This window comes from Sceloporus occidentalis, unplaced genomic scaffold, assembly GCF_023333645.1.
Source record: "Sceloporus occidentalis isolate IW3139 unplaced genomic scaffold, rSceOcc1.0.p SCAF_51, whole genome shotgun sequence".
NCBI classification, from domain to species: Eukaryota; Metazoa; Chordata; class Lepidosauria; order Squamata; family Phrynosomatidae; genus Sceloporus; species Sceloporus occidentalis.
Genome location: NW_028317031.1, coordinates 252,197 through 324,285, shown reverse-complemented (window position 1 = coordinate 324,285; position 72,089 = coordinate 252,197).

The window sequence follows — 72,089 nt, the reverse complement described above, 5'->3', positions numbered from 1 at the left end:
CGAAATGGGGATTTACATGGCAAATAGGGGGCTGTAACTCTTTAACATGGAGGGACCTACTGTAGTGGGAGATGGGTTGGGCTTTTAAAAAAAATAGAGGACACTTTGGGGGATTAACAAAATGTAAAATATAATGAGCTAGTGACATAATTTATTGTTCAGTCTTCTATTCAAAGTTGAGTTGACTCTGGCTGTTGAGCAAGTTTCAGGATTTGTAGATAAATCCATGCTTTGTCCACAGTCCTTTCACCTTGCGCTCTTCTGTGCCACGTCCATGTCTAGATGAAGGTTGTGAAATGTACAGTTTGATCCAAGCAGATGTCTTGTGTCTAATAGAGTAGATTATCTAACAATTTCTGGCATTCTATTCAATGTAGATCAGGTACCATTTAAATGTGGGTTCTTAAAGTTTAAGGGTCTTATTACATGTTATTCTTTATTGCTAACCTTGCTTTAATTAATTGCATTTATTCCTTATTCTTTTTCTTTTATTTGATATTATAAACCTACTATTTGTGTAGCAAGAAACAGACATTTGGCTTTTGTCAAACTAGTGAGTAAATGTTATTATATAAACCATTTTTTTGTCTTTAAAGAACAGAATTTCACACCAAAGAGTCCTTTGCAATCAGGCAGCATGAAGAATAATAGAAGGAAAAAATATATACCATGCCTGTCAGTAATATTTTGATGGACCTTTTTGTACTTTTCAGGTTGTCCCGGGGTTAGTTATTTTCTGAATTTAAAAGATGTCAGAATGTGCTTCTTCACATTTAAAATGTTGTTATGGAAAAGCGAATCGAGATGCGCAGGCAGCACACAAGGAACACACAAAAAGGCCTAATTTATGCTGCTGGTTGATAGCATTTACTGATTTCGACCACATTTTACCATATCTCAAAATACAGTTTAGGTCTCCAAATGCTTTCACTGCAAATAGCATAGAACTCTGCAAAACCTAGCACTAAAACCAATTTTAAGTAATATCTCACCATCAGTGTTCAGGTTTATAAAAAAAAATCATGTAAGGCTACCTTTTCTAACATTTTTCTGTTGCTCTGCAAACACCAAAGTTAAAAGCAAATTTTATGCATAGCTAGCGTTAGAGAAGTTCTAGAACTGGATGCAATTCCCTAATTCAAGTCATAGAAACAATTTGAGTCCACAGATGTAAAAATGTCAGAGAATGGTAAAAGTTAAATAATAATACGTTTTTGACGAGAATATACATTGACATGCCGTTTTCAAAATTTTTGCAAAATCTATAAACTAATGTTTTCACTTTCTTTTGGTAAGGCTTGTCTCAGTGTTTATGACAACATATGTCTTAAAGCAAGAAGTGAAAGGAGAATAGAACATTACGCAGATACTGTAAACTCAGCTATAACAACTAACATGACTTTACTGCGATTGTTACCTCATTATTCTGGGTTGTACGTTATATTGACGCCTGTATTTCATTCTGTACAAACCTGCCAGTCCTATTTTTTCTGTTTCTACACCATACTTCCATCCTTTGTTGGGCTTAACAGAGAAATATATATATATATATATATATATATATATATATATATTCAAAATTGTCTACTGTGCTATGCAGACAAACATATATATATATATATATTAGCATATTAGGCTTTTTCTAGACTTAACATGGTCTGATATCATCTGCGTCTACAATCTAAACAGTGATCCTCTGTCCACCTCTGGTGCAAGCAACATAATCCCACCTGAGCACCTATATGCTGCCATCAACAGCTGGACTGGGAGACAGTATATTTTTTACAGCAAATACATTTTGGCCACCAATCTAGAGGGTCTTAATCTCTAAACCACATGAGAGGCGGATACATTGTTATGAGTCGAAACATTTAATCCAGCAAACTATGAAGGGGCCACCAATGTGATTTTTTCTTCAAGAAGGCCTGTTTTTCCATTGAAATATGTGTAGCTTAATGTTATGCCAGGACTGGCATTTTACAAGTCATTGAGATACAATGTAGATATGTACATACACACACTTAGGGAGTGGAGAAAACTAAGAGAGGGAGAAAGAGCAAACAAAAACACAGACACACACCTCCAAATACATACACATGACACTCACATACATGACACTCACATACACATATACCGCAACAAATAACCACATGTACTTTAAGTGATGGCCCACTGCACATAAATCATTGTCCCTTCTGTAGGGCTTATACTTTTCTGGGTACAGCACATCTCTGTCACCCCCACAAACCTGAATACTCCCTCAATTTTAGTGGGGCCTCCTACACCCTATAGTAATGAAATAGGCCTTCAAGCAGGAACGGGGTATATATCTGAGCCATTTGCCACAATTTGAATAACCCTTCATTTAAAAAAACCAAAACCTCAACAATTCAATTTAATAACACATAGTTTTATGGTACTTTATTTTTGCACTATATAACCAAGAATTTAATAGGATCAGAATATAAGACCTATGCAAAACTGCATCATTAAAAATAATTCTCATGTACCAAAACTTGGTCATGTAATAAAACCCCCCCCCGCAAAAACACATATAGAAAATAAAACCTTAATAATGAGAAGTAACTTTATATCTTACAGTAAGGTCTTCTGCATGGCAGAGTTAAGTGTCATTTAACCTGACAACATTTGAAAAGCTGTTTTTCTGCACGAACACTGTCCTCTCATACATCTGGAATATTGCTTCAGAAATATCTCAGCAGGCAACAGAAAACCAGCCTTATCGTATAAAGGTAGTGAGGCTAATCATTGATCCCCACACTCTACCCTCCTTATCATCTTGGTCTCCTCCTGGGCAGAGAGCTTTACAACGCCAGTCCTGCTGTGATTCTTGCCTTTACCTGGCCTGAAAAGTCAGTCAGGCTTATGTTCTCTGGACCCTGTATAATTATACCAGCTTTCTCAAACATCCAGGAAGGAAATGTTATCTCTCCTAAAGTTTGCTGGACAGAGTTTGATAAATGGACACCGCTGGTTTTTTGCTAATCTTACAATGTATTAATTTCAAGATAAACCATATGTTTACTGGATGGTCATAAATCCAAGTAGGGTTTGTACAGGCAGTGCGGTGATAACCTTTAAGTATAGTTCAGAAAACATATATATATGTTTATATATAAGTAGTTGCAGCACCCAGGCATGCAAATTTGGATACCAATGATTCTTGTACCTAGATATCGAGTACAGTTTTATCTTTACATATTGCTAGCAACATTTTCCTAATTGGCTTGACAGACATATGGTATAATATATAATATAAATCCTGCAGATTTTGTTTTGTCATAAAACATACATCATTTTTTCTATCCTTTAAAATGTAATTTTACATGGGTAATGGTAAATTAGTTAGTGACCAAACACCCCTGTTTAATTTCACTTTTGTCATTGCTATGTTTTGTCATTGCTATCTCCATGAGATAGGTACTTAGACCTCATTCCACATTCCATTCCCTGCACTGATTATTGCCTATATGATGATATATATAAGGAAGAACGAAACTACTGAATAAAAGTTATGTGAATGAGAAGGGTATGGGCAGCATCTAAAATGTACTTGTTATCAAAACCTTACCCCTGGCTACTTGACTATCTTCGCCCTCTATATGGCATAATTGGGTATCATGCCCTGATGCGTCCCTCTTGACATGTTTAGGTGTCTGGTTTCTCACACACTCCAGTGTTCAAACATTGTTGTCCCACCTGGATTTTCATAACCAGAGGTCTATTTCAACCAGACGCAAAATGCATATTGATGCATGTGTACTGACCCTTTCATGGATCTTTTGGGTGTAACTTGCTTGTTGATTGACTGGTATTCTTGACCTATGCTTTGCTGAGATGTTGCTAAAACTCTGTATGCCCTGACCTATTTTGCCTTCCTGACTTTGCTTAGTAAATAGAATTGTCCTTGGTTCTTGGATATTAGTGGGGCTGCTGTTAAGTCTCAGCAGTCCGGTTGTCCTGAAATGGCAGATGTGGACTTCATTGCTTTATTGTAACACGAGGGATGCCATCCAGACATCACTGATAAGATCTTTAAAGGCTGAAATGTATGTCTAGAGTTTTTGTTTCCTTCATGCAGAGGGGTTTTTGGTTCCAGGCTGCTCTTGTTACAGGGTCTGGCTGATAGGTCAGTGGAGTTTTTTTCTTTGTAATGGCACAAGAGAGCCAAAGTTTGAGATACTCCTGAGGAGACTTACGCTGTTAGATGGGCTATTAAGAAGCCGTATGTTCTCAGGGTGTTAATATCAACTCTGTTTTGCATGGTATTTTACTCTTTGGTGACCTCTTGGGGTTCACCCCAAGTTTAATGGTGAGTCCAGATGTGGACCTCCTTGCTCTCTAGTGCTTAGAGAGATGCTAACAAGGTCCATGAAGGGCAACATATACATCTGGGGTGTGTTGTGGTTTAGTTCTGGACTGCCATTTTGGGAGTATCAGACTAATATTTTTTCCCCTGTAATGGCGCAAGAGAACTAAAATGTAAGATGCTCCTAAGAGGGGATGCACAGAAGGACAGATTATTAAGTGACTGTGTGTCTTCTGCTGTGAAACACGATATCTGTGTTCTCTTTTTGCTACAAATAATATATTACTTAGCTGTATACAGATCTCTAGAATATGTACTGATAATGAATTGTTATGGAGCATTTAGGTATGATAATGACAGAATAATTGAAGAACCAATCACTTAAATAAAATATGCTTTTTAGATTTATTCACACTTATAAAAAAATGCATTTATGTATTTTTTCCCCTCAATCTTTATGTATTGTCATTATTCTTGAGTTATATGTTACCAGCTTTTTGACAGTGCTTGATACAGATCAGAGCACTGTTGAACTAAAACAGCCTAGACTTGTTTAGAGAAAATCAAATATACATGTTTAGTGGAATCAACATTAATAATTTCTTAAATCAGTGCAGTTTCAGCAATCATTTTTATTAAAATATGTAATGTGTGTGTCCCTGGGGCCAAAGAACGGTATAATTAAGGTTTGGTCAAACATATCAAAATATTTTTTGTATCTCAATTAGACTTTATTGCACAGGAGTCTATAAATAACTATGGAAGTGTCTCCGATAATAAATTAACAAAAAAAGCAAATTTTAACAGGTTGCTAGATTTGCATGTAGTAAAATGCATTGTACCAAAAACATGCCTATAGCTTTCATTAAACTTTAAGGGGGTATTGTCAGTGTGGGGCAGTTGCTGTCACTATAGGGTCTTCTCCCAAAAATGGAAAACCTCCAGCGCTTGCCCTCCTGGTTGGGGTGGTTAAAATCCTTTGGAGAAGCACATACTCTATTTCATGCCTCACCCCCTCTTTCAATCCCTGCCCTGTTTGATGGAAGTGGTAGTACTTAACTAAAAAAAATCTGCACTGTGCTCCAACCCCAACACCCCTGACCATGTTTTAATACTGTATTGGCCTAAATATAGGCTGCACCCCCCCACACTTTAGGTCTTTAAAGTGGGGGTGCGGCCTATATTCAGGGTTTTGCGCATGGAATGTAGTTCCGGGCGCCCGGCGGGGGTTTTTGTTCCGTTTTCATTTATCCCTGCTGCGGGTAAGCAGCAGGGTTACCATCCAGATCCCCGCAGCGCTGCAGGGGACCTGGATCCTTCTCTCCGGCAGCCGTGGGCATCTGCGCGATGACCTCTGCTCCCGGAACTTCCGGTGGCACTTCTAGGAAGCAAAGTGGGATATGATGAGGACAGAGTGGCACTTCTAGGGGGCATAAAGCATATTAGGGGGCAGGTGGCCTTTTCTAGTGGGCATAAAGCATATCTAGGGGGCAGGTGGCCATTTCTAGTGGGCATAAAGCATTTCTAGGGAGTAGGTGGGCATTTCTAGGGGGCATAAAGCATATCCGGGATGTCAGAGTGATATATCTGGGGGCAGAGGGGCATATCTGTAACGATCTATGGGTTTTCTGTCTGTCTATAACATATGCTGACAAACTGATAGATACCAAAAATGTTAAAATATATGTATTCCTGTTCATTAGATAAAATACTGTTTTACCATCCCACTAATGTGTATTTTTTCTTTAAAAATATTTTTTATTTAAAATAGTATCAAACTTTTAGGGTGCGGCATATATTCGGGTGCGGCCTATATTCGAGCCAATATGGTATATTTAGGTTGTTCTAAAAAAAAAAAAAAGACATAACCAAAGGAACTCTAGTGGTTGGTACGGCCACTTTTTCCCAAGGATGCAATAATAGGTTAGAAGGCCATGGAGGGGGTTAAAATACAGTTGATTTGTTTGTTTTCCCCATAGAGAAAACAATCTACTAATCTAAAAGAGTTAAAATTGTATGAGAGTAAAAACATAATAAATCATTATAGACATATAGCAGTATATCTTTTTGACAAACTAGTTATGGGTCTCAGAAATGTAACATTATTTCCAGAGTTGAGATACAGGCACAAAGCTAGACATGGCTGATCTGAGCTGATTGATTGCACGTAAAGATATGCAGCATAAGTCAAATTTAATAACAAATGAAGGCTATTTATTTTATATTCTAATGGCAATGTTTGTCTGTGTGATCCCCTCTAATTATCCTAACAGCCTACTCGTGGCATATCATATATGTGTATATATATATATATATATATATATAATTTTTTTTAATATCTTTTTTGATGCTTTTTCTATGACAGGCTAGAACATGCATCATTAGGGTTGGCTAAAATACACTGCTAAAAAAGTTTAGAATAACGTTCGGCTTTGGCTAGACTTATCATATTTTAAATGACCCTTAATCATGTTTCGAAGGTTTTGAATAACTATTTCTGGATAATTCCACTTCCCCATTTTAACATTAGGTCACACTTCACCATAGACAAAAAATCAATTTCAGTGAATTTTAGAAGAGTAGAGGGTTAAAAATAAACGATGAAAATATACTAGTGGTACAAGGATAACTAGATGTTCAGTATAGTGGAGTGAGAATATCAGGGTCCTATGCAATTATTTATCCAATTTGGTACTGAACCCTGTGGAGAGATATAATGACACCAGCCGCTGGAAAAGACAAACTAACATGATTTCTATTGAATAAACACTAGGCTTGCAATCAAGAACACACAATGTTGATGAAAAGAAGTACATAAACCCTTTCTTTAGCTGTGACATGTATTGAAAATAAATTGAAATCTACCTTAATCATAGTTTAAAAACCTTCTGAATCTGTACCCACCAATGTAATTAGTAAATGATTGATAAAATGGGAAATATTCGCCTGTTGCTTTAATGTGGCTTGTAACTTACAGGGATTTTGATTTCAATTCCAAATCTTGAGGCACTGCATAAAATAAATCTGACCAAAATAATGAGAAGATATTAGGCAATATGCATGTATTTTGGACCCAATTTATTAAAGAACTTTGGAGCACTTTGATGCAATTACTATAGGAATCAATAGAATATATCTGCTGGTGTTCTAAATCTACAGCTTTGGTCCATTTTTGCATTTATAAATATCTTAATTACCTGCGTTGCAACTATGGTTTCAGCGTTACAAAAAGAAGATATTTTGGATTTACGGAATACAGATAGATATGAGAACAACTCAACTGAGAACAGGCAGCCACTTATGCCATCACAGAGGAAATATCTCGATTCGCATTCGGCTCAAACGAAATTCTGGGGTATTTTTTGATTTGGAAACGATATTCGGGAGTCATTGCAAAAGTGGGACGTACCTGAAGCCTTCTGGACTCACCTTTTACCTAAAGCAGCACCATCCGAAGGTTAAGGATGAGTTTCACACGTTTTGCATCCCATCAACAACAGCAGCACTGCACCAATGGATACACACATCCAGCAGCGTGCTATGGGACCTAATTTCTCCAAAAATTGGACAAGTTTGATTAATTGATCCCTCAGAATAAATAAGGTGACATGGCAGCCCCAGCAGTAGTAGTAGCAGGGCACTGGGAGTGGGTAGACACTGGCACATATTCAGCCCCACCATACAGCATATTGATGTCCCCCCAAATAAAAAAAAAAAAAAGAATATTCAGCTATTGAAACCTTTTAATTGGACTGAAAACTGTCTAAATGAAATTTACATTTGTTTTCATACCATGACCGATAACAGATCGCTTCAGCATCTTTACTCACCCGTTGGCATCAGTGATAAATAAAGGAATGTTGATTAGACACATGTGTATCGAGAATTACAAGTGTTATTTTTAATAGTATTCCAGGTCATGCATTATTGACAGTGAACCATACTGATTGAGAAAGACTTCTGCATCATGTCAAATTACCGAAAAAGGGATCACAGTTGTGTCCCTTGCTCTCAGAAGCATGATTTATTTGGCTGGGAGATCAATGACAGGCATTAAAGAGACTGATAAACCTTTAATAGTGTGTGGGGTATGGATGCCAAGGGAATCAAGCAGACACACATACATACAAATGCAAACATGCTTTCTATCTGTCTTAGTTGTTACAGTTATGTATTTTTTGACATGATATTTTCTGCCAAGTAATAAAGCACAGTTTGCTGTGTTTTTCCATTTTTCCATCTTTCCATTTTTCCATCTGTTATTGTCTTACTATATGCTTGCAACCTTCTTTTCAGTGGACTAAACTACCAATGAATTTTGAGTTCACCTGCTATAAAGAAATGGGAAGATCATTTTTTTTTCATTCCTGAGGAGGCATTACAAACTTGCAGCTACGTTAACCCTTTTATAAGGAATTAGAGCTAAAATGTGATTCTTCTAGCTGAATTCAACATACCCAGCAAGTGTATTATTTTAGTATGACCAGATATCCTAAATGTATAATTCATTTTTTTTTTCCCAGTGAAGGTTTTATGATGTTCTAGAAATAAGTCTTTTGGTTGAACAGTTGCCCTCAACCAAGCAAAAAATATATTAAAATGAAAGTGTCTCTGGGGCAGTAGGTGGAGTGTACATGTCAGATTGATGTGTAACTGCTGTGACCTCTGATTACCAGGCCGTATAAATGGAGGACTACACCAGTGCGGTCAAATCAGTGTTACATATCATTACATCCCTTCACTTAAGATGTGAGGGCCAACTATTGGCCCTAGTCCTGGTTAATCTGGGATTTGTAACCTCCTTACATTGAACTGTCTTTCTCAAGAAAATAAATTATTTGAAAATTGCATGTCTCCCATTGCTGGTTTTCTTTAGCAGCTAATGCAGTTAGATAACAGATAATTGCACCGTAAAGATTGCGTGAGAACAATAGGAAAATATGTTTTAGCATTTCAGAAAAATCTTTTCTACAGTTCAAGGCAATGTATTTACATTAACAATGATTCCTATATCATACACTTTGTTCAAGGCCATCCAAACCTCTTTTCAAATAGAAATTTCCCAGATTTGGTCTTCCTTAATGTATGCTTAAAGAAGAAGTATTAAATGTTAAAATATACCAGTTCAATGAATAAAGGAGATGGGAATGCATATCGGAAAGAGAACAGTTATGATAAACATTCAGACTACATACTAAAATGCCTAGATCTAAAATATCATCTCAGTTGGTGTTTAGCCTCCCCGGGGGGGTTGTGAGTTAAAATATCCTACTGGAAAACAAAGCCCACAGAATCGTCAGAAATGCTAACCTCAACCTCAGAATGTCTGAATGATACCCAGAAAGCCATAATCCTGTGACAGTTAGTTTACTGAACTGTGAACTGCTTTGTTCTAAACAATGGCTTTATCTGATTAACAAATCTTGCTCCTTATTCTAATCCAATATGGATATAGAAAAATACACTGCAAATCTAGTTTTGTGTTGTCTATTTTAAGAAGCAGTATTAAATTATGTATTGCTGTGTAATTAGAAATGCAAACAAACACATTTCCATCCTTAATTACTTTCCAAATAAACATTTATTTTCATCACTCTGCTGTCGCTGGATCCTATTTTTGTCCTATGCCATTTCGGTTCTTTGTTATAACTTTGTTAGCTATTTTTGAAAATGTATGCTCGAGAAAGTGAGATGGATCATATTTATTAGGTTCCAACAGATCTACTTGACTGATGCAAAGCCAATGTCGGCTTCAAATTTAACAATCTTATTATAATCAACTATAGCTAATTTTGTCCAACTCGGGGTCAATGGCATTATTGACCAAGTGGCCCCTAGAGAAGGACAGGTGGTGAAATAAGCAGAACTTCTTTTTAGGCACCCCTCCTAGAGGAGAGACGTCCAGTAAATCCAGGCTGCAAGCCTGCTTCAGCAGACATTGTGGAGCCTGTCGACACCATGATGGATGTGTTGCGTGATGCAGATGAAGGCCACAAGCCTTGGGAGCAAGCACTGGTGTGTCCCACCTTGCCTCCATTGACGGATGTCTCCGGACCTCTCCATCACTTTATAGAAGCCCGTAGTCCGTCCACCATGCAGGGGACCCCACCATTGTCTTGGACTTTGTCGCTGCCTAAACTAGAGCTCTGGGACTGCAACAGACCTCCAACTGTCTGGACCTGACGGCCCGCCTGGGTCCTGCTACCCTTGGGTTCCTTCTTTTCGTAGGTGCACAGGAAGGCCCAGGCCTACTATCAGCCACCTTCAGACTCTACCTTGGCTGGATCTTGGTCCACTGGCTTCTTCCACTGGATCAAACATGCCAGGGAATTTTGCCAGGATGCCAGCAACCCTCTCCTGCAACCAGCTGTTCCTGGGACCTCCAACCATGGCCCACAGCTCATCCACATTTGACATTGTAAGTCACTTTTTTGTGTGAAAATAACATCTTTTTATTGTACAACATGCTCCAATGACACCTATATAGGCATTAAGACAAGACATTATATTACACAATTTCTTTCAAACAGCTTAAGTTGCACTAGCCATATTTGTATTCTTTTTGTTTGTGCTTTCCCCGTTATAGATATGCACAAAAGGTATAATTATGAATTTATGGGTTATTATTGATGTATGTGTTGGATATGACCCTGGAAGAAATGGTTTCCTGACTGCTAGTGGTCACTTAGCATATCAAAATAATCCACTATCTATGAGGGGATACAGGCATATGGTGGATTACTCAGCATGGAGGTAGACGTAGAGGCACCTCCTCTGTAACATTTCACACCTTGCAGAGGGTCTTAGTTGGAGTCCAAGCTTCACAAGACCTTTTGGCACCACATGCCTATACAATCAAATTAACCCCTCTCATGCTGAAATTGGTCATACCATCTCTACCAGGTAGTGAGTCCATATATGTACTACACAAGTTGGCGTGACAGAGGGGATCTAAACTTTTCCACCAAATGTGATGGAACCCAATGTTGCAAGAATTATCCCCTATTACCAATGACAGCCCCTCTTTCAGCCAAACGTAAGGCAATCCATGGTTTTGAGGGGAAGCTCCCTGCTGTCCTCTGCTGCAGCAAAGGAAATATGGACTTTGAGAAATGTTTTATCTCACCAAAAACAAGCCGGCAATTGGTTAAACGGAAAGACAACAAGAAGCCTTTATTAATGAAATCACACAGGCTTTAAAATGATAAAACAAATAGATAATTCAAACCGGACGCTTCTTGAATCTTTAAAATGCCTTGGAAGTTTGGGATTACAGGCAGGGTATTTTTTAGGTAGAAGCATATTAATGGGTGCTTAATTTTCTTACTGTACTCTGTGGTGCAGGAATTTTGTATTCCTAACATAAACATTCTAAATCTGTGGCATACAGCCATTCAGCAGATTGGATTTAGAGCGGGTTGTTTTTGGACATGTTCCTATTGGCATAAAAGCATTTTACATTACAAGGAACATGTATTAATTTTGCAATCTGACAGTTTTAGATCACTGCCGTTTCTATTAATATCCAAAGCTTGTATTATGTGAAAGTAATGTCAAATAAATGAATAATCAAATATTGCTGCAACTTGGGAACATATATTTATTCTAATTGTAGGTGAGACAAAAGGGGGCTATAAAGATAAGGAATGTTTAAGACAAACCAATATTCATAAAGTACATAGTAATCTTTTGGGATTTATATTGTCCATAGTACTGATGAAGCGCTTCACAATGATGCCCAATTTATTTACCTCCGAGACCAATTTATTCTGCTACCTCTGTGCTAAGTGTTTGTTTGCACTGACAACCTATTTTACTTTGAACATGTAATTGTGACAAGCTGTTTATTGAACTGTGAATTGCCTGATTCTAAGCAATGGCTTTATCTAATTATTAGATCCTGTGTCTTATTCCTATCCAATGTGAATGTTAAACATTTAACTTTTTAATTTTAGTTTATTTTGTCTTTTTTAATCATCACCATTAGAATATTTACTGTTTTGTAATTAGAAGGGCAGAACAAACACATTTCTGTTCTCAAACTCTTATAATTAATTTCCAAACATTAAAAGTAAAGAATTTCACATACATTCTGTTATGCTGTCACAAGATTCATTTTTTTTATGTGTCATGTCTCCCCTAGGAATTAAAGTGCATCCGAAAGGAAAATACATAAACAACTAGATCTGGAGACACATCACGAAATCATTGAATCATCAAAATTAAGATAGACATGGAATAATATGTGGATCATGTCCAAGCACCAAATCAAAATGGAGGCTTTTTGTTTGTATGAAACAAAAGCCCTCTGGAATATAACAAAAAAACCCCCCCAAAACCTTAATTTCATGGGGGGTGTTTGTGTATATTGATCCTGTTTGTCATTAAACCATATTTTTACACGAAAAGAAAGGTTTGCACAATCATAATCATAAGTATTTGAGTATTATATGAGTGCTTCCTCCTACTGGAAATGTATTGACCTGTATAATTAGTTTTTAAGAAAAAAACCCTCAATACCTCAGTAGTAGTTTAATATAATTTGCAATGGATCATTTTGTTTGTTTCAATAATCTAGAATCTGCAACTACATATTTCAGTTTATTCTGAGTATTAAATTGTAAACCATTCATTTCCCATCACTACTATCATCAAGTATTATTACCTTTTATTTATTAAATGCCAACAAATTACACAGCCCTGTACAACTTAAATAGGGCAGTTTATACATACATAACATATATACAAATATACATTAATCCATACAGACATATCAGGAGAAGAGAACCCTTGCCTGTGAGCTGCCATGTAGCCTTTTATACAAAAAGAGGCAATATAAGGTTTATTTGATTTGAGACCATTGCTCCTAGTGCTGTTGGATTTCCATACCTTTCGCAGAAATTATTCTTTAATCAAGTAAAATAATTTTCCAGGGAATGCTTAACTGCCAAGCGACAAAGTTAAGCATTGATATGTTGTTATAGACACAAAACTGGCCAATCATTTGTGTTAGACAATCAAATAAAATGACAGGTCTACCAAGGTTCATTTTTTAGGTTCTTCTAATGAGAGGCCAATTGATCATATCCATCTACAACCAATTAGTTCATAAATTCATTCATGTAGGTGCTATTTATTGAGAAGAACACCCATGCTCCTAAATATGACTAACACCTATATAATGCCACATGCTTTATAAGCATTAGTGGCCAGGAGATCACACTCCTGCCCAAATAAGTGTGTAACACAATGGAAAAGCAGTTTCCCTATACATATAAGTAATAAATGTGTAAATATGAAATAGGAAAACCAGCTTTCCTCTGGCATATAAACAGTGGTATATACTGGCCTGGTCTAGCTATACCTATGGCAGCATACTTAAAAGACAACCATACCACATGGGTACAGTGGAGGTAATAAGATATGGTGCCAGCATGCAATGTTATATTGTGTCACTATATTCAGTGTAACATAGAACTGGTTATAGGGAAGCATAGATGTCCTTTTCATCAACCACACCCATAGTGGGGGCTTACTCTGCATAGTAAAGGCTAAGAAAGTAGAGATTGCACCCCTGCAAAGACTTAATTGGGATCTTTGTTCTTTGGGATTAATTAATTGTTAATTGGGATCTTTGTTCTTTGGGATTAATTAATTGTTAATGGGGATCTTTGGGATTGGACAAAAAGAAAGGACAGTAGTTATAACTTGTGGAGTTAGAATCCACTCCACATTTACATGTATCATTACCCTGACATTATTTTGTCTCCTGTTTGTATTCTACCTTTATCCTATACCATATTATTGTTTAATAGGGCACAACAACTGTAGTAATGGACAAAAATGTTTGGTCATGACCCATTTTAGGTTATTGTGCTTGTAACTTTTTACCACTTTTCTATAATCAACATCTAAGAAAGAAACAGACTTTCATCTTGCTGGTTTAGAGTACTCAAACAGACACTAGGCAATAAAAATTTCATTTTCTAGGTATTATTTCCCCATAAAAGCGGTATGAAAGCTGAGTGATCTCCCATTAGATATAACATATAGGAGACATACGTATTGGCCTGTGCATGGATTTTCATGTTGAATTTGTTTGCTACATAATTTGCGCTTGCATCCTTGCTGCTTGATATTGTAAGTGGGAACTTTGATTAACATAAGATCTCAGAGAGTGAATAGTTATGAAGATAATATATTAGCTGCTGCACAACTATGGCCTTGGTAAAACCTTTAGTCTTCTCCATTTGGATGCAGGGATGGTTAGCAAGGAAGACTACTAATAGGGACAAAAGGGAGGCACTAGTGATTTCTCTGAATGCAGACATGAGTTATTTTATTCTGTGTTTGCCTTATGTTATCTTACCAATACCTAGCACATCTTTAATTTTATTTTATAATTGGTAGTGTGTCCTATATAATTTGTGCCACTGGGAATCAGGAATGTATCTTTTTCAGTTTCAGTAATAGAAAATGATTTCTCCAGAAACCCAAGGTCTTTTAGAGTCGTGGAAGTATACTGTGTATGATTTGATGTACTGTCAGAGTTGCAGGTATATTATTAAGCATGATCATTATTCTTATGGTGGAGATCTTTAGTGTTATGAAATCTCAATGTGGCATATTTTGTTTGGGCCCATACAGTATGACTATACTACAAACTATAAATCTGAGTCTCTGTGTGCATAATTACACCTGTATGTGTGTCTCGCCTCTATGTATGTCTCTGATTTCTGACTTTATGTGTGTGAAACTTGGGTTGTCTATGTGTTTTTCTGTCTTTATCTCTTTCTCCCACTGTTTACCTTCTCCACCATCTACATCAAGTAGTCACATAGTTTCTCTCACACTCTTTATATTACATTATCATATGCCACAACAACTGGTATCTATATAGCAACTAAACAAAGTTGCTATTGCTTCAAGGTTAGTTCCCAATAAACTGACGTGTAATTCATATGTCATCATAGTTAAGCATGTTTAACCTCTGACATGTTTTGTGAAGCAATTCTGCCTTGAATTAATTTTAACAGTATTTGCAATTCAAATTCCCATTAAAAACATCAAAAACACTATTATATAGATAATTTTATGGTAGGCGTCATGGTTAAAGGCCTTGAAAAATGAGCAGACTGACTAAATACAAAGATACTCTTTAGTTAAGAAAATAAAAAAAAAATAAAAAAACAACTTTAATAAAAAATAAATTAAGTAATAAAGATGCTTAAATTACCATATGTGGAAAATATAACATCCTCTATAAAACAGGTTTATCATCATTGTAAAGACAGTATAAAAAGACAAAACAGCAACAACAAAAAATAGGCTATGATACAGAGAGATACAAAAGATTCCAGAGAGTGGAAGAACATGGACCAAAAATTCAATATTGCACATAAATAATTCTATGAATGGGAAAGTGGTCATTCAAAATATTCTACAAAACATGTCACTATTCAGCTCTGAAGCATCAGATCAGGATATTTAATCCCAGCAAATTAAGTGCTGAGAAAACTATTGCAATGTTCACTTTTATGTTTGGTACATTTTCCTGCTTTATGGATGTGCTTCCCTCTCCAATCGGAGGAGGTTATGTCTTCGGAAATGCGGACGAAGAAAGAGAGAAGAAAGAAGATGCGAAACGCGGAAGCGGAGCTGTGAGACATGGAAACAGAAGTGGCTGTCAGAGAAGGTAGGGAAACATTAAGAGAACATGAGAGAGTGAATAAAAACACATTTTGTTCCCGAATCTAAAATGCCCCCGATTTTTGTACAAAATGACCGGGCAGGAAACAGAATTCATTGTCGAAAAATGAATGGGCCCAAAATGAACCAAAAATTAGTCTAAATTGTTTTTGGCCCATTTGCATGTCTACTGGGAATTTTCGTTTAATTACCATCTTACCGTCATTATGGCAACATGGGGAAGCACAGAATAGAAAATTCATGTACATATGCACATATGTACAAACTTCTAGAACTTTTATATCTATCTATTTATCTATCTACCCATCTATCTATATTTTGTGCATAGATACAGAGTTGTATTTTCAGCCTGTACATGTTTTTATTCATTAGTGGCAACAGCTCAGTTCTCTTGCAATCATTTCATTACTGATTTGTATAATTGGTTTCATATTTTAAATCCCAATAGGTAGTATGCTTTGAGTATTTCGCAAAACTTTTGAAATATTAATGTTAATGCAATATTAATTTGATAAAATATTTTAATTTTTGTGCATGAATATTTTATATCTTACATAGATATGCAAATTTTGGAAAATATATCCCATAGAAATTTGACAAATGTTCAATTTTACAAAGGCCAGTGTTGAATATTTCTTTCAATATACATTTTCTTTCCAGTTTAGTCCCAGTGTGGGGAATTAATGGGTCACTGGCTATTTTTATTCTAACTTCCAGCAGTATGATTAGAATATAGCAAATTGTATTCAATACTACTTTCTACAGTATATAGTAATTAACCTTGTATAACTATCTTATGTATACCTAAGGGAAGCACCATCTTCAATGTTTAGAGGGAGGTGCAGTAAATGAGATTTAAAAAAAAAAAAAACTGTTTTCAAGATCCATCTCTCTCATGAAATACAAATTAATACAACATTCACAGTGAGGAAATGCAGTTTATCTAACACTGTAGATGAGTGTTTAATAATGCTTCTACATACCCCTACATTTTAGTGGAAGGGTTTTCCATCACCTTTACCCACCATGCCTTATGTAATGGTATTTCTTGGCTACCCCAAGCCTCAAGTATTAAGCCAGTATCACAGCCTCATGCTGAGCAGTCCCATTAAGAACAAAACAGCTGTCCATGAGTGGTAATCTGGCTATTGCACCTCTTACCCGAGTTTTCTCTAAAGGCTGTCTTGTACAGCGGGCAATTACTTTCAAGGGATCCATATATAAAGTGGATATAGAGTCAAAAGATGATTTTTGCTGACCTTATTTGCATGTGCCTACCCAGAATCCCTTGTGGTTGTGGCAGCACCATGACATTTCTAAGGGAAAAACAAGCCTTCTGGCTTGTCTGGTGTCTTTAGATGAGTGTTTAATAAGATTCTACTACCCCTCTAACATTTTCCAAAGCAATGAAGTAGTTTGAATATCTAAACGACAATATAGGAAGGTGGTGTGTGGCCTTCAAATTATATTAAATTAACAAAACTTTTTGTGACTTATTTGAAAAAGTAGCATGCACAACCAGTTGTGTTTCAAAGGGTGGCTGTTCAAACCAGTGACCGTAAATAGTGCTGCACAATGTACATGTGCAATGACAGAACTGGTCGCTGTACCTGTGCCAACATAGCTAGGGAAGTAAGATGGAAAATGTTGCAGTGAACCTAGAAGTCAAATTATACAGTTGTCCAAATGAGGGTAGAGAAAGCATACATGTTTCCCTCAAAGATCGCATACTACTATAATTTGAATACCTGGATGTTTCTTCTGTGCCTCCCCACGCCCTTTAATAAAACACATGCACATACTAACATGCAAATTCACTTTAACTTGCACTCACCTTACACTTACAGATATACACACATTCTTCTCTTCTCCCTTGTACCACTGTGCATAAGTTCATCTTTGACACTCTAACAGCATACACTGGTACACTCATGCCAACACCATACAGTAACACACCATACAGTAACAAACACCATACTAACAGACACACCATATGCTTATAAATACTCATGCTAATACAACACACTCACACCTACTGATACCATCACTGACACATACTCACTCTAAGACCATACACTTAAATATGCACCTGAGGAAGCCGATTGGTGAAATGTGTTGTGCTGAGTATGCCTATTGAGGAAGTGAACACAAAGGAATCTTGAGAGAATCAAGCTGTTGCTGCTACAGTGCGGCACTATTCCGGTCCTCTCTACAGGAGCCTTAAAAAGAAACTCCATTCCATTCCCAAGAAGGGGCTCTATGGGCTTTCCAACAGAGGAACCAGAGGGCCAGGTTTTACTTTGTCAGAACAGCCTCTTATAGGAATTGGTAGAGGGTAATGCTGTGAGGGAATTTAAACATACTTTCTATAGGCATAAAGCTATCCTAAATCTAAGACAAGACCAAGGGCTGAGCGTCTAGGTCAGAAAAAACTGGCAGACTAGATGGACATATGGCTGTAATCCACCATCAAATTCTATGTTTCTAAAGTTCTATCATTATTTTACTGTACATCACTCCAGACATTGATTCTGCATGGTATGCGGGTCCTTATGTGAAGATGGACTCTTATGGTTATAAATGGTAAAGTTGGGGAGAGTCAAAAATGTATTTTGTAGGTGTAAAGAAAAGGCCAATTGAGACCATTGTCATGTTCTATAAGAGACTATGCCCTGAGCACCCTGCATAGAAATCACTTAAAAACAGAAGAGAAATATACCCATTATATGAGCATTTTTAAAACAATGTTTTCATAAATTATCTTTTCCCAAAATAATTCATGTTTGTGATTTAAGGCCCCCTCCGTTCCCGTGAATAAAACTGTAAAATAAACTCTACTAATATTGCATCTGAATAGTTAATGATGGCAGGTTTTGATAGTGGAGATGGCATCTGTCAGAATTCGAACTACAGCTGCATGGTTTGAACTAGGGGTCAAATGAAAGGAATTGTGTGTGCCGTATCTATAGAAACTACCAATTTAATGTCAGGTAGACTTAAAATGAGGTAGATTGAGAATGATGTGATAAAATCAGTACATTATATTAACAAACAATGGCATTTGCTATCCTTTCAAGAAATCTAGTCTTTATGAATGATAACCAGTTTGTATTAAAAGTCACAATCCAATTTACTCAGCAAAAGTCAAACTAGAAAATAAATCACATATGGAACATTATGGAATGCAAAATAGCAGGCTTAGAAATTTTTACATACAGAAAACAAATGACTTGATTACAACAAAAAGTGGTGGGAAATAAAGAAAAGGAAATATACAGGGAAAGCATAAACATTTAAACTAACAAAAAATAAGTTTGTGTAACAACAATTTCCTTTTGCAAGTTTGCAAACAAAATCTTAAAATTAAAACAAAAAAATACAACTGGTCATTTTTTTGCTCTAATAAACAGCTGTAGGTTTTGGTATTTTCTTTTACCATTTATCACTGTTTATTAGCAATAACCTATTAACCCAACGTTCGGATTTTGGAAGAATTTTATAGCATTTGACAAAATGCTCTATACATTCAGTACTGGCCTTTGGCAAAAGCAGAAACTGATGGGCATTGACCCACAAAACAAGTCTGAAATCTACTATTCCATAGCATGTTATTTTCAAGTAATACACATGTATAAAATGTAGCTTTATTACTGCAAACATTTTAAACATATATTTATGATTTATGTAGATACTACATACGTGGTTGTTATAACCTACTTCTTGCTTCTTGCTTTTTACACTCAAAAGTAGATATTGTTTCACGTGCAAGATAATTTATTGAAAAGCGTTCTAGTTTGCATGCAACAATAAGTACAATTAATATGCAAAATTCTAAATGCTTGGGCATTTCACCATATACAGAAACATAAAAGCTGCATTTCGCAGAAATGTATATTTAAAAAAAATAATAATAATCTTATTGTCACACAGCGTAGCAGGGTAGGACAGTGTGTCCCCCTGGGAGGAAGCCCAACTGGTTGACTCTTTTGAGCAGCCGTGAGACTTTATGATGATCTTCCAAGACCAGGGACAAACCCCAGGGGTGCACCTAGGTAGCACTGATACTGGGTGACTGTAATCAGGGAAGCAGTATAACAAGCCAAGATCATGAAACTGGAGTTCGGAATAGCATGTCAAAAGTCAGGGAGCCGGGAATTCAGGGTTATCAGGATCAAGCCGGGTCAAACACAGGAGAGAAATAGCAGTAGAATACTCAGGATACGGTATGAGGAACATACAGAAGACCATTAGAAGGCAAGGTGTAGCGGTCCTCTGGTGGTTTATAAAGAAGCAGGGAAGAGAAAGGGCAGCAAATTACATCTCTCCATTGGGGCCTTCTTGTGTGTGGTGCGGCTGTGAGCAAGATTGCAGCTGGCCGCAGTAATTGGAGAGAGTAGGATCCACCGGAGCAGTCCAAAGCTCTTTCCCACTGGCGTGGCAGACAGATCAGCAGGAGTTCTCCCTCCATGACGCAGCGGACAGGTAACACTTATTAATTATTTTTTTAAATGATTTCTACCTGCCTACTACATAAGGTATGGTGGGTAGAGGTGATGTAAAACCCTTCCACTTAAATTAAAGGGGTAGTATTATTAGACACCAGACGGCTTGATTTTCCCTCAGAAATCTCATGGTGCTGCCACAACCACAAGGAATTCTGGGTAGGCGCATGCAAATAAGGTTAACAGCATGAGGTTGTGATACTGGCTTAATAGTTGAGGCTTGGGGTAGCCAAGAATAGTAGAATACAACTATTCAACTATTAAGCCAGTATCACAACCTCATGCTCATGAGTCCTATTAAGGATGAAACAGCTGTCCATGAGTGGTGATCTGGCTATTGCACCTCTTACCTGAGTTTTGTCTAAAGGCTGTCTTGTACAGCGGGCAATTACTTTCAAGGGATCCATGTATAAAGTGGATATAGAGGTGATAATTGTTAACCTTATTTGCATGTGCCTACCCAGAATCCCTTGTGGTTGTGGCAGCACCATGAGATTTCTGAGGGAAAAACAAGCCTTCTGGCTTGTCTGGTGCTTGTAGATGAGTGTTTGATAATAGTGCTACTACCTGCGTATTGAAACTTCTAACTGCAGTTTTTAGTACTGAACTCCCTCCCATAAAATGATGTGTCTTAGTTTCCATTCATACCACTAGATTATAAACTAGAAATGTGCTTTTTGATGTTATCTAGACCATGCACTTATTATTCTCTGTATTTGTAAATACTACCAACTGCTTTTACCTTTGTTTTGTATAACAGTTTAAGAACTACTTATCTGCATGGAATCTATCTATCTATCTATCTATCTATCTATCTATCTATCTTTATATTCTTGAATAGACTCTGAGCTCAAATATGTGTATTTGTGTGAGGGAATAAACCACAGAATGGCATTACAAATTAAATTCTATCATTTTTTCTTTCTGACAATAACTGATGTACGTTTACCTGGCCATACCCGTGACACAGAAATTGGTGTTATTCAATTATAGGCATGTCAGGCACCTTTAAACTACTGTGAAATGTTTCTCTTATGATGGACATGTTTGCTTTACAGCACATGTATTTTTATATTGATTTTTTTCCCCTGTGAACCTGTCATACTGACAGCTACGAGCTAAACACAACATGGATTTTTCTCATGGTCTCCAAATCGTATATCTACACACAGCCTGCAGTATTTTAGGGATTAGAGTTGTAAGTGCCAACCTCTCTTAGAAATCTCAAGGCAAGAGGACAAGCTGACCTAATCGGTCAGTTGTTTGAATAGATTTTATAGAACAAGGCACGAATAATCCTTGCATGACATTCTGACCTTAACATTTTTTTTTATTAAAGATTAATGGGCTTGACATCCAGGTTCTATAGCTTTCTGCTAAGCATGGGATTCTTATTGTTAAATACCAGTAATATCTTACAAAAAATAAATGCATATGACAATGCAAGGATAAATGCATATGACAATGCAAGGATCAGGCCAAAGGAATGAGTTTTCGAAAGAGGTCATCTGGCACTGCAGAACCTGGCAGTTACAAAGAGTAAGCAAATATACTGAGACAGACTCCTTATGTACCAGATGCCACTATTTCTTTAAGTATTTTGACCTTTCTAAACACTGGATAGGTTTTGGGAGATATTAGATCGCAAACATTACCCAGGGCCATTCTGGAGACCAGCAATAAAACATTACTTTCTCCATAATATTGAAATGCATCTGACCTTTCACATAACTACAGCAATGCAGAAGCGAAAAACTGTAATCTGTATCAATGCCAAGATACTGAAACACAACATAGTTTTAAAAAATATTTTCATACTGTGATATATTATTAAACACACTGTAAATTTCATTAACCTGAAATGAATGGCATTATTTTTTACTAAACATCAACTTGTGAAGTAAATTTAGAAAATATTTTTTCTCCCACAAAAAAAGAGGCTAATTTGCAACATTTCTATATGAATTGGACACTACATACTGTAAATATGAGCTAAACATGCTTTATTTACCAATAACAGTGAAAGTAAAGTTACAAGCAGATATATTCACTAAACTGCTTGCAGTTGACTAGTTGACTAAAAATATTTGCTGCACTGAAATTACATGCCCTCTCTTATAACCCATAAAATGTAAAGTTACGTGCCCTATCAAACAATTCACAGATTAGTAAATCCACTGATTGTTTTGTGAGAAGGGCATGCAACTAGAGTCAAGGATGGTCATTCGAGCGGACCCCTAACTCAACTGATCACTCAACTTCTTAGTGAATAGATCCATAAGTGGTGAAATGCCAGACATTGGATCACCAAAATTATTCTGTCACCTATTTTCCTTTCAAGGAAATGTACCCCTGGTATATTTAAAAAAAGGACCTATATTAGGAGTCCAATGTTAGATTTTCCCCTTATAGAAACTCATGCCAAGCTCATTTTTGTTACTTCTGTTAGCTATTTTTTATTTTATATACCCCCTCAACTACCTTATAGAGAAATATTTTTTCCTATAGGCACAGTTTTGTCCATTTAAAATGTCAGACATCCTTATGGGACCAAACACGGTTTCAGAAAGATCAGTTTACCTATAAACAGCCATTTTGTTGATGAATGAGAGAAATTGAATTGTAATACACGACCCGCAACATTTAAACAAGCAGCCCAATTGGTATTTAATTGAGAAGATACCTGTTGGAAGGAGGGGGCATGGGATGGGGATTTATTTTTGTTTTATCTTGTTATTTTGTTTAATTTTTTAGACTTGGAATTGGACTTGGAGTGCTTGATGACCCTGCGTTTATTGATGTTGCTTATTGGTACTTTTCCATTCTCTATGAGGTGACAGCCTTTATGTATTCCAAACATTTCCTTAAAAACAAAAAAAAAAAAAAAGCCCAATACAAAATGTCAGATAAAGTTTACAAATCTCACCAACCTGATGTATGTTTACAGTGCTTAAAATTAAATTAAATAGGGAGAAAGATTTCTTATAACGGGGTGTGATATTTGCCAGTCACCAAATTTTTTCAGGTTTTTTTTACCTTTATTTCTGAGAGTCTAGTGGTCATTCATTTGGACTCAAATGCAGTATTGTGGTTGGTCATTGCAACTTGCTTTAATGTCTACACTTTTCCAAATTATAATAAACGTAAATGAATAATAATAAGTAACTTTGTTCATTAAGACTTTGTTCATTAATCTTTTCACTTGGGTTTTAAGTCATGCTTGGTAGCAGCTGCGTGAGATACTTCATGCAATTTCATACTGTGCAAGCTGAAATGTGTTAGCTCTTTCAACCCTATCTTTTTAAATTGATGTTAGGATTGTTACCCTAAATAAAAAATTAACCCAGAGAATGTAAATCCAAATTGATACCATGGAGAATTGTCTGTAATAGTTAAACATACAGGGTTCCAACAAGTGTTGTGTCTGGGATTCAATCCAGATTCTAATTATTGTGTTCACATTGTGACATGTCTTTCTTGTTGGCTCCTTCTCAACACAAATCAAGCTTAAAATTTAAAAAAGAGAATTATTTATCACTTTTATAATTGTGAAATGTGTGTTTTATCATTAGTGTATTTTTCAAATACATACTTAGTTGTGTATAAGATATAAGCATCTGGAAGGAAATGAAGGACATTACTTCATACAAAATATGTGTTTGCTTTCACATTGCCGTTAAGAGATTCTATTTCAAAGTTGTGCAGCAGCTATGCGTTAAAATATTATTTGTATACAAATGTTAGGAAGACTTTAGGCATGTTTTTATGACCCATTCGTATACATTCAAAATAAGAAGGAATGCTTAACAGCATACCTTTCAACAGTTCAACCAGGGGCCTACACCAGCATAATATATATATATATATATATATATATATATATATATATATATATATATATAAACCCTGCATTTTGCACAGGTTATCTTTGTCTAATATTAAAATTAGTTTGATAATCTGAAACGTGTGACAAATATGCAAATGTAGAAAATAAACAGAAGGGCAAATACATTTTCACAGCACTGTAATAATAAAATAAATGCATTGAGTTTGAAACCACAATTAAATCACTGTGATAAAATACATATGAATTGCAAATAAAATCAATCAAAGGGATCAGTTAGAAAAATGCTACTAAAAATGAACATACAGAAGTTTAAAACACCCCTAACATGCCTGAGTCAAAGGTGTTTCATTGGCATGTTTTTATATCAAGTTGTCCTTCATCTCTGGAAACAGAAAGTTCAAAAGTAAATATTGGTCCCTTGGTCTGCTGAAAAACAGCACGTGGTCATTCCAACATTGTACCTGTGCAATATGAGATATACATGACAATAAGCAAGCTTTCATAGACGATAATTAAGAAAACTAAGTAATCTGTTATTGGGTGGCTTCTGAAGATTAAGAATGAGATGTTAAAATCATTTTTTGGTTTGTGTCAGTAAATTGTGCCAAGGTGTGGGGACAGTTATCTATATTGTGAATTCTTAAATCAACAAACTCTTTGATATAAGAGCAATATATTTTGGCATTATATTTATGTAACACAAGTACTGCGTGGGAAACCTTGTCGGTATTAGTTTCATGTTAAACACCTCTAGGCCTATTTGGGTTTTTGAAGGGTCTGATCGCATCTGCCCGACTTGTTCGCTGATTGAAAGCAACCTTTAGAATCCTTCTCTGTCTGCTCACATTGAAAATGGAAAACAGAGAGCCTGTCAGTTCGCTGATGTACAAATCTTAATAAAAGGTCTATTTCCGATACCTTTACTGCTAGTTAATCCTATGTCTGCTATGCTTAGAGCTGCTTCTATTTGTATGTTAAACATATTTTAAGTTATTAAGGTTGTAGGCTGGTTGCTTATTTGTAATATTTAGCAATACATTGCTTTGTACTATTATTTTAATATTGTAGATGGAATTCACTAATTCCAACTCACAAGTAACAGGAGAGGCGTTTGGAAAATTCATCAAGCACAGATGATCTCTCACAACTTGATAAAGGGAGTGAGGCAAGGAGGGAGAGAGTGCGAGAGAGAGGGTAAGGGAGGAGGGCAGACAAGTAGAGAGTGAAAGAGATGATATTTATGTATGTATGTTCCAGTGAATGAATATGTGTTAGCATGAGTGTGGATGTGTGTATGTTAACATTAGTGTGTGTTAGACTTGTGCATTGGTATTCAGGAGAACATGAAAACGAACACGAAGATGAACATACCCGAATACGGAACATACGAACATGGCGGCAGCATACGTATACGAAGACAAAGACACAACACGAAGAATCTTTGTGTTCGTCTTCGTCTACTAATCTCCCTGGTCCCTTCCCCATCTAGCCTACCTTATCTACGCAGGGGTTAAAGGGAGCGGAAATCCGTAGGTTCGCCATCAGGAGTTAAAGGGCTATGCGAACGACTATATTGGTCGCCTGCAGGGGCCTCCTCTGGCATCAACCCATTGGCCTTTTAATTCCTGATGGCGAACCTACAGATTTCTGCTCCCGTTAACCCCTGCGATGCTGCATAGATAACAGGAGTGGATATACGTAGGTTCGCTGTCAGGAGTTAAAGACCTTTAACTCTTGGAGTGGGGAGACAGGCCAAGTTCCCCATCAGGCGTTAAAGGGCCGTGCAAGCAACTCTGTTGGTTGCCTGCAGGGGCCTCCTCTGGCATCAACCAGAATGTACACGAATATTCACCCGAACCGAACACAGAGGCGAATATTCGTGGATTACAAAGATTTTTTTCCCCACGAAGACGAACCCGAAGAGTTGGCTGGCAATGGGGCAAATTGGGGAACTGCAAGGGGTCCCCACTTGCTACTTACTTGCTGCAGTGTGATGTATGTATATGTCTGCACTCCACAGTAGGCAAACAATACTTCTTGTACTGGGTGATGTGGGAGCCCAGATTGGCAGGTGGCCCTTTCCTGCTAGAGACACAAACAGACTCCATTATGGGCATCAGTAATGGCCAGCTTCCTTCCTCATGTGACATGAACAGCCTGTAAGCCTGTTTGTCTCATGTTGCAGTCAATAAGTGGAAGCTGCATGTCTCTCGGCTCATAAAGAATAGGTAAGAATCATGATTACTGTGTGAGGAACCCTACAGGAATATCAACCTGCAGCTACAGGAAGCTACAGAGGTACTCTGCATGTTAGAGCTGGGATCTATGTTTATGGGTGTCAGTGTGTATGCAGGTGTGTGTATTTATTTATATGAGGATATCTCTGTAGGAATGCATGAGATTGTGTTTATTGTACTTCTTGTTTCTGCTAGTCAGATTGTTATGTTATGCAATACTTGTTTATCCATTGTGCAGTGCTGCAGAATATGATGCTGCTATTTAAAAGATGAATAATAATTATGTCTATGTGTGTTTATGCATGTATGTGCATTATGCCTTTGTGTGTCTCTGTATATCAATGTATCACCACAACCACAGAAGCAGCTTCCATGATATATGTAAAGATTTGTTTTTATACTGTTCAGCCTGATGGCTGTTTGGTTACATGCAGACATTCAGTTAGCTGAGAAAAAGAACTTGCTTTGCATGATTCCCCATTCCCTCAGCTTTGTCCGTGGCCCCTTCCTGTCCTCTTAAATATGATTCCTGGACATCATACTGTCTGGGTTTCCAGTCCCAGGCTGAATTGTGTTGTGACTGTCTATGGGTGAATAAAAAAGTAACAGAACTGTTGAAAGACAATTGAGCTACATTAAGCAGCCAATGGTTTACTAACGCACGGTGTGTATACATATATGCAGTGAAGTATCCTGGCCTAAGCCGACTGGGGCCCTCTCGCACAATTCACCAAAACAAACCATTGCATTTTACAATGTCGCGCTTGCATCGCCATTTAAAACACGCCTCATTTTTGTCAGAACAGTCATGCATATTAAAAATAACCAACACAGTGAATTGAATTCCCATAAGGCTCAGCCAGAAATACTATTTCCATGATGCTGGCTGAGCATCATGGGAAGTTCAGTTAACAGTAGATAAAGCTGCAGATGTTCAATTCCCACGATTCTCAGCCAGCCAGGTGTCCACTAATGTTAGTCTCCCTCCCAGGACCCTTACACACACCTGTCCATAAACACACATACACATACACTGCCTTTACACACACCTGCCCATAAAAACATACATATACACATACACTGCCCTCACACACACCTGCCCATAAACACACACATATACACATACCCTGCCCTTACACACACCTGCCCATAAACACACATATGCACATGCACTGCCCTTACACACACCTGCTGCCCATAAACACACATATACACATGCACTGCCCTTACACACATATACACATACACTCACCAGCTTACAAACACACAAATACCTACATTGATCTATCTCTCTCTCACACACACACACCTGGCCATACAAACACACACATACACTGCCCTTACACCCCTTTCTCCCCATATTACCTTCCTTTATCCTGTCGTGGGAGCGCGAGGTCTGTCTCTTCAGACCTCTGCTTTAGTGCTCCTTCATCGCTATGCGCCGGCTATTGATGCAGAGCGCGAGGATGATGCCATATCCCGGCGCTCGCCATCAATTTTCGACGCGTTATGATTAGGGAGCATGAAAGCGGAGGTCTGAAGTGACAGACCTTGCGCTCCCAAATGTTGGGTCGGTTAGAGAGGGATGGTGATCTCCCAAACAGGCTGCAGCTGCTGATCAGGTGACTGTGCGCACCCTCACAGTTGCGCCCGAGGCGAGTGCCTCTCTCGCCTCACCCTTCCTACAGCCCTGACAAAGCGGGACAGAGGTAGGGAAAGGCGGGACAGCTGGACAGAGTCCCAAAATTAGGGCTGTCTCGCCCAAATCGGGACAGTTGGGGGGCATGTGTATATATAGATATATTCTGCAGAAGCCCCAGAGCCCCACGTGATTAGGATCCTCCTTGTTTATAAATGTGTGTGTTAATCTGAGTGTTTATGTGTGTGTGTGTACATTTGTGTTTATGTGTGTGCCGTTATGTATGTTACCATGGAGGTGTCAAGGGTCCAAAAGGGCCAGCCCCTGCTCTCCCCTCCATCTCTTAATGTGTCCTATAAAGGCGGTTGATTAAGATGCTGATGTGTGGGGCTGGTTTTAAGCTAGCTGCATCTAAGCCTAAACAACGAGTTACAAGCCAATTTTGAGAAATATTGTATCTTTGCTTTAGCCCTGCTTATATGACAGCTCCACATACAAGTGTATATAGTGCTGTAAACGGCCACAACTATATCACATATCCCGCATGGTTCCTGTAGATTAGCAGTGAAGATACCTGTTGGAACTAAGGGAAAGCTGTTCGCTATAAAATTTATGAAGCAGCACACTTTTCCTTTTGCACGCCTGTGCTGGTTTGCCTCTTCATCAGTGTAGTTAAAGTACAATATTTCAAATATTACTTGGGGGAAACTTGGATTAAAAAAAGCTTCTTGTGATTTTATATATATTGTTTCTTGTTGTACATTTTGTATATAAAGTTGATATCATGGTTTTGTTTCGTCAACTTGTAAGATGTAAAAAAAACACAGCGTTTGTACTGAATGGATGAAAAAAAGTAAATTATATGTAAGTAGCCACTTCCCTCCAGTTCTGTCTTCATCTAATGTGTTCATAAGAACCTTCTCATCCCATTGTCATTCCATTAGTTTCGGGTGAGGTAGCAGCTCATTTGTAGCTGCCAGTTGGTGTCAGTAATGCAGCTGGGATTTTAAGAAAAGCTTTCTTAAATGCTGACTGAAAATTGTACCCATTGCAACAATTTGACATCCATTACAACATCTCCTGCATATTCTGTCATGTCACACCTCCAAGAACAAATCCCAGGTGACCTCAATTATGTATACTACCCACTGTGTCTGATTTGTGACCATTAAATTACTATCATGCAAGTTACCAAATGTCACTGACGGGAACTATGTGACACAGTTTGCAGAATGATTGCAATGACACCATAATTACTGATTTTTTTTTAATAGATCAAAGAGCTTCTTTTAAGGTATGGCTTTACAAATTGAATCTCTGCTTTTCAGGCAGCCAGAAATTGATGGGTAACATTTACTGAAAAGAGGAGAGACAAGACTATACAAAGTGGTCCAAAATAGTATGTCGGAATTGTAATGCAAAGGACGGAATCATAATTGCTTTGTTTAGTTTTGCCACATGAAAGGATTTTTTGAATAGGAATATCTACAAAAATCAGGCTCATGGTGCGGGAAATTATACCACAAGCTAATAACACAACTGTGACAAACATAATTACCTGTTAGATCACCATGTATTTGACTACATCAATAGAAAACTACAGTGCCCAAATGTAATAACAAAATATGTTTCTTAGAATTTGCTGCAATTTCGATTGTAAAAGCTATACAAAGATTTAGGGTGTTCTGACCCCCTTCCCCCACATATATATTGTACTCTGCCACAGATGTTGACAGCTGTGACGACAGATGTGTGAACACATAAATATGGTACTTGGTATATCTTTACAGCTAATTGGGCCCATAGTGGCAATACTGCCAATTTGCTATAGCTAAGGAATTGAGAGAACATGTAAAAAAAAGATGACAAAAAATGCCTAGCAAGAGAGCACCGAGGGCAATATAGTCCCATAGACTGAACTGCTTTAAAGATTTTGGGACATTACCTGAAGCCTTTCAGTATGTTTTATTTGCAATTTCACCTATAACCACATAGGTTTCTAGAGTAAGAAAGACTTTAGGAAATGTTTGATGTTTGGATCCTCCATGTTCTCCCTTTCTGGGTTTTCTGTGAATTCCCTTCCTAGAAATGTGTTCTGGGCAGGGCTGGATAGAGCACATTGAACTTGCAGCCAGTCAAATGTTTTGGGGCTGTTTTTTGTGAGCCTCTCTCCCCTGGGCTTAATGCTACCTTCCCTAGTGGATGGATACTCATCAAGAATCCACATGAAGGATTTGTATGAAGGCCACAAAGATCACAGTTCTGTCAAAAACCAGTTTTGTAACTTTACAGCTGTTAAATGGCAGTTGTGTTAAGGAGCGCTGACTAGTCATATGCCCTCAACTGCAATTTACCAATTCCCTTTTTAAAAAAATTGAAAATAAAAAAAAAATCCATCAGAAATGGATCCCTACGTGCCCCCAAATTAGCTAAGAGGGGCAGCAAGTGCTATGGGATGGCTGTATCATTGACCCCTTGTGAAGGTATAATTGCAAACTATGCCTCCCCATCCATCCCATAGCATTATGAATTAGATAAGTGAGGTATGGTTGGCCCCTAGTGTAAAAATATAAATAAGTAAATAATATTAAATTAAATCAAGTCTCTGCCTGACCGGCCCCTACCCAAGGTTGGAACAGACAAAGTACATCCAGTGAAAATCACTGCCCCAAAGTGAGCAACCTCTAATGGAAAAATAAGGTTTTTACCCTCACTATTTAGTGCAATTAAGAGATGATCTGCAAAATGAAGGGGGATGCGGCTGTACCACAGCCGTGTTGGAGCTATGGTTAGCCATAACTTAGGTCATACAGCACTTGGACTTGAAAAGGACAGTGAGTTACTATAGCAGCCCACCTCAAATATCAGACAGAAACAATGTTGAGGTGATAACAGAACTGACCTTATGAGACGCACACAGGTATTTATACACAGCAATCGGACAGAAAAACACACAAAGTCCTCCTTCAGATCCAGCAAGGGGAATACACAAAAAACAATACAGTGGAATAGTATCCCCCTGGCACCTGACTCTGGGGGTTCCCTGTGGAGCTCCTCCACACGCAAGTTGTCACCCGAAAGGTCCGAGCTGTGCCTGGTTAAAATTCCAGTGGGTTGCAGCAAAGTTCTGATCCGCTCGGGAGTTCAACAGATTCTCTATGTTTGTCCCTGTCAGGTGCATGGACACAGGACATGTAAATATGTGCTCTTGCTCTCTAGAGAGATTTAGTAGCTGAAGGATTGCACCTTCTATTGACTATACCTGAGACCCAAACCATATCTATTTAAATATTTTCTTCAACATTTAATCATATGATATAAAGTTTGCTTTTTAAGGAAAATTTCCTTTTGCAATCTGATATTCTGCCACCAGTAAAGAATAGCCTACTGTTTTTATTGAGGTAATTTTTCTCTAGAATATTTACAATGCAATAACACATTTGTGTCTTTAAACATTGCTTTATCTATGCTGTTTCTTTGTCCCGGCTACTATGAATGATTCATTGCATTACTGTCGCCTGTTTGTCTCCCTTTTAGGAGTCTTTTTTAACAAAAAGGAGAGAAAAAAATAAGACAAAAAAAAGCAGATCCAAATGAGCAATGAAATATTTTTTATGGACAACTTTGTTATCATCAACTTCTGATACAAATCATGACTTAAAGAAGGGAATAATCCAAAGAATATAGTTAGAATTAACTCCTTTTATTGTGATATATAATATAACAATCCAGTTCAAATGCAATTGATAACAATCAAAGGGTAATGTATGGCTGGAAAATAAGCTAATTGGCTTACTGGGAATAACGGAGAACAAATTTATAAAAATTATTGGGGTAGAGAAGAAGCCTGCAATGACCCAGACATCCCATGCTAGCATAACTGCAACTGCAACCTTAGTGCCAATTACCCAGGAGATGTATGCCAAAGGACTTAGAGATGGAAAAACTACATTTCACTATGCATCAGATCTTTAGTATAACCTCTTCTTACTAATAACAGCAAACTTTGGAAAAGGGCTTTTAACCCTTTAACTTTAACCCCCATTTGGATTTGTTTTCTGCTTGTTTTACCTTTCCCAAATGAGTATAATCACGCACCTTCTGTGTTTCCTGGACCCCTTTGACTTACCCGTTTACCCTGTTTGCCCCATTGGATCTCTGTTTCTCTTGCCTTGCCCCTGACTGGGTACGGGTGAGGTTGATTACTGAGAGGGAGCTCTCTGTGGAACCCCCGTTTCTTTTCCCATCTTCAGACTGGGGTTTAGCAGCAGCCACGGCTCTGGATCCTCTGCCCGGGAGCATCATAGACCGTCCCAGGGAGCTTTTAACTGCTGTCGCTCTGGGTCCTGCCCATGGGTCAGGGTGCTTTTTGGACTGGACAATTGATGGACCCCATACTGTGGTCTTTGGAAGAAGGAAGCATGGTTTGGCTGTTGTACTCAGCCAGGGTACAGGTTGTTTGTGTCACAACAAGATTAGAATATAACAGGTTTATTATTCTATGACATATGATTGCAATTAAATGCAGTGACATAGGCAAATAAGTAACTTTTTATCTAATTACTGTATTTGCTCGACAAATGCTCTGAAAAATATCCCTCGTCTTATATTCGAGGCCGTCTTAAGATCCAGATCCCCCGCAGCGCTGCAGGGGACCTGCATCCTCCTCTTTGGTAACCTCCGCTGCTCCTGGGACTTCCTCTGAAGACATGACCTTCTGCTGCTCCATCATAGAAGTGCCGGCAGCAGCAGAGGTTGTCAGAGAGGAGGATCTCTTACAGCGCTACAGAGGACGTGGATCCTCCTCTTTGGCAGCCGGTGAATGTCTGCTGCCGGCACTTCCGCCAGGGCTTCTATGACTGAGCACCGGCGTGACGTAACCTTCCGGTGCTCAGTCATAGAAGCCCTGGCAGAACAAACGGGCAGCAGAGATTGTCTATGCACATCACGCAGACGTCCACCCACTGCCCCCACTAGACACCAGGGAGTCTGAAGTACAGGGGACGAGTCTGGGGAAGCATTGGTAAGTCAGGGGGGAAGGGTGGCATTTGGGGTGATATAAGGCATTCCTGTAAGCAGAGTGTCATATAGGGGGTTAAAAGGCATTTCTGGGGGGAGCAGAGTGGCATATAGGGGGTTAAAAGGCATATTTGGGGGGCAGAGTGGCATATAGGGGTAAAGGGAATATCTGGGGGGGAGAGTGGCAAGCCTGGGTTCAGTTGTGTATAACTGGGGAGCAGGTTGGCAAATAAAAGGAAATAAAAACAAAAAAATCATTTTTCTCAATTACAGTTTTTATTGAAAAATAGTTTACATGTGAATTAATTATATTAATATTAACATTTCCCTATAGGATAGTCTTATATTCAGGTTTTTTCTTTTTTCCTAAATTAATATTCAAATTTGGGGGAGGGCATCTTATAATCAGGGTCATCTTATTATCAAGCAAATACGGTACTATCATCCAAAAGTAGTTGGGTGGCTTGACAAAGGAAAACTGCATAACAAATGTGCTGCTTAATATGCTACTGATATTTATTATCATGTTAGCAACCTTTACAACATATGTTAACTTGCATAAAAGCAGAAACTGTGCATAAACACATGTTGTTACTTTTTTAGAATTAAAGGAAATGGAACAACAGAGTAATAGTCATTAGTGTTTGAAGAGGAATTGTCAGTTATCAAAAGGAGATGTTGGGCTCTTAATAAAGACTTCCTGGTGCAACGATTTGTCATCATTGGCAACAACAAATTACTTTAAATCTCCATTAAAATGTTCTCTTCAAAATAAATATTTACACACATACAAACCAACAGGAACCATTTATCTTCATTCATTCATTTTTGCAATATTGTATCTTTTTGCAAATGAGATGCACTGAAGAATTTCTGTATCCATTAACTGTGCAAAATGTGCCCTTGTAAATAATTAGGTGTGCAATAAATACTCTTTCATTTTTATTGTATTTATTGCTAACCCGGATGCACAGTTTCTATATTTGCATTTTGACTTGGATGTTTAATATGCAATTGTTCTTGAAAGTTGTGCTGTCATTGGCCTGGTTACATGCTTTTAAATTAAGTAAATGCCTTCATTTAAAATGAATTTTAAATCGGGATCAGCATGCTTTCCTTTTTTTTAATTTAAGATTTATTAAAATCTAAAATTAAACCATCTGTAATAATAATTAAACTTAGCATTAATTTCAATATATTTGAATTGTAGACCTCCCTGTTACAGGGATATCCTTTACTTTCCATAGGGTTAATATAATATATACTGTATATTTACGCTTAGTATATGGGTTTGTTCTTGGATATGCTTTAATGTACTCTGTAAATTGATAAAATTATAGCAGAACTGCATTTACTATATTCATTAACCTAATCGCTTTACAGAATGTATGCTTACATACCAAGTAGAAAAGCTGGCTCCAGGGCTGGAGTGGAGATCACAAGGCCCCACTGCCAGTGTGGGCAGCGGCTGGATATGTGCCGCCGGACATTACTTGTCAGAATCTGCACTTACTTGTGCTGTCGGGACTGCTGGCCCACTGTGGCCTGCTGTGGCCCACATACTTGCAAGTCCTCAAGTCCTCCCTTATGACAACCATCCTCTATCATGTATCACTTATGATCCCTTTTCTTCATGACAACCCAGTCCTTCAAAGCCCATTCTCGTAAATGGTTTAAACGAATTTGATGTCCAAGCCACCCTTGACTCAAGAATGCAAAGGGGGGCACAGGAATATATAGTGGATTGGAAGAGTTTTGGTGCTGAGGGACCAAATATCCATACCCCGACTCCGGTGTGAGTCCTTTACTCTACTCACCATACTTGTCCGTCACCTACCCATGCACGGAGGTCACACCTTGGGAGGGGCGCACTTCTGCCGGTGGGACCCACTGGCTCACCGGAGCCCGCATACTCCCACAATGTCCTCAAGAACCCTTTTAATCAAAGCAACTAGCTGGAAGAGTCCTTTGCTTCATTACAGACAGATTAAACATTACTTACCCGGGTTGCCTCCTGACCATGCTTCATTTTGGAGAGATTCGTGCCCGCCTTCTGCCATTGACCCTGTGGGTTACTTGCTAGTCCTCTCTGCGTATTCATTTCTGCCTGTTTGCAGCACCTGTTCCAGTCCTATTTCTACGCTCCCCGTCCAGCTTCACAGAGTTTCTAGCTCTACTACACTATATCCCTTCTATGGCAATTCATGGGACAGCAACCTCATCCACGGTTCCACCATCCAAACCAAGGTAGGCTCATCCTATAGTATCTTACAGGTGGATTGTGTGAGTTTGGTGGCACTGATGGCCAGCAGCCCACTAGACATTTGCCTGATGTACCAAATGGCCAGTACAGGATTGGATCATGCCTTATCTGCTGCTTAAGCACCAAGGACATAAGCACTTAATTTAATAATGATGTGATTCATATACATAAATATCATAAAGCAGAGGTATTAATTATTTTAAAATTATGCATTCTTACATGATTAGGGTGGATATAAAACACATAACTATATAATAATTCACATATGTATGCCCTAGTGGATTTATCTACTAAATCAGGAGGATTCCATCATAGTTCTGTCAAATGTTTTGTGGAATAGTGTTAGTTGAGGCAACAAGTATTTAAAAACTGTACTGTTTTTCTTGCAACAGCTGCAAAATTATCTGCCTTTTTAACAGTGGTATGTATGCCGCTGAGCATAACCACTGATCACAGGAGGCAAGCTTTTTTTGTGAACTACCAAGAACATTTTTAGAGGTTTTCCCAGTGTGAAAGCACGTTTCTCTGATGAAAGCTGTCATGAGTTGGGATGATGATGGGTGGCTATTTTCAGATGCAGTGTTCTGTAGGTATTGTTAAACTAAAATGTTTTAGCAATAAATAATTTTATACATAGCTTTCATTCTAGCTTAAGACCCAGAATGACTTGTCAGTCAGTGTATTATGTGCACTTTCTGAATGTGTGCAGAGTCCATTAAAATAGGCTTTTGAAATAACATCCACTATAGAAAAAATATAACAGTTTGGGCTGCCCTCAATATGTGATAACGTGTAGATAAATTATTATCAGAAGGTCAGTTATCGGAACATTAAAATGGTTCATTGTATCCACGGGGAATCCCTCTTTTGTCTTTCATATGTTAGAATCCAGGATTATTGATCATTGGATATAGGTCCATATGGTCATAAGGACTTTTGGTTACGAGACGTACGGCCATAATTAATTCTCGTTTTATGTACTATTGGTCATAGTACTATGAATATAAAACATTACAAACATTACTAGTATAGTAAAACAGCATCTGATAAATGCTTATCAACTGTGTTTACTATTAGTTGAGAGAAGAGTTGGGTATTTTTATATTTTAGCCAATTATTATGAAGAGGGGCAGATTTTTTATAGTAAATTAGAAGGACTACGGCTCCTAGAAGCATCCAGCAGCAAATCAGTAAGGTCTGGGTGTCATTTTCTTTTATTGCAGAACATTCTGAGATAGAATGAAAAGGTAAATATAGTTATTGACTAGTCTTGTGTGATCACACTTCACTACTAAATACACTTTAAATTTATTTTTCATTCTATGGATAGAATCAGATAATAAATATAATGAGGTCTAATCAATTACAATTTAATTTAAAAGTTAGGCTAAAAAGGCCAAGTTAGAAAAATTCTGAAACACGAATGGTGCATTTTTTTCCAACTTGGCTAGGATAGCCTAAATTTTGCAATTCGATTGTCAATTCGATTGTGGTTAAATAAACCCAAGTAAAGGTATTTTGTTCCACAGTGGGAAATCCACATTGACATTTGTAATGGCAGGGAGTTGTGTATATACAGCCAGGGATTTATGACATGCATCATACCTGCACATGAAGGTTTATATAAGTGTGCATGACTCCAAATGATCTTATAACAAAATAACCTTAAGTTATATGGAAATTTGGGTCTTGACAGTGCCCCGTCTCATGAAAAAATGTCCATGAAGACCAAATGTCTTATGACCTAAATCTTATGACCATATGGCAATGATCATATATTCTATGACCAAATGTCTTATGAGCAGGGCTTTACAAACCCCAGGGGCCAGGTCACCATGGCAATGAGAAACTGCTTCCTGGTACCTGAGGTTTTGTTAAATGGAGGCCCTTGCATTGCGGGTATCAGGGTCACGGGTGCTGGGTCAGGTAGGGTCCCTGTGCAGAGGCAGGATGAGGCCTGAGGCAGACAGGGATTGATGCCACTTGTTGGAGATTGTTGCCTACTATAGCCTTAGACTTCTTTGGCTCCATCCATAGAAACAGAACTAGTATATCGTATATCTTGATTTTTCCAAAGCATTTGATACGGTGCCACATAAAAGGCTGGTACATAAAATGAGAATGCTTGGTCTGCGGTAGAATGTGTGTATGTGGGTAAGTAACTGGCTCAGTGATAGGAAACAGAGGGTGGTTATTAATGGTACATACTCTGAGTGGGTGACTGTTGCTAGTGGGGTACCCCAGGGGTCAGTTTTGGGTCCTATTCTTTTTAATTTATTTATTAATGACCTTGTAGAGGGATTGTATAGTAAAGTATCAATCTTTGCAGATGATACTAAGCTCTGTAACGTGGTTAACACAATAGAGGACAGTGCACGATTACAAATGGATCTGCATAGGTTGGTGACTTGGGCTGGGATGTGGCAGATGAGGTTCAACACAGATAAATGTAAGGTTATGCATATGGGGAAGAAAAATCCAGGCCGGGAATATGTATTAAATGGGAAAACAATGGGGACGACTGACATGGAAAAGGATTTAGGAGTTTTAGTTAACAGTAAATTTACCTGTAGCGACCAGTGTCAGGCAGCTGCTGCTAAGGCAAATAAAATCATGGGGTGCATCAAAAGGGGCATAGATGCCCACGACAAGGAAATAATTCTACCACTGTACAAGTCACTAGTCAGACCACACATGGAATACTGTATACAGTACTGGGCACCAGTGTACAAGAAAGATATAGTGGAGCTGGAAAGGGTTCAAAGATGGGCAACCAGAGTAATAAGGGGAATGGGAGGACTACAGTACCCAGAAAGATTATCAGAATTAGGGTTTTTTAGTTTGGAAAAAAGACGGCTTAGGGGGGACTTAATAACTATGTATAAATATATAAGGGGGCAGTACAGAGATCACTCCCAGGACCTATTTATACCCAGGACTGTATCTATAACAAGGGGACATCCTCTACGGTTGGAGGAAAGAAGGTTTCTACACCAGCACAGACGGGGGTTCTTTACAGTAAGAGCGGTGAGATTATGGAACTCTCTGCCAGAGGAAGTGGTAATGGTAAACTCAATAAAAGAGTTCAAAAGGAGCCTGGACGTGTTTCTTGAAAGCAATAATATTACAAGTTATGGATATTAGATTAATAGGGACAGAACGTTGATCCAGGGATTTATTCTGATTGCCATATTTGGAGTCGGGAAGGAATTTTCCCCCTGGTATGGGGCAATTGGCATCTGCTTCATAAGGGTTTTTTGCCTTCCTCTGGATCAACACAGTAGGGACACAATATGTATATAGGTTGAACTTGATGGACTTTGGTCTTTTTTCAACCTTATGAACTATGTTACTATGTTACTAGGGAGTCTCCAGACAGCCTCTTGGCAGCAGACTTGGGAACAGATAGACAGCAACTGAGTCAATGAACTTAGGTCATACACAAGGGGACAACAGCACAGTGCCAATTTATAATCCATACTAGAAACCTCGCTGAAAGCCCCAGATCATCAGCTTGGTCCAAAAGGGGCAAACTAGGATCGGTGTCTAAGCCAGGGTCCAGATCAGAGAATCAGCTATCATACCAAAATCCACAAGATCAACAATCAGGTCCAGGAACTGCAATTAGGCATGTTATGCTCATGGAAAAGCAGAAAGTTCAGCAAACCAAAAGCCATCTGGTAGTGTAAAGCAATACCTTCCCTATGCAGGGTTGCTGGTTCAAACTTCCATGGCTCCTGACAGTAAGGGGACCTTTCCCGCCACTGCAAACACCCATAGTGCTGACCTGTGCTAACTCTGTTTTAGCACACTGACAGAGTCTGTGGGCTGATAATGAGTCCCTGTGCTTGGATAAACCAAATTTGTCTTAACAATATTGTATAATGTGGTGCAATATTGTCCTTTTCTTCTGGATTTCAGTGAATTAATTTTTCCTAAACCAGTTGATCTCCAATATTTATTTGCAGCTCTTCCTGGGTTCAATGACTGGTTTCCTAAGAATATCCTCATCTCCCTCTTTTATCTTGTGGGTTCAGGGACCGACTTTCCATATAAATGGATGTTTGAGTTTATGATTATGGAATGGATCTTACATTGTAAAGATAAACATATGTTTAAACATATTGTAAAAGGTAGTTTTTTCACACAATTATATTTAATGGGTTAACATGGCAATTCCTTATTGTTTTGCATTATAATTTGTGTATGATTGTATTTAATGTTAAACATAAAATTAGTTACCATGGCAACTACCATTTTAGCTATACATTTATTGAAGGGAATAAAGTGAGCATCCCATGTGTAGAAATCAATTAAAGTGGACTACTAAAACAAATTGATTTATTTACTAATTACAGTTAAATCTTTAATATTAAAAAATAAGTTTCTACAGGAACTTTTAAATGTATTTATTTTTTGTGGTATGTAAAGGATATAGCCAGCAGAGATGTCTATATTATTGTAAAATGATTGTGTATGCATTTTTATGAATTCATTTTGTAAGAATTAAGAAGAAGTTGTCTGAATTACCTTTAACCCTGAAGGGAATAAGACCCCTGGAGTGTGCTAGAACCAGCTCTTCACAAGGGTTGGCCGTCTCATTTCTACATTTGCCTGTAAAACTTGATGAAACCTGTGCATGGCAAAAATGTTGGAGGAATAAGTAACTACTTAACTTTAACTATAAGTGTGCATGTTATTTCTTTTTAACCCCTTAATGACAATGACTGAAAAATAGTCAGTTAATCACAATTGATATGCATGGCACATCATGGGGTGAAACGAGCTCTGAAAAAGATCAAGAAATGCTTTCTTCACTCAGATGGTGTTGCTGTAATACATCTATATTGAGGCATTCATCAAGACGCAAAAAATATGTTGGAGTGATTACAATACCACCATTCGAAATACCCTGGGTGTCTAGTTTTCAAAAATATATGGTTTGATGGGGGTAAATTGAAGTGACTGGTTTTAAAGATGTCCCAAATAGGACAATTTAATTTCATGCCTAGATTGTTTTAGCCCATTTGCACATGTCGAATGGAGAATATTAAAATACCACCATTTGAAATACCCTGGGGTGTGTAGTTTTAAAAATTCTATGGGTTGAGTGGGGCAAATTGAATTGGCCAAATTGATCCTAAGAGGACCTGGGTGCAGGATGCAAAAATGGTTTTGAAATAGTAATACACTATTTGTACTTATTGACCTATAACTTGCACCCCCCCAAAAAAAAACATTTAAAAAATGAGTATTTCAAAACTCAGGAAAAATATTAGAAACTATTTAGCAGGTTTTGCATTCACGTTTGTAGATGAATAACATATATTTTTAAAAATATATTTTAGTTGATATTACCGTATTTGCTCGATTATAAGACGACCCCCCAAAATCTGAATATTAATTTTGGAAAAAAAGAAAAAGCCTGAATATAAGACGACCCTATAGGAAAAAAGTTTTACCAGTAAATGTTAATTCATGTAAACTATTACATTTTTTAATAAAAGCTATGATTGAGAAAAATATTTTTTTGTTTTTATTTCCTTGTATTTTCCAACCTGCCCCCCAGTTACGCACATCTGCCCCCAGGCTTGCCACTCCAATATGGCACTGTGCCCCATGATATGCCTTTTAACCTTCCTATGTGCCACTCTGCCTCCAGAAATGCCTTATACCCCTATATGCCACAGGCATTTAGGGGGTTAAAAGGCATATTATGGGGCAGAGTGGCATATAGGGAGGTATAAGGCATTTCAGGAGGCAGAGTGGTGTTCAGGGGGTTAAAAGGCATTTCATAGAGCACTCTGCCTCCAGAAATGCCCTATGCCCCCATTTAACACCCCCACACACACACACACTCACCGGTGCTTCCAATTTCCTGCTGTATACCGGGGCAGCAGTCAACCCCCGCTGCTAGCCACACCTCCTTCCGGCTGCAGCGTAAGTTGTCTACGCGGATCGCGTGGATGTCATTCCTCTGCCCCGGTATACAGCAGGAAATTGCAAGCACCAGTAAGTGTGTGTGGGGTGGGGGGGAGTGTTAAATGGGGGGGAGACAGAAGGATCCAGGTCCCCTGCAGCGGTGCGGGGGATCTGGATCTTAGTCTCATAGTCAGACCTCTATTTGAGGTCGGATTATAAGACGACCCCGATTAGAAGACGAGGGGTATTTTTAGAGCATTTGCTCTGAAAAAAACCTCGTCTTATAATCGAGCAAATACGGTAGTTGACATGATCAAAATTATGGCATCTAAAGAAAAAAAAAAATCTAATTGGTATGGGTATTGTAAATGAAAAAGAAGAAAATTACAGCTAAACACAAACACTGCAGAAATGTTAAAACAGCTATTGTTATGAAAATTGCAGTGTGTGAGAACCATCACAGAGCCAAAAAGGTAAAAGTACAAAAATGTGTGTGGAAGTATGTTACATTGTATAATTATGTTTGTGTGTCTGTAAGTAATTGTCTCCAACATTGTGTGGATGTTTCCTAGATATAAACCAAATTTGTGAACCACTGCTTTTGTCCATTAGTCCTTACACTGTATGGTGCCCCTGTTAGCATGTAGTGCCTAAGTCATACTGTGTATTTTGTGTTCATTTCTGGATTCTACTGTGAAAAAAATAAGATAATTTATATAATTATTCACATTTTAGATTGGCTGATTAAAAGAAACCCTAAGAACATTAGAATGGTAGGTACCCGAGGCATATAATAAATGTGAAATTATGATGAATTTTTGGGTTCTAAAGTGAAGTCTATTTTACACATCTCAGGAAGAAAACACAGTTTGTTGATTTTATTACAATGAAAGCGCAATCCATTGTTTTCATTAAAATAAATAAAAAATACCTATAACAAGAAGGGAAGCCACAGGTGTCTAATTGAGGGCACAAATTTTATTACTTCAGTCCCATTACGGATGAGGCAATTTTTATTGTGCTGAACCGATTTTGGATACCTTAATAAGATTTAGAAGTCGAGATACATCTTACAATTCATCAGTTTCAGATAGCGAACACTGCCATTTCAGCTAAGCCATTTATAGATTTCAGTTCTTTGGCCTGAAGTGTGTGAACTTCTCATTAAGGAGATCAATTCTCTTACAGCACAGTAATACTTTTGCCACAAGTCTCAAATCATTGGCGCCGCAGTATGACTTAATAATTATCGCGCTGTATATTCTGGAAAACGGCTTTTTTCCAGTAGTAAAGTGAAATCGGATGTTTTTAGCAAAATAATGAAACATAATTGACTGAAGACCACTATAATAAGAATATTGTTTGTGGGACATAAGATTGTTCTAAACCGAAACTGCCTTGGTCTATCCAAATCATTCTTTTTATTAAAGAAAGGAGGTGTTTTTCTCTAGCTGCCTCAATGCTTTGGGCTTTGGATTGTAAAGGAAGACTCATTTTTTTACCTTGCATGCACAGCTATTAAACTGTATGTGGGTGATTGATCTCTTTAATAAAACAAAGTTCTTTAGTGGGGAAAGTGTGATAAAGAGAAACAAATGTATTAGTTTGTCCAGTGCTTTGAAGTTTATGGTAATTCAAAGGCATCAACTATTAACTCTTACAGAACCAAAGGACCTAAGAATACAGGACTTGACTTGTCTTTATTGATTCTCAATATCAAATGAATTAGAGATTAACTAGATAAATTACAACTGACCATGTTATGTGTTAGGTTTGGCTTTCTGTTTGGTTGTTAATATAGTCTGCATCCTGGCTCTCTACACCAAATTATAATATTTCTATAACAATCAAGTAAAAAAACTAAAGGCTAAGCATTAGCATAGCAGGATTGAAATGTCACTGGACCCTCATGCTTAACATCTTTACACTTTATCCAAAGAAGGGGACTGCAGTCTTCATATGTATCATCCTATGCTCCCATATAATCTAATGAATCATTTTATTATTTTTGATGCTGAGGTGAATTAAGTTACATTAAAAAAGTAATTATTGATGGGACGGCCTTCAGTATTAGGTATGAGGCTTCTGATTATGCAGTTAGCTATAAAAGTGTTTAATTCAGCCATGTAAGTTATATGATTAAGGCCACACATCCCATTGTTTTAATGTTTAATACAAGCCAGTGCCACCCTTAATGTGGGTCTGTACACACTTTTTAGTGTCCAGCAAACATTCTGCTCCACAGGGGCGTAACTAGAAACCACATTTCTATTGGGGCCCACCAACATCAACTGCTGGACTGTGCCATCGTTATCCCTAAACAACTTGTCTGTATCTTCTTATGCCCCTTGCCCCCTTTCCAACATACACTCTGACACACATTTGTAAACACACTTATACAAATTACACATAATCCATTAAACCCCACTTATACATCCATGCTCACACACAATTACGCATCCTTGCTTACACACAATTACATATCCATGCTCTCACACACAATTACTTTTCCATGGTCACATACATACATTTACACATCCATGCTCACTCTCACAAATTACATATCCATGCTCTCAGACACACACACACAGTTACACATTCATGCTCACATACATACATATACACAAACATATAAGCACGCCCCTGCTTACCTCTCACCGGCTGCTCGCACACTATGTGAGCAGCCTCGGTTTTACCGCGGGGTCACGTTTCGTCAAGTGACCCCGATATGTTCCTGTCTCCCCGTGCCGGTTCAAAATAGTTTAGAAAAGGCCCTTCTGTCAGAATGGCCCCTCCTAAGCAATTTTGAACCAGTACAAGGAGGCAGGAACAAGGGGTCGTAGGGGTTGAACCGGGCCCCTTAGAGGCATGGGCCTGCTGTGACCCCTGTAGTTACGCCAGTGCCCGGCACTCCTTAAAAATGGACTGTGCTCAGGTCTAGATTATATACAGGGCCCCGTGCTTCACTGTGCTGCAGAGTTGCAGCTGACAGATGGATATGTCAGGCCGCAAGCTAAGTGAGCCTAAAAAACTGGTGGCCGCTGACCTTAAACTTCCATGGCTGCCTTGTCATCTTCCGTCTGCCCCTGATTTTGCATCTTAAAGTCCCCTATATATAATTTGACAATAACTTAAAATTCATCTTTGAAGTCATCTGTTCTTTAGAGTTGCATATGTGGTTGGTTTTACATCTAAATGTACTATGTTTTCCTAAAATACATGCAGCGTTACAAGTGGCCAACTTCCAAAATTTCAAGTTCTTAATCTTGTTTGTTAACTATGGAGAATGCTGAATATAGGTAATTCTGCCTAATTAAATATTGATGTATTTTATGTTACATTATCCTATATAAGTCCCAAGACTGATGGACCTTGAAGCTATACAAGATGTCAAAAAAATGACTTTCCTTAAAATACATTTATTGTAACATGATTTAGATGTAAGTGATACATTTTGTTTATTTGAAGATTTGTAGTGTATATTAATATTATTAGTTACTCAAGTAAAGTTTTAGCGGAATGATATTTAATACCATAGATCAAACACATTTAATGTGTTAAGAAAAAATGAAATGAGGCACTTAGTTTGTAAGCATACATAACACAACAGTTTTAGAAAAGGATACCATACAAGAAGACAGTAAAAATAGCATCCTATTGAACCTGCCAACCTTCATTCAATTCCATTCAGTAACAGTACTTTAATAACAACCAAATATGTTTTATGGTAGGAGTTGATAACTAAATGTTTATCACTTATATAGAAATTCAAATAATTGGAAATTCTCATAGCCATAATATAGCCCTGACCACATGAGAATACCTTGATATATCAGATCAATTTACTTATTTTTCTGAGGATGTCGGCTGTGTGTTTAATACTCTGTATTTGTATTATGGACTTTAGTTCCTGTAAATCTTAGGTATTTCTTTCTTGAATGAATGAGGAGATAAGCAATTGAATTTGAAAGATATTTTATGCAACAGAAAAGCAATTTCGTTCTAAGTCTTCTGAGGCCAAGTGGAGTGTAGGCATTGAATACTAAATGCGTATTTCTTAACTCTAAGTTCTTGAGTATCCTTCATACCTCTAGAGACATCTAGGGCTCCCATCTTGCTGAATGTGCCCCCCCTGAGTAGTTGTAAAAAGGGCTGGCACCACTATATGAGCCCAATACACAGATGCCTAGGGTACTAGAGCTGGTAGGAGGCACACCTATATGTTTACCTAGGGCACTAGAAACCATAGGGTTGGCCCTGTGTTGAAGGCAGGTACCTCTAGTTTTGAATGAAACCCTGATTGCTCAAGGTGTTTGTGAAGTATTGTTTAGTGATAGTTTGCTTACCCTCTTACATGTTACGATTTAAGTTTAACTTTCATTTATGACTTGCAAGCAATTCATGGTTAATGGATCTGCATGAAACTATCAACCCAACTTTCCCTCTGGGTGTGTGTGGATACAACAGGAGCGGACTTTACAGGAGTTTGCTGCTACAGCACTCTGTGTTTAGTAAACTCTGTGTGGCACGGAACTTCTACAACAACAATTGATAACAATAGGGCATCTTTGCTCTTAAATTGTATTTATATATCTGGGAATTAATGGTAGACGTTTGCCAGAACAGATTTTCTCCTTATCTACAATAAAGTAAAACAAGTCAAGATGCAAGATTATTTTCCTCCATCTCGCTTTTACTCTAACTTTTTATTATTATTTAAAATGTGGTTATAGAATAATCAAGAAAACAATGCTTAATCTGAATGGACAAACCAGTGCATGATTAGATGGGAAAAGAGGCACTTGAACCAGCATATTAATTTTCCCAAAGAACAAACATGCAAAAGTGAAGAGAATGTTTGTAACAAGAACAACCTTAGCATAAGAAAATAGAAAACTTGTGTGGATAACAAATGCATTTGTAAAATTGAATTGTAAAAATGTGTACATGTACATTTGTTAAAAACATATATTTGTTAAAAATGCTTGAATGATTTACTGGTCTGCCATTTCACCATTAACAAAAGGGGAGGCATTGGCCGCAGCCAGTGGTAAACATGGAGCTAAAGCTAAGGGTTTAGTAGTACCTTGATTAATTGTACAAAAATCCTTGTAAAGAATATGACTAATATTACTAATTGGCCATTCAAGATTCATTATTCAGTCCATTTAGTCTGCTGATGTAAAGATTTAAACTTAAAACAGTCTTTGACATTGTCTTCGATTCAGGATAGTCGTATGACTATCCCATACATGCTTAAACTCTCACTCTACTAGCCTTTACTACTTCTGCTGAAAGGCTGTTCCACTATCCTTATATTACATTTAGACCATAACTTCTTGTTTTAACATTTCTTCTCCTTTGAAGTAAAGTTTCGTTCTCTATTTTGAAAAACGCTTTTATGTGTTATTGGTTCATATGTAAGATTACTCCAGATATAGACTGAGAACTCCAAAAACACACACAAATACAGCAGAAACAGGGTAATTAACCAAAGACTCTAGGGAAGTAACAGACAGGAACAAAATTGGTAAACATAAGTCAACAACAGTCAGTCAGTCAACAAAAGGTACAAAACATTCAACTCAGAATAGATATCTCTACATAGAAAAACCAGAGGCACACTAGGCTTAGGTAATTTTATTTCTGTATATATATATATATATATATATATATATATATATATATATATATATATACAGGATACAAACCTTGCTATAATAATAGCTACATGTACACAGACAGGACTTGGCTGTACACAGTAAGTGATAAAAGGGTAAAAATGGTGAGAAGTACATGTTTATAAGTAAATTACATAAGATATTTATGTAGTCAAACTGTCGAAAAAGTAATTGTCAGTTCTATAGGAAACACAAATATGTGGTAATGAGATCTGGACTGCCCCTCAAAAGAAAGTGTTGTAATGACTTATTGTCTGGTATTTAGACAAAGGTATTTCCACGTTTATCTGGTTCATTGCCTGACAAGCATCACAATTAGTAAAAGACAAGTGGCATAAACATAAATAGAAAAAATAGATTTAGGCAGAAGCAAATACACAAAAATAGACACAGAGGCCTATTGACAATCACAGAAAAGCTAGAATCATTTGAGAGGAAAAAGTCTACTTTAGGAAATTTAGGGAAAGCCATCGAAATGTAAATTGTTGATGCAATCTTCGGAATTCCAGTCCCAAGGGCCACAAAGAGGCCAGGAATTCTGTGAATTCTTGCCTGAAAAGAAGTAGTTGAACACATTTTTAATTGAGATGCCTATGCTGGAACTGGGATGTACAAACATTTTGGCCTCTGAGGACTAGACTTGTGCAACCTTAATTAATATATGTTTTAGTAGTGGCAAGACAAGCAGCAGGCATCCCAGTGCTATAAATTTGGGAGCTACAGCCATGCTCACACACACAAACAATTACACATCCATGCTCACACATGTACACATACATGCTGACACACAATTACAGATGCATACTGACACACACACATGCACACACACACACAATTACACCTCCATTCTGACAGACACACAAACATTGTCCCTAAACAACTTGTCTGTGTCTTCTTTGCCCCTTGCCCCCCTTCCAACATACACTCTGGCACACATATGTAAACACACTTACACAAATTACACATACTCCATTAAACCTCACACACACACACAATTACACATCCATGATCACACACACAATTACACGCCCATGCTTAAGATTGTAAGCTTGCGAGCAGGGCACCGATACCACCTAATGTATCGGTTTGTCTTAGTCTGTCAATTCTTGTCTTGTCATACCCTTTGAATATATGTATTGTATTAAGTGTGAATGTAGTAACAAAATGGCTAGGTGTGTGCAAGAAATTGTAAAGTAGACAACAGAAGTTGGTAAATGACTATTCTCAGAAAGATATACTTTAAGCAAAATATATATCTACCATGTTTTTATGCCACTAGTTTAGATTAATTTTCATAGAACTGGATTTTAGACTAGGTTTAATTTATTCCAACTACACACTGTGCCAGGACATTATTTTAGCTCTCTGACCCCTGTGCAAATTCAGGATCTCTGTAAAACAGCAGGTAATGACATAGGATGCTGTGAACAAAGTACTTGCATAATGACGTGATGTTACATTTACACAAAATGAGCGCTGCCTTGGGACTGAGGCATGTTGTAAAAGCAAGCAGTATATCTCTGGGTGACATTATAATAATCTTTTAATGCCAATTGTGACATCAGGAAAAAAGTGTCTGGGAAAGTACTATAGATGGGTGACTTCGATTTGCTTGTGCATTGTTAGTGTGTGTGTTCTAAAGCTGAGTTGTGGGAATAAGATCATGCTAAGAAGTACAAATATAACAGCAAGGCAAAGTCTACAATAAAAGTCCTCTGCTTGAATACCTTGTGGGATATTCTGGCCTAGGCTTGTGGATATTCCAACTCACGCATTGCAAAAAATCCAAATTAGAAAAAAACATTTATTTATGGTCCATGGACTACTTAAAAACATCCATATAAAGGATAACAGAAAAAAACGGTGCAGAAAACACATGGTCTCCCTCAGCAAGGCTTTGTGCTTTGTCAAAAGCTGCCTCACAGACACATGTAACCAAAAATAACCAAAACTCATGTATATTATTGAAGCCCATGGGGGCCAGAATGGACTAGAGTGGGCCCTGACTGAGTGCTGAGCAGGGCTAGGCGGGAATTGTGGATTTTAGGGGAGGAGTTTATGGTGGGAGGCTACTTAAGGTTTGTGGTCACAGGGTTAACGATTCATTTTGTTTAACCTTACCTGGTGTTGTTTGTCCCACCCTCCCTCCCCTTATGTGGTTGAGTTTGTGGAGTGGTGTTGCTGCATTAGTCACAGTCATGGGCCGTAGCTTAACCGAAGGGGTTAATGTGGTGCTATGATCATTGGTGGTCATAACTGGTGGGAGGTTCCTTGCAGGGAGTGGTGCTTGGAACTTCAGGTCTGGGTTGGGGCATCCAGGTATGTCCCTTCCCTAAATTGGTGTGTGGTATGGTACCTGGATAACTTGGCAAGCTAGGTTGGTTTTTGTCTCTGTTAACGCATCTATGTTTTTTATTTCAGGTTTTACGGGGCTATGACTGTTAAATAAAACAGCTGTGGCCTTTTCAAAGCCCATATTGTGTGTTGGTGTTTTTATTTAATTGGGTAACTGAGCTGAGCCTGGCCCGTGAGTCGAAGCTATATCTGTCATTGTTGCCATTTTTATTAGGGTGAAAAGCGCAGACAGTTTTAGTTTTTTGCATACACTGTACAGCCAATACACTGTATTTGCAGCATGCTCACACGGTTTGGTAGGCCTCACTTAACACATTTGTATCTGAGCCTGGAACTAGCTTAGCGCACCAACATTTTTTCTTTTCCCTGTTTGCACATATGTGAGGTTGTTGGCTCCTCATTTATCTGGTTGCAGTTTGCTGTCCAGGGGTTAAATGGGAGGCGGTTTAATTGCACCTCCCCCAACACATTAATAAGGCTTTGGTAGCAGTATAAACTGCTTTGTGTGCCCACTATGTAGGAGGTGACAGTTCTCTATTGAGAGTGTGCCTTGACGCGGTGGGTGAGCTTAATTATGCTTTGGCCAATTCATATAACCAAAACCTCTTATTTATATTATGTCTATATATTTGTTGCCAACTTTATTAGGGTGAGAAGCGCAGACAGTTTTTGTTTTTTTGTAACCAAAAATGGATCATTCTAGGGGACCAAGTTTGATTTAACTCTCTCACAAGCTTAACATACAGTTCAGATTTTTTTTTGCAAACCCTCACCCAACTTTTCTCCAATCTCCATCTACATTTTTGTGCCCCTGGAGCCACTTAACTGTTTACTGTGGTTACTGTTGCTTCTTCTGTTCTATGTCTTGTGTCAATATATATACTTAAAGATTCAAAATAAAATCAAAACATTGACAAGATGCCATACCAAGTAATTTGCTTATAGAAAATCGAGGGGGGGGGTGTCATATTAACTTAATAATTTCATCAATATTTAATTAAGTGATCAGTTTCCAACTGAACTGCAAGATCATTGTTTCATTCAGCTTTGCAAATGCATTACATCTTATAAATTATTCAAATATATTACAATGAATGCATATAAATGGGTAACTGGGAAACTATCTACTCAGTGCATACTCAATAAGTATTATTTTTAATGGATAACACTTTTCTTACCAGATTCTACAAATATTTTATTTTCAAACCCCACAGAGCCACAATGTGTGCTTCTAGAGCTCTCTCATTACTACTACGAAACTTCTAAAGATACATAAAAGGGGTTCTGGAGCGAAACATACAGTTATTAATAAGCATTTTCAAATACTATTAAACAGATAATAAAACTGATAAATGTGGATATGTGTATGTGGGTAGTGTAATTACGGAGCTTTTGCAACAGATAAAGGTTATTTTATCTCTACTGTGAAATGAGGCACCCATTTGAAGACATATAAATGTCCTGGAGCAACTAAACCCACATCATCAGAGGGGATATGGTAGCTCCTTGAAACTCAACCACCATTACCTGATAGATATGTGGATCAACCTTCCTAGTTTACCCTAGTATCAGCAGATTTTTCTCAATGTTTGGTACTTCATGCAGGGTATAGACAATAGGGGTCATATGAATAACCTCCAAGTAATAGGCCTGTGAAAATGTCCCTTCATACATTCTTCAGTAAGTTCTTGGAGGGGCCTCCAGTTGCAATTCTGAAATAGATCAGACCAAAAGTGTCCTCCATCCAAAGGTTCATCCAGGTCATCATATGCTCTCTTTAAAGCCATACTGTGAAGGAGAAAATCCATTCACTCTCCCAAACATGTGGAAGATCGTATATATATAATCTTACGCCAATTTCTCCATGTTTGGTCTTTACTCTGCATACTCTCCCCTGAAGAGAAGCTTAAGGTGACTATCGAAGGTGAAGCTATATACCTTGGATTTCTCCTTAATCTCTTGAAAGCATTAAAGTATCTCAAGGTACCATATAACTTGTTTTGCAAACTCCAGACACAATGGTTCTGGATATATATCCCTTCCCATGATCCAACTTATGCAGGACTAGCCCTTTCTTCAGAGTGATTCCAAATGACAGGAACCATGTTTGTTTAGGCTTACGCTGCTTAATTAACTTGGCTCCTCAACAGAAACAAGTGGCCTAGATCAATTTCACAATAATCATTTATCACATTATTTGAGGAGCCTTCTCAATTATCCTGTGCCTCCTCAAACCTGATCTGAAATATATATAGCATTAATAGGCCAAGAAACAATTAATTGTTGCATTTTTCCCTAGATTATGTGGAATGGGGTACACCCTTGGGATTGACACACCCAGAACAGGGGGACCGTTTTGCAATAAAGGGCATGTTACTCAGCAAGCAATATGATTCATGTGTAAGCTTATCTATAGATGTATAATACAGTGTCACTGTATAGAAGATTTTGTTTTGGAATGAGGGGTTCCTGTGTACCCACTGACTTTGATGAATTATGTCTAAGTTTAATTTTTTTTTATCATTGTAATTGTCCTATTCATAAAAACAGACATGGCTAGTGGAGAGGTAGCTTTTAGCAGTAACTACCATCAGAGTTTTCCAACTCAGTCTTTCTTACCGAAGAAACTAGTGGGCAAGTTGTCCTAACTCTTCAGAACATTCCCAAAATCTACTGCTGTTTGAGACTGCACCCACTTCCACAGTTGCTTTAGCAACAAAATTCATTTAATCTCCCCTGATTACTCATTATTTGAAATAGTAAAATAAACAAAGGAGCTCACCATTAAATTCCTACTCTGTTGCTGAAATTTTTCTTACACGCAGCTGTGGATCTCACTGGAGTTTAATAGGAAGCAACCCCATAATTACGGGATTTGAGACGGTTTAATCTACTTGGGTTCTTTTTTTCTGTGTTCTATCTCAGTGGCATTCTTCAAACCTACAATTATGAGGTTGTTTCTCAATGACTATCTGAAAATATTTGAATGTTACTTACTATTGTAAAACTATTTTTTTTGTGTGTGTTACTTCAATGTATAATGCTTCACAACCACAGGTTAGATTGATTCTTTGAAAATTCACATCACCCTCCAAAACAACATTTCTGAGATATAGATCAAGGAATATCAGATGTTTAAACATCGAAAGAAACATAGGAACTCTAAGAAATCGTTCAATCCACATTCTGTATTAGTATCTTTCAGGAAATTTAATTGTATTACAAGATATTTTATACAAGCCAAATCTGCCTTGTCAGTTAATGCTTTTCAACTCTCTTTCCTTATCTATTTCTTCTATTACACTTTTAGGTGTAATTATTGCTTCTATGTCTCCTATCTCCATGAAAAAGCTTTGTAATAGCATTACCTTATCTTAAGCATTCCTTTAGGTTTCTGAAAGCTTAGTTGTCATACCTTAAGGGAAAAGAAAAACGAAAAATGTCTTGGGTTTTTCCTCTGCTGTTTTAGAATCTTATAACTGCTAGATTCACCAGCTATTTAATTTACTTGCAAAGAAATCTTAATATGTTGCTAGTACAAAATAAACACACTCATGGCTAGTCAAAATGTAGTGGGTGGCCGTGTGCTGGACAGACAGCCACATGATACACTTTTATATGTAGGCTGCTTGTTGCTTTGCTTTATGTACCCACCAGGTGGCCACATGTTTGTGATCTATAGGCCACTCGGATGGACATGCTAGGGTCCATTTTACATCTCAGTCTGCCTCTGCGGTTGGCACTACGGTATATGCAAACTAGTTAATTGGCTAAAGCGCCATCCTCATTTTCACTCCTATGTCACCATGCTGTTAGCAAGGTAAATTTACCACACACTGGATGTAAACCAATCTGCCCCCCTTTGCTTGCAGCTTCAATTCAATGGTGTGGTGGCCTTTTACACACAACACCCAGAGACAATATGTGTTCCAAAGCTGGTAGGTGCAATTATACTTTATAATGGACTACATTAACAGGCATATTGGTTGTTGTTACTCCATCTGTAGCCAGGCTTACACTGGACATTCACAGAATATGCTTAATGAGTGAATGACTGATGTCCTGCTTTCATGTGATAAACATAATTCCTGAGCTGCTTTAAAATGTTCCTTAAAACAAAGGATAATCAACAATCATTGTGTACCTGTGTTTAAGTGATAGAAAGCAAGTACTTGAAATAACTATTTTAACCTCAGTTTCTAGTACATTGCCCAAATTTTACCCTATTTTACATACACCATCATTGGCTGTATCTTCTTAACATAAAACCTCCAACAATAAATGAAACACTGGGCAGCTGCTTACGCACAAAAGTACATTTACAGATGCCCTTATTCCGGTGGAAAGAAACAATGCCTTAATGTGGAAAGATGTGGCCAGCATTTTGGAATCTGCAAGGTGGGAGCAGTTTTGTTTCTGTATCTTCCTTAAACCTACAGTACTTTTTATTAGAAATATAAAAAAGGGGAGCATTATATTACAGTGAAACATAATTGAATTTCAAATAAACTAATATATATGTTCAAAATTCAAGATTATGACCTTATTTTTCAACAAAGTTCTACGTGTCCCTTTGCAAAGAATGCGTGTTCCCTTTACCTCATGTATTTTGGAACCTACTGTACTGTCTGAATGCTTTTTAAAATGATGTGGTCATTGATGCATCGCTTGGTTACTCATAGCTTACTGTGTGACATGACATGCATTGACATCTCTAAACACCTCAAGCTGCTGTTAGTATTACTCAGTTTAAAGATATTGGTGGTGATTATTGAATATGCATTGTATATTAATACTATTCTGATGAATATTCAATAAGAATCAGCTCAAAATTTCACTTGACATGTAACCTGGATAACAGAGCCAGTGTCCCTTTGTCATTTATTATAAATCTAGATTGTTTAAAATAAGATTAACATTCTATTGATAATCGATTCATTTTCTATACAGTATCTTCTACATAGTGAGATCCTAACTAGAATAAATTGATTCCATTCAGTGATGAGACAAGAACAGTAAAAAACTGAGATTTTCATATCAATAAAATTGTGTTAAAGTAGGTTTTATTCTTTTAAATTCTCAAATAATTTACTAGTGCTACAAAGAAACACAACTAAATGGGGCCAGACAGGATAGTTTGACTGTGAAATAGGTCTTTAAAGCTTATGGTTAAGGTGAACCAGTGCATGCAAAGACTGCAAGGTGTGTGCAATATCACTGATGTTGAGGGCATGTACCAGTTAGACAGAGTTCTCACAAGAACACAGTGAAACCCTTCAACTGGATGTTCCTTAAACAGGAGCACCAATATCTGCTGAAAATATAAATTACAGTATATAGTAAAAAAATCAACATAACTGATATTGAATATAGGAGATACTTTCATTATATTATGACATTTGACTAGTAGTCCCTCATTGCTTTTATGATGTTTAAAGTACAATAATTTTATATTGTTTCATATTGTTTCGTATTGTACTCTTGTAGGCAGTCACCTTATTTCTTTGGTTCTGGAAAGTTGATACCTATTAATTTTGCCCAATACCGATGCATTTTGGGCATTACTTGTATGTAACAATTTTACAGCTTTTCCTATATATCACATCAAAAGTTAAAAGTAATAGAGGTTACATTGTGAATGCAGAGTAATATTTATTATTGCAATCCCAGCTATCAGCTGAAATTTGGTATGGGCAATTTGATCCTTTATGATGGATTTTACCCTTCATAGCTGATGTTGCTGTATACAGATCAGTAATCCAACACACTGTATTATACATGGTTATGATGGCAATTTCTTCATTGTTCAGCAATATCTGTAGTGATGAAAATGTAAATGAGGCTCTGTGATTTCTCGGAATGCAGATTCTTGAGTGCACACATTTTTTTCATGGTTCTACAACAAACTGAATTGATTTAAATTGTGTAGTGCGTATGAGTGGATAAAGAATAGTCTGTTGAAATTTGGTGAATACAATTTGAAAACTGACCTACAAAACATCTTCTGGAGAACTGAAGTTCCTTAAAAACTTAAAAAATGAAAATAAGCGTAAGAAAAAAAATATATAAGCCATTTTCTTAAGGTGTTCAATGGTAATTAGATATTTCAATAATTTATATTGTTTATACTCTATGTATTGCTCTTCTCAGGCTTATTTTTCATTGTTTTTCTGCATTGTTATAGCTCTTTACACTAATTAATGGATTGATGTCTCTGTTGTTGACTTGTTCGTTTCTAGAGCAAGTCCCCTGTTGCTTTGGAGGAAAATTATCTTTAAATGTTAAGCTGCTTATTTCTTTGGTCTGTTTAGCTTTCCAAGCATACACTTGCTGTACTTTTTTAATGTTTATTTCTACCAAAATATGCAATGACATATTAACAATCACTATCCTCTGCAAGAGTTATTAGAGCATTGGTGGTTCATTTGCTAGTTGCTCCTGTGGCCCCTGTTGTCCACTGATGCCATAAAGTTTCTTTTTCCAGTCCATCCAAAAAAAATCAGCTCACATCAGATATTAAAAAACCCATCATTGGCCAAGTTGTTCTTAATAACGTATTTTAGCTGGGAGAAGCAAGAACCCCCAGTGAGGTGGTGCAGCGAACTACAAGTAGGTGGGAGATGAACTGGAAGTAAGGTGTCAAATAAGATCAAAATGTTGCCCTATGTCCATGTCTTGTGCAATTTTCAAGTTAACTTAATTATTATTTATTGATTTATTTAGTGCCATCATATTTACACCATTGCTTGTCTGTAGGTAAAGGTATTTTGGATTAAAACACTTGTATTAAAGTAGGATTTCAGCTGTTATATAAATGTACAATCAAATAATTAGCCCAAGAATCTGCTCATTCAGCCATAGACCCGGAGATTGATGTAAAAGCCATTGAGACCCAGGATCAAACTTGGACCATTGACAGATGTACAGCTGTCTTACCCAAAGCCTTTTGGCAAATCCTGAGAATGCCTTGGCATAATCATTGCAATAAATGCTAGAGCTACAGTATATATGTTTGATATTTACATTTGACATTCTGTTAAAATTCCTTTTTTTAGAGTAACTGTTTTTGCATTTCATAAAAAAAGATTTTTCTTGTTGTTCCCTCATAATGTGGACATATCTACACTAATGCATTTGGGATTTTCACTAAATGCTGTTAATTTTTACTTAATTATATACTTTATTTTATCTGGAGTCTAACAACCCAGCACTCTAGGCACCCATAGTTAACTTATTTGTACAAGTTAACCTAAGAAAGTTTTTGCATAGTTTACAAAGTTTGAAAATTTATGGTAAATTGCTTACCGAATAGACTAGTATATGGCATTGCGTTAGATCCTAGGACAATAGTTTGGAAACTAAGTTGTATTTACAAAGCAAAAAGGTCCTCTCGACTTTTTAGCTTTCTTTTCTTACTCACCGCTGTTATGCTCCAGTGATCACACCTAGTAGGTAGGCAAGATAGACTAATGATTCCAGTTGACATGTTTGTATAGGACATCATATTTAGCTGCTGAAATTTAGTGTAGAACCATTTTTTTCCTACATAAATCATGCAGTGGCCACAGTGAGTGCAATAAACCATATTTCATCAATCAAAACAGAAGTGTTCTTAAAAAACAATGACAGCCTTTATTGAATGGCAGCCATATATTAAAAATACTAAGGTGATAATAGTACAATAATAAACAATGTCAGTACTTTGCAAAAAATATTAAAAACCATTTTAGAACAGGTTTTTTTAAATCTGTTTCTTAATTTAAACTGTTTCTGTTGCATATCCTACATTTTACAGCATAATAAAAGTATGTTATGACACAGCAGTATATATTTATTAGAAAGGCATATTATATGTATATCAGTGAAAGCTGCCTTCTCAACTTGCTGTACTCAAAATTTACACGATTATTGCTCTTCATAAAGATACTCCAAATTTGTTGAATCAGCCCTGGAAGGGTGAAGCGAGAAGAAATTCAGGACATTAATAGAAAGAGTGTTTTTGCCATCACCTCTTACTGAAGTCAGAGTTTTTAAGATGAACTAGTCCCTTATTTTCAAATTGAATGGTTGGAAATCATCAAAGAGCTAAAATTTCAAGCTAATTACCTGCAGCATACAGGCCAAGGCCACATAGGGTAGCATTATTCTGAATGACCAAGCTCCTTGATTGCCGCTGTTCATTGGGCCAGTTAGGAACATCAGAGATCACCATTGCAACAATCTAGTTCACACTATGCAAGCATATGCTTCAAAGCCTCTATAGTATCTTTACCTGGGACTTCATGCTCTCACCAGGATATGGCATAACATGCTGGTGCTCATCAGAAAGAGGTAGGGTGAAAACGACCCGGCATTTTGCAAAGGGCATAACTGCATCCTACCTGGGAATAAATCTAAAATGAAATTAGCCAGTGCTATCTTTGACCATTGTTGTATCATTGTCATATTTAAAAATTGCCATTTTCCTGTGATGATACTGTGCTTGCACTTGTATGCTTTAATCATTTTACAGATGCCTATGATTTGCTAGAAAGATACAGAGTCTAAAGTGAAAAATTGGCACAAAATAGTTGTAGCAATGTAAATGTCGTATTGACAATCCTTCCGACCGTGTGCAGAAAAAAAAGTTCTTTTCAAATCAGATAAGTAAAAATGGTTTATGTCTGGAAACCCAGTTAATACTTTATTCAGTCAGAAGCTGGTTTTCCTCAACAGCTGCTTAAATCTGCAGAAATCCATTTTATTTACTTCCTATTTTATTAAATTGGATTAAATTGATTGCAGTGAATAAGGTTCTTTGTAGTTTCATAATCTGTTGCAAATCTCATTACGATTGGGTGTGATGCTACTTGTGTTTACGTATCTTTTAATGCAGATACATCTTTTGTGATAGAAAGCTATAAAATGTTAGTTTATTCAAACTAGATACGTGCAAATAATAAAGGTAATAAAATTGTTGAGAAATTAGATTAATTAGTTTTACTAAGCAACCTGGATACAAACCGCTGTACTAAGTCCAAAGGTGTAGGTTAATGCATTTCTGCAAGGAGCCTTTGCATCTATGGGAACTATTTCAATAGATGTTTTATACATAAATGTATATTGGTGTAAGGTGACAAAGAACATCCCCTGGGTACCAGAAGCTTTTTTTTAATCCAGGTGGGATCATTATAGAACATCTAGCAAGTGGGTAGAAAGAGGAGTGCCTTATATGCCATCCCTGGGAAAACATGCCGCAGAGACCCCAGTTGACAAGGTTGATTTTGCCACTATAAGGATATTTTAACAAAGGGGGAAGGATGACCCTGACACACGTAAAACAGTTAATATAAAAAAGTACTCAAAAAATGTCTTGCCTTGTCCTAAAACAAAATGTTTACTAGCAAAAGCAGAAAACAATGTATCTTACAAACAAATCGGATACAATTTACAAAGTAATTTTGTGTAGGTAAGCCTTTCGTTTTATTTTCTACTAATAGCCTTGGTAAATATATATTGGTGAGGAATAGTTGGTGGAGGGCATTGTCAAATAATTCTAAAGCCTCCCAAAATACATAAAAATTGCAAATCTTCAACAGAAGGTTGATGTCACTTTACTTAGTATCCTATAGAAAGTCTTACGTGCATATGCCGTAGAATGTATTGGCCAATTATGGAATTTTATTTTAATATATTAAATTTTTTATTCAGTTTTGAATAATAAGAAGAGTTTCAATCTTTGAAAGGATTTGATTCTTTTCCATCTAAAATCTACTATAGTGAGGTTTTAGAAGAAGGCAATGCATCCAGAAATTTACTCTCAAATGCATTTATATCACTGTGCAAGTTAATGATTTGGTCCAGAATTCTGAATTATTATGTGAAACAATCCTCATGTTTTTGTTGTAGAATGTAGTTTGTAAATCCATTTCTACATACATTAAGTAGTACCATCATAAATTGTGAATTTAGTTTATAAAACGGGTAATTTTGAAATTAAATCTGTACTGTAAAATCCCGTGTATGTTTCTTTTTCCCCTTGTTTTAGGACTCCTTAATGCATGCATGCTCAAGTACAATGTAAAAATGGGACCGTATTAAAGATTACCCTGCAACATTACATATTTTATTGCATATCAGGAATGAATCAAAGAATTGCCAAACTATATTTATCACATATTAAGCTTGGCCATAGAAGACCTGTATTTATTTTAATTTTTTTGCATTTCCTTGTGTATCTATACACTAATATCCATTTTTAGCTTGTACACGGCAACTCAAAAAAGGATTGTTGCTAGATGTAATATAATCACAGGGTAACTAAAACAGGTTTCAAAAGATTTTTTTTTATCCACTGACCATCCATGGAGGATACTGAAGTCCATGTGATATGAGACTGGCGTCATAATCAATTATACCACTCAACCTCTAATAACTTGGTTAGGATAATTGATAATCACATTTCCTGAACTATATGGTAATTGGTTGCGTTATTCCTTTTAAACTTAACAACTGTAATATAGAACAGGGTGTCTAATATGACTTTATTTGTTTTTTTATCTACTTACACAAATAATCACTCATACTTAAATCTGTCACTGATTACTGTTTTGCAATCCTACATTTTTGTGGCACTGCTACATTATCTTCTTGGCATACTGATATAAAACACACACATGGCCAAGAACATCTTTAAATAATGGGACCTAAGGCAAGCTTACCCCCTGTGCCTCCAGGCTAGCTCCCCTTCCGCATAGGTTCCCTTAGGTAAGAGTGACCCCTGACAGGCTTTGATGTGATATGATATCATATACTGGCACTGTGTACTAATAAGTGAGAGACATGACTTAAGGAAATATGACTATGGTGGCTGTGGTGAGGGCACAAGGGAAAGCTGGTGTGGGCATGTAAGGCAAGCTTTGTCTCAGAGTAGCTGTCCCCTTTGCCCCACATTAAAGATGGCTCAGAACATGGCTGCCTCTTCTCTGCCAAAGAATAAGGCACTTAGAATCAGGTTATATTATTTACCACCTCTACCAATCCTTGGTTAATAATTATTGGACAAGATAGTTTAATAAATATGAAAAAGAGAAACTAGGATCTATTCCAAGGTAGTTACGTTGCTGATGATACTCATTTCGGTAAGTCTCAGATTGTTGTCCTCATAGATATTGTGCATGATCCCTTGATTTCTGATCTGTTTCTCCATCAATAGCAAGGAATGATTTTGATACACAGATTTTAGCCTGGTTGCTATGGAAACCCACTGAGGTGAAGCTATGATTACTACTTATGATTTCTAGCTTGTATTGTTTTTGAATGCTCCATATTAATCACATCAAAGGGATTAGGTATTGCCATAGGAAATAAAATGTAAGAAAAAAAAAGCTCATTGTCATTTTTCATTGTTACAGCTTTCATTGGGTCAGAGAAAATCCAGGCTTATTTGAAGTTGTCATTATACATACAGCAATTTTATTGCAGCAATTTCTCATGACAGTAGGTATTACTTTGTATTCGCTAACATAATTTTCTTTCCCTGATGAAATGGTTATTTTATTGATTATCTATCTTAATATGAAGCATTATTTGCTCATATTTTTTTTGCTTTCTGATCTCGGTAGTTTATTTTTCATTTGAAAACTGAGGGTTTAAAGTAATGTCATTTATGAAAATGTGTGCAATAAAATATACTTCCACTAGGAGCACGTGTTTAATGGTAGTATGCTAATTATTATTATATGATCAAAAATATCGACTTGTGTCGATTTCTTTAACCTAACCCCATTTAAGACATAACTTGCATATTTGTTTCTTTCCTCAAAATGCATAACTTGCGTTTGTCAACATTAAATCTCTGCAAACATCAATACCCACTGCAAGATCATTAAGAAGGACATTAAATAACACTGAGCCTAAGACAGAACCCTGAGGTACTCCACTTACCACTTTTGTCCAGTTGCATAAGTTTCCATTACCAACCACTCTCTGAACTTTATCTTTTAGCCAGTTTTCAATCCACGTGCAATTTGTACTGCTACTTTTTCTTGCACAAAACCAAATAATCTAGATAAAGTAAGAAACAAGGTCAAGAGAAAAATAATAAAAAAAAGTATTAAGTAGAATAATGTAGTATATGATGACTGTATGTATACAACTGCAGTGCCCTCCTCACCTGTTGTCTCCATTAGTCAATTTGTTATGTTACATACGACCTGTTATGTCCTGTCCACCCATAGTACAGCTCTACGGAATTTGATGGCGCTATATAAATCAATAAATAATAATAATAAAGTTTGAAATGAACTCACCAAGGACAGACCGCAGCTTACAGTCCTACAGTCCAAACCTGGTTTCAAGTTTTAGCTCCTTTCACAAGGGCAATACAGAACTGAAAGGCAAGGTGAATTGCCTCTGTATGAGGGAACCAACGACCCTAGCTATAAGTTTCAGCTATGATGGGCTTCACCAATGGGGTCCAGTTTGTTTCTCTCTGAACACAATAGAACCAAGAGGCCACAAGAGATCCCTAAAGGGTGAAATGTCATACAAAACAAGAGCATGGCTTAGGCTTCATAAAGTAAAATTCACAGGAGCCAAGTTGACCATTTTATAAGTTCTGTAAGCATAAAAAACTAGGACAGAGAACTTTCATCTTTTCCAGTGTATATTCCGCTCACACAAAAAAAATTTGTTGATTTAAATTTGAAGAGGGTGAAACAAACAGGAACTACTGCAAATCAATTTACTATGCAATTCCTAGCCAAAATGTGTATCACTGTGTTGATTGTTCCCTGAGCTTCAATAAAAATCTAAACATCATATTTTAAATTGATGTGTGCATCAATATACTGTACAGTAACTGGCAAAATGGATGTTAAAATGTTAACGGCTGAATTGAAATACCTGCTTTTTGTTCATTGCACTCTATTACAGCAAACCTATATGATGAAAACAATATTTTATACCAAGGAATAGGCTAATGTTGAAAGGAAGCCATGAATGATTCACTCTGCAGATATAGCTACAACTCATATTAATATAAGTGCAGCACATGATAGCTGCTTTCTGAATATATTATAGCATTGGCTGCCTGTATAAAGAATGTTTGTAGGTATATATATATATATATAAACCTACAAGTAGAATTACGCTTGTATCATTGTGTCTATGAGAGCACTGAAATGTTAATGTTGAGTTCATCACAGATGCACATCTGGTACCTGTCTTGTTATGATTTAAAATTATTCAGTATTTATCAGATCTGATAAATTGGTATGCCTGTTATTCCCTCCGCATACTTATGATCCAGTGAGACTTTCTGTACAATATAAAAACATTGCATTTGATATGGATACTTGAATCTGCGAATGGATGGACATTCGAATGTGCTACCCACATAACATGTGACTTCTTTCCGTAGGAAAGCCTATCAGCTGACTATAGAGTGTAAAATCAATTGTACTGAAATCCACAGATCACTGCTCTGAACAGCGATGGGCAATTATTCCACATCAGGTGCAGTATGGCTCATGGGAACCTGGATGGCTTGATAACATAAATTGGATCAGCATGTCCCTGTGTCACTAGAAATTAAATGATTTTATTTGTCACGCAAGATGCATGGTCTGATATAACATGGAGGAAAAAAGTGTTGCAAATTGGCGCTGGTAACTGTGAACACAAATTTATCAAATTTGTAGCATAATCAGATCTGACACATTTATATATCTCATCTAATATATCCAATATGACTGGATATATATATATATATATATATATATATATATATATATGCAACGAACAATAATATATACATCTCACAGATACATCTCACAATACATTGCACATAGTGTATTGAGGGAATGCATAGCAACGTATGCCATGAAGGAACTCCCAGGAGGAAAGAGGTCTTCTGCATGGTACCATTGTAAAGAGTGATTTATGAAAAACAAAAAAATAATACAAATATTTTATACACAAAATTTACAATGTGGTTCGAAACTTTCAATTCATCAACTTCACAATGCCTTATAAAAGGCTAAACTTGGTAAGTTTCTTCACCAAGAAGGGCTGTACTAACTGAATAATGTTTAGCTAATATGTACAAATCTATACAATTATTAGTCTTTGTTTTACTAGCAGAATAAGTAGGTGAGTTGGGGGGAATTTTTTTTGTCTTAAATCCAACTGCATTAAGTTAGTAATATCAAGGTTAAAATGTAATTAAATGTTTATAGTTTTAATTAAACCTGTATAAATATTTAATAAAGAAACAATAGCTGAGTATGAATTTGGGCTGAATAACAAACATGGGTTTGATAAAATACGATTTTTTTTTAGAGAATAACTTATGTTTATGAAACGTATCAATATGCCCTTTAAGTGTGCAAATGCTATTTAGACCTATTTTGACTACATTATAGAAAGTCCAAATTTGTCCCCAATAATGATGTATAATTTTACCTGTGCCATCTCTGCCTCCTAAGCAGCCTGCCTGTCCCATTTCTGCCCCTAAACACTTACACAGATTCACTCACTTATTAATTAATTCCCCCATTCTCTCTCCCGCACCCCCTTACCTCATCTGCAGATCTCACTGGTCCAGGGGAAGCAGGAATCTGTGCGGGAAAACAGAGTTACTCGCACAGTGTGTGGGGACCACAGCGGTAAGCAGCAATCCTGCGTTAGGCGTGTTACGTTTTCTTTTGAGCGAACTAGGGAATTGCGTTATTAAAATATCAATCAGATGGATTAATGCTTTATCTACAGCATACCATCTAAAAGGCTTACAAATGTGTTATGTGTTTAAGATTACAACTGATCCAACAACAGATACATCCAAACACACATCAATGGAATCACAATATGTATTCGGATATATCTCCTGAAGGCTAATGTGTTTTCTAGCTACAATAACTACACTTATCCAGGTGAATGGGTATATGGATACACTTATAAAATATGCACCGATAAACCCACCCACTGGCTTATTAAGTTAAACAATCCCTGTTCTATCTCTTCTAACTTTTAAGGTTTGAACTGAAAACTTTCGCTTCTTCCAGAATGCAACATAATATTTTGGAAACAACAACAGGATATCAAAGAATCCACAATGCGGCTATGATATAACAATACAAACTTTTACTAGAACGTTCCAAATATAAAACAATACTAATAACAGTACAATAACAATGATCCCCACAGCGGCCACAGTGCTGCTCGGCAGTCCTCCAGACCAGCCGACCCACTGGGAAATCTCCCGGTTTCCCAGTAGGCCTGTCTGGTCTTGAGTATAGCCATATAAGAAGACCTTTCTTGAAGACAAAAATATAACATAAACCTAGCTTAAAACATAATAAAATAAATCATCAGAAATTAACTAAACATTTCATAGTTAATGCCAATGAGTCTACATTGGTTTGTATAGCTAAAAATGGAGTATTACACATTTTTGCAAACTATTAAATGTAGAATATGGTTATGAGCCACCTGTACTTTCAGGTGCAGTGCTATGGGATTAATCAGGGTATTTTACATGAAAAAATCAAGCTGTTTAATATGATAACATGTAAAATAATACATGTCTTCATCTCCAGCTTAGTCACCTGAGAGCAGTGTATTTTCTGAGCTGAAAGATAGATAAAATCTGCCTTGTTGACCTAATCACTTTTATTTTGAGTATTTACCATTATCTTTAGGGGACTTAGAAGGGCTTTATAAGTCTTTGTCTGTAATTGGAAGGAAGGCTGGGAGGTAAGTTCACCAATACAGGGTAGTGTGTGTGTGGGGGGAGTAGGGAAGAGCTGTGTGAACTGCATGGAAGATGAGAAATGAAGAACAATACAAGGACAGTGAGAGTTTGTGTGTGTAAGTGTATATTGTTTGAGAGTGTATGTCTGTGTATGGTAATAGCTTATGTGTGTTAAGGTATCATTTTAGTGTATTACTGTATGATATTAGCATGTCTGTGAGCATATGGTGTTGGTGTGTTACTGTACAGTGTTAGCATTAGTGTTAATACTTGGTGTTAGCATGTGTGTATGTTAGTGTATGCTATTAGCATGAGTGTGTGTTCATATTTGGTGTTAGCATTTATGTGTTGTAAGTGCGTGTTAGTGCATAGTGTTAGCATGATTGTTTGAGTCATCATATAGTGTCAACCTGGGAGATATGGAGCAGGGGAAAATGTGCATGAGTGGGTGTATGTATGTATGGTGTTAGCATGAGTTTGTGGGTGTTAGTGTATGGTATTAGGGTGGGTTGGTTTTAGAGTGAGTTTGCATGTTACTATTTTGTATTTGTTAGTTGAAATACTGCACCCAGGTGCCACTTACCTGATGCCCACCTCTGCTATGTTATGAAGGAAAGCTTTTTTCAATAACTTCTTAGTGCTCAGTGCCCTTTACACCTTACAGGAAATGCCAAAAATTAGTGAAAAAACCCAAAACATGTGGAATAGGTTAAGTGGGAGAAGAGAGCGGATGAGGGGTCAAAAAGGCTGGGAAATAAGCTGGAGCCAAAATATGATGTGTAAGTCTGCAGTGAGCTCAAGAGGAGAAAATGTCTATTCACCAAAATATGAGTTAGCAACAGCAGCAAACTCACATTAACTAAAGAAAAGTCCAAAGTTCTTGTACTGAATATCTCCCCATAATGAACTGATCCCTCAGAGTAAGGTAGGTGATAAAGCAGCAGTAGGGAACTGGGTAGACACCCAAATATGCACATTCAGCCTCATGTTATAAAAAGTCACCAAATTTCCCCAAGTTATATACATTCCACTCTTCCACTACAGCTTCCCCACCCCATCTCAGTACATTTTGTGCGCTACACTACTGAATTGACTATTGTATAGCAGATGAGCAATGAGCATCGATCTCAGCCTCTGAACACTGTAACTAACTTGTCACTAAGTGTCTCATACTCCAACTCATCTGTCTGTAACTGCTACTGACAAGTTAAAATGGCATCAGCCTAATAATGTGTAGGCCCCTCCTTTTGCTTTAAAGCAGCCCTGACCCATCGAAGCATGGACTCAACTAGACCTCTGAAGGTGTGCTGTGGTATCTGGCACCAAGACGTTAGCAGCAGATCTTTTAAGTCCTGTAAGTTGCGAGGTGGGGCCTCCACAGATGCATCCTGCTGTAATGTGTTCTCCTGGTAAACGACATACGCACCTGGCCATCCACCTGCTGTAAAAGAAAACGTGATTCATCAGACCAGGCCAACTTCTTCCATTGATCAAGTTCTTATGCTCGCGTGCCCATTATAGGCGCTTTCGGCAGTGTTCAGGGGTCAGCATGGGCATCCTGACTGGTCCATGTCTACACAGCCACCTACTCAACAAACTGTGATGCACTGTGTGTTCTGACACCCTTCTATTAGAACTAGTAGCTCATCTGTTGGATTTGACCGTGCGGGCCAGTCTTCACCCCACACGTGCATCAATGAGCATCAATACCAATAATTTGTATGTCTTTTCCCACTTAACCTTATTAAAGAGAGCCAAAACGGCTTGTAATGACACGAAAACAGCTTGTAATGCCAGCAAAATGTGGAATACAAATTAACAAACCTTAAATTTTGGAGGTTTTACCATTCATTTTCATTTGTTTCGTTATTGGAGATTCATATGAACTCACAAGCCTAGTATTTAGGGAGCTGAGGAGTAGAAAATGGCTGGGAGTGTGTTCACAACACGATTAAAAAAGGCTAAAGGAGCATACTTCCATTATTACTTGAATTTCCAAATTTCACTGCCTGGTAGATCTCCAGCCATATGTCTTTTATATCATACACAATAACAGAAGATGCAAATATATTGCTGCATGAAGAAGTGACCCAGATAATGTTCAGATATCTTTAATATTTAAAAGGAAATATATATAATAATACTACAGCTGCCTTTGGTATATAAAGTTTAATGCACTGAATAAGTAAACAGAAAGCAAAGCAAAGAACACAATGTATAGTGATGGCTTTTTTTTTGTTAACCCACATGGACACATCAAGTCCTTTCCAGATGTCTATGGCGATTGCAAGGATATTACAGTTGCAAATATGTAAGCCATGCTTATATTTGTTTCTCCTACACTTTATTGCAACTGAACAAACAAGTGTGTGTATATATATATATATATATATATATATATATATATATATATAATGCCACACATCTTTGTATAAGTTTAATGCTGTAGAGATTGGGAATTATATGATATTACAGGTTTCTTGGCTTTGAGATCTTACAAGGCTGTAGACCAGGCTCTGACATTTTCACTGCTCATTCCTAAGTTCCCCTGAGAGTTCTGAAGCAGGAAAGCCTGAATCATATATTTGAGGTTGTGGCTTTATAATGAAGCCTGCATAATATGTTATTCACAAAGTTATATTCTTCAATTTTAGACCTGATTTATAGCAACCTGTTCCTTAGAGGGTATTTGCATTCATCCTTACCATTAAAGTCAGCATAATTGGATGGTAGATTTTCCCTCTTATTTTTATACATGTAAAATCTATTGATTACGTGATATGTATCGCAATATATTTAATCTCATGCAGTGCATAACATCAAGGAAATTCTTACGTGTTTTTTTTACACATATGGTATCCAAATGTCTCTCCTGATTGGCTGAGACCTCCTTCACTCAGACTCGTCATTCTGGGACGTGGTCGCCTTGGCCCCAAACTGGCAGTATGACTGCCAGTGGGCCCAGAAGGTTAGTGGGCCCTGGGCAAATGCCCACTTTGCCCGCTGAATAAAGCGGCCTTCTGTACAGGTAAAGAAGTGATATAGTATAGGGTAAATTCATCTATACATTTTGACTGGCAATATTTAAGAAAAACAGACCCTTGTGGAATCCATTAAATACTCTAAAGTTTGGAGAGCTACATGCATCACTTATAAACTTGACATACAAGGATATAGTGTAAACACACAAGGTGGGAATAACCTTTGCTATGTTAATATAGGAAGTCAGCCTTCTACTTACTGGAACTTACTTGGAAGTAACAACAATGGAAAAGGACTTGTGTTTAAGGGTGGAAAAAACAGATGGTGAGTCCTCTTAATATGAGGTCAATCTTAGCAGAAAGCATCGATACTGGTGGAGCCGCTATGGTTATACTAGAAGGCTATAAACATATAAATAAAAGTGAATTAATTATAATGAATGGTACACATTTATATAGGCTAAACATTTTAGTGTCTTGTTGTATAGTGCATTAAAATTTGAATAAATCCAGAAGGGTCCGTTTACAAAATATTGGCAGTAACAATGTATAGCTGGGTTTACCCTATACTACGTCAGTTCAATTCAGCTGTCAAAGTTCATGTTACTATGTGCCACATAGTACTGGAAAGTCAAAGTGCAAAGGAGCAAATGTCTTACACTGTGTGTTCTGGCCACCAGAGCTTCCAAGTAGAAACCAGAAAGGTTGACAGTTTGCATAATGTTTCAATGCATCAAACAAGTACATTTTAGCATCTGGTGCATCACAATACTGTACGGTCACAAAGAACCATATAGGATATAACATTTGACCTATATCAGAGCATTATTTCAGATTGCAACTTGGATAGATGCAAGCACATTGGAAACCTTGCACGGGTCTCTAAGGATTCTGGCTCACAGAGGAAGACAGTGAGCTCACTCTAATATAAAACAAGACAAATTAGATGTACAAACAGGACAGCTAGAGGACAGCAGGACAGAACATAAACAGTAAGGAAGAGATACTTTGAACATGGGTTTGATTCAGAACAAGGAAGATGAAAGGTAAATGTGTTTGTAAAACCTGTTCAAGACTGAATCACATATACAAGGATAGATAGATAGATAGATAGATAGATAGATGATAGATAGATAGATCGAAAGAATTTCCTTTTTAAAGGGTATTTTAACAATATGTTTTCAGTTTGAATAGACGAGAAAGCAGAGAACACAAATCAGAAATAATGTGTTTTCCTAAGCTTTGGCAAGTGATTCATGACACAGATGAATGTATAATTGATGTATGAGGTTATCCTGATGGTAAAATAACAATACATTCCATTAGAGATAAGAGTTTTGACAGCTCAGGCAGTGTTACTGTATGCATTTTATGGGTCATGTGGGTTCTATTCAGATCTATGGGTCGTTCTTACTCCTTCATACTTGAAAGCTTTTAATGGATTGTAGTAATAGAACAAACAATATGCAATACCAGTGTAGCTCAAGCAGAGCCTTTGTGTATATTTCACTCTGTTTTGTTTCAGATCATATCACAGATTATTGTTTTTATATTTTATGTTACAAGGAGTGTGTTTATCAGTGCTGAAAACAGTTATTACTTTCATGAACATATTAGTATTGCAAAAATCAGGCTGCCCACAGTTAGGCGATGCCCATGTGTCCAATACGCTCTTGGGGTGGTTGTACAGTTAATTACTGCCCAATAATCAAGCACTTCTGACCAATAAATAGTTGAAGCACATTTAATCCAGCATAGACAACTATATTAAACAGTTGATATAAAAATGTAGAGTAAAATAATTGTACATTGTATGAAAACACACAGAAAATACTCCCATTAGACAAGTTAACCCTTCCCTTTCCAAACATCTGATTAGATGGACTTCATGTGGAAAGGCATCACATATACAGTACTAGCCCTCCTGTTTATGGTAAGGGGTGAAATAGACTGACTCATTTAATGTCAACTATATAATTAAAATGCTACATTCATACCCAATTTATATATGAAACATTCAGAGTATTGTCATGATTTAAGTCACTATCCAGCATTCAAAACATTTAGGACATTTAGGATTTTCCTGACTTCACATTTAATTGTAACTGTTATGTTTCATGATTGAAACAGGGAGAGTGTTTACATTTACATTTTTATGTAAGATAAATAGACAATAATGATGATAATAATAATAATAATAATAATAGCAACAACGTGACATTTCCACAGGCACATCCATATGGATAATACAAATAAAGACTATGATAGACCAAATAAAAAAAAAGGTTAAACACTTAAGATTACATGAAAACATCCACAGTGGCCTTGCTAACCTGTTAAGAATTGATTTTCTTCTGTGTACTTTTCTCCTAAACCTATGCTAAACTTTGGATGAAAGAATCATGTCTCCATTCATTTCCTATCTAGCAGAATTGCCTTCCGCATTTCCTATCATAGGTACATAATCCTATTCTCTCTATTATTTTCTTAATATCAAGTACAGCAGAAGATAATGGATAGGCATTGTAATAACAGTGTGGCCTGCAGGAGCCCCTCTGGGGAAATAGCTTTGATGCCTTTGGAATACTAATGTCACCCTGCTCCCTGCTTTCCTTTTTTTCCACTTTATCTCCTGTTTTGTAAACTACATAATGATTTTTTTATACATGACAAAGACATTAGAATAAAAAGAAAAGCTATTGATGAGAATCCTGACTGTGGCTGTTTTTTTATACACCATCAAAGAATTTGTAGGTGATTTCTGATCTGAATTCCTAGAGGAATAAAGAAGCAATATTGTATTTGTATAACTCACTTGTCAATGAATCACAGACAGTACAGAATGCGAAAATCAAATATGATGGGAAAAGATAAACAACTTTTGGTGTCGTTCATTCAAAAATAAAAAAATGTTCATCAAACGTATTAATATGTCGTTGTCTCCAGGTGTTGTTAAACTTCAAATCCAGCAATTTTTAGCTGATCACAGGATGTGAAGTTCAGCAACGAGATGAAGATTTCGTTTTATGGCTACTCACCTTTGGCAGACTCATCATTAGTATTTATGTGTTGTTCTCTGGATGCATTAAACATACGTTTTTGGTTCTAGAAAGGCAGGTATAAATAAACAGCAGGAGCACAACCCATGTACATTTTGAACAGAGCCACTCATTAAGAAGAAAGCATTTGAGCAAATGGACAAATCATGTCTGCACTGGTTTTTTTCTTCACATGAGTCAAACTTGAGAAAAATAAAAAAATTAGCACACTCTCTGCCCCAAAGTTCTGCCCACTCTGTCCAACAACATCATTGGCATAATTTTGCTCCGCCTAAGCACAATGTGGAGCACATTTATACTGCGGGGTCCTTGTATATTATATATCTACACAACCGGATCCATGCATATTTCCCATCAACACAGCCAGATCTGCCCATATTTCCCATCAACACAGCCAGATCTGAACATATTTCCCATCAACACAGCCAGATCCGCACATATTTCCCATCAACACAGCCAGATCTGCCCATATTTCCAATCAACACAGTAGGATCAGTGCATATGTCCCATCTACAACCCGTCCTGCTGATATTTTCCATCTACACAGCAAGACCCGATCATATTTCCCATCTACACAGCCAGATCCATGAATATTTCACCTCTATGCTGCCTGATCCACGCATATTTCACATACATACAGATGGATCACATTTATACTGTTGGATCCTTGCATATTACACATATATACAGCCAGATCTGGAATAGGAGTGGATCTGGCTATATTGATGTAAAACATGTGTGGATCCATTTGTATTGTTGTGAAATAAGCAAGCATCTGGCTGTGTAGATGTGAAATATGCAGGGATTCCACT